The sequence below is a fragment of the Heterodontus francisci genome, chromosome 1 (assembly GCF_036365525.1).
Source record: "Heterodontus francisci isolate sHetFra1 chromosome 1, sHetFra1.hap1, whole genome shotgun sequence".
NCBI classification, from domain to species: Eukaryota; Metazoa; Chordata; class Chondrichthyes; order Heterodontiformes; family Heterodontidae; genus Heterodontus; species Heterodontus francisci.
In genome coordinates this window covers 112,802,367-112,874,455 of record NC_090371.1, presented here as the reverse complement: position 1 = coordinate 112,874,455, position 72,089 = coordinate 112,802,367, and the positions used below count along the sequence as shown (strand labels likewise).

Here is a 72,089-nt window from a genome sequence, read left to right as displayed (position 1 = left end):
TGAAACAGGGCTTTGTTCTCGCACCTACACTGTTTGGGATCTTCTTCTCCCTGCTGCTCTCACATGCGTTCAAGTCTTCAGAAGAAGGAATTTTCCTCCACACAAGATCAGGTGGCAGGTTGTTCAACCTTGCCCGTCTAAGAGCGAAGACCAAAGTACAGAAAGTCCTCATCAGGGAACTCCTCTTTGCTGACGATGCTGCATTAACATCCCACACAGAAGAGTGTCTGCAGAGACTCATTGACAGGATTGCGGCTGCCTGCAACGAATTTGGCCTAACCATCAGCCTCAAGAAAACGAACATCATGGGACAGGATGTCAGAAATGCTCCATCCATCAATATCGGTAGCCACGCTCTGGAAGTGGTTCAAGAGTTCACCTACCTAGGCTCAACTATCACCAGTAACCTGTCTCTTGAAGCAGAAATCAACAAGCACATGGGAAAGGCTTCCACTGCTATGTCCAGACTGGCCCAGAGGATGTGGGAAAATGGCGCACTGACACGGAACACAAAAGTATGAGTGTTTCAAGCCTGTGTCCTCCATACCTTGCTCTACGGCAGTGAGGCCTGGACAACGTACGTCAGCCAAGAGCGACGTCAGCCAAGAGCGACGTCTCAATTCATTTTATTTATTTATTTTCTATTTAGAGATACAGCACTGAAACAGGCCCTTCGGCCCACTGAGTCTGTGCCGACCAAAAACCCATTTTATACTAATCCTACATTATCCCCATATTCCCTACCACATCCCCACCATTCTCCTACCACCTACCTACACTAGGGGCAATTTATAATGGCCAATTTACCGATCAACCTGCAAGTCTTTGGCTGTGGGAGGAAACCGGAGCACCCGATGGAAACCCACGCAGTCACAGGGAAAACTTGCAAACTCTGCACAGGCAGTACCCAGAACTGAACCCGGGTCACTGGAGCTGTGAGGCTCATTCAATCTTCACTACCTCTGGAGAATCCTTGGCATCAGGTAGCAGGACCATATCTCCAACACAGAAGTCCTCGAGGTGGCCAACAATAGGGCGGCACAGTGGCGCAGTGGTTAGCACTGCAGCCTCACAGCTCCAGCGACCCGGGTTCAATTCTGGGTACTGCCTGTGTGGAGTTTGCAAGTTCTCCCTGTGTCTGCGTGGGTTTCCTCCGGGTGCTCCGGTTTCCTCCCACATGCCAAAGACTTGCAGGTTGATAGGTAAATTGGCCATTAGCAATTGCCCCTAGTATAGGTAGGTGGTAGGGAAATATAGGGACAGGTGGGGATGTGGTAGGAATATGGGATTAGTGTAGGATTAGTATAAATGGGTGGTTGATGGTCGGCACAGACTCGGTGGGCTGAAGGGCCTGTTTCAGTGCTGTTTCTCTAAAAAAAAAAATCCCCAGCATATACACCCTACTGAGTCAGCGGCGCTTGAGTTGGCTTGGCCGTGTGAGCTGCATGGAAGATGGCAGGATCCCCAAGGACGCATTCTACAGCGAGCTCGTCACTGGTATCAGACCCACTGGCCATCCATGTCTCCGTTTTAAAGACGTCTGCAAACGCGACATGAAGTCCTGTGACGTTGACCACAAGTCGTGGGAGTCAGTTGCTGGTGATCGCCAGAGCTGGCGGACAGCTATAAAGGTGGCCCTGAAGAGTGGCGAGTCGAAGAGACTTTGTAGTTGGCAGGACAAAAGACAGAAGCGCAAGGGGAGAGCCAACTGTGTAACAGCCCTGTCAACCAATTTTATCTGCAACACCTGTGGAAGAGTCTGTCACTCTAGAATTGGCCTTTATAGCCACTCCAGGCACTGCTCCACAAACCACTGACCACCCCCAGGCGCTTACCCATTGTCTCTCGAGACAAGGAGGCCAAAGACGGTCAAAACTAGCTTTCACTTTGCTTAATGTTAAAACATTGTAGCAGTAACTCGGATTAGTACAATGTGTTTACTTCACTTTAATACTTGGTTTGCATTGTGCCACGAATCAAATCATTAACCAAAATCAATTACGCAAAGATGGACAGGTTCAAACCTGTCCAGGGATGTTATGAGATATGTTTTAATTACACTCTTTACTATCCACAATGAATTCAATTCACTTTAAATAAAGGTTGGATTATTCACATTTAAGTATACGAGCCCCTTTAATTCATGTATTCGGGAAATTTAGCACCCAAAACATCAAACAAGTGTTGTCTTACAGATGCAGCAAGAACACAATCACCTATTGGGCGAATAAAGTTTTCTCCTGCTGAGTACTTGGCAGACTGAAATGTAGGATGCTTTCATTAAAGAATGTTAGAGTGAACATGATGTCACGCAGGCCCCCACCTGCCAAGAATGAGGCACATTAATTTTGCCACATGGACATAAAATTTCAAATTGTTCCTGGGAATAAGAGAAGGCCTGTTACAAAGGGTTGCCAGGCCCCTAGCTGGAAAGACATTTTTGCATACTAACAGACAGAGTTGGAACAAAGGAACTATCCCCTGCTCCCAATACTATACACAGAACAGATCTGATCAAACCAGTCGGTCACGTGACTACCCTGCTGGCCAACCTGGGAAGTTTTAAATTGTAGAGACAGTGTTTGAACTGGCAGAAGGCAATTTTGCTCCTGGACCAAGAACATCTCTCTCCTGTCTGCTCCCATCTCTTTCTCATCAGCTTCAGAATCCATTGAAGACACATGAACCCCAAGAGAGAAAAGTCTCCTATAGTGAACAAGGTTCAAGAAGAATACTGGGCCCCAAGGAAAAGCACGATCTAACTGCAAGCAAGGACTATACCGTGAGCTCGAAGACCCGCAACAAAAACTCTTCAGATATTGCCTCAAACCTTTACACTTTATTTCTCTTCTCTTTTCTGCCTCTATTTGCGTGTACGTATTGCGTATGTATGCTAGCGTGGGCGTGTTGTGTATCCATAGGCGTCAACCGAAATAGAGTTTAAGTTTTAATAAAATGTCACCTTTCTTCTTTAAACCTAAGAAAGCCTGTTTGTGCTCGTTTCTTTACCTTATAATTGGAAAGTGGTGAACAAGGATTCACCAAGGGGGAGCTAAAAGAATGTTTAAAAAAAAGCCCTGTTACAGCAAGACCAGGTGAAGGCTGAAAGGGAACCCTAGACCTCTTTCTCACCTGGTCATAACAATGACATTGAACATGGAATTCCAAAGAAATCTAAATAATGCATCAAATTTTCCAAATTTAGGCTGACTTGCCTAAAGGAGTTTTATTTCAGTTTTACATTGTTCACCAAATGCTTTATTTATTTCGGTTCCAATCGTATTCAAAATGTTGCTCATTGTCATCAATCTGTAGTTTATCATCTAGAGAAAGAAAACCCTGTTGGAATCGGTTGCAAAACCTTAACAGAGTCAAAGAAAGAAGAACTTGCAATTATACGCCTCAACACATCTCTCCAAAAACATCAGTTGTAGCATAAAAAACGTATTACACTGCAACAACTAATTTGAGTAGCTGCAATTTGGGTTCCAGCAAGCCAGAGCCAATGTTTACATTGTTTAGTTCCCAACTTGTGGATCTTTAGTTGACCGGTTCAGGAAGAGCTCTGTGCTAAAGCTGCCTTCCAAAGATGAGAAATTTGGATGTTTAGAGAGCTGAAAGGGGAAAATCTGCACTCTAAACTTATACAGGTAAAAGTAGACTTAAAATGTGCCCAGGGTTTGTAGAACACTCTGTAAACCAAGTTTAACACTACACTGGATTTACAACATGTGGTGTCAGATTATACCCTCCAGGAGTCCTGAATCCAGATTTAAATTGCCTGTTTAGTGTCAGCACAAAGTAACTTCCATTTTACAACAGTATTCATTTATTGTGTAAGGTACCTAAAATTATAGTGATTGCTAGTATGCAAACAAAATGCAGCAATCACTGTGCACAGCAAGATCCCACAAACAGTGATGAGTTAAATGAGCAGATAATCTATTTTTGTTGGTAATCATGAGAGGAGGACACTGGGAGAACTCCCTCTTTCTCTTTAAATAGTGTCACAAGATCTTTAGCAGGCAGGTGGAACCTCATTGTAACATCTCATCTGAAGGATGACACTTTAGACAGTGCAGCACTTTCTCAGTACTGCCTGATTTGTTGGTCTGGAGTGGGCATTGAACCCACAGCCTTCTGATTATACTACCACAGACACAAGATAATGCATATAATATTAAATATGCAATTTGGAGTAAATTATATTGCTTCATCGTTTGCAGTGCTGGTGTAGATATTTATTTTATCTTTTTATCACTTTGTTGCACTGATGTTTGTTGGTTATAAAAGGACATGAGCAAGTTTTATTGTATGGTACGTTAGTAGAATTTTATATCTGTGCAGTAGGGGACTTGGGTGTACACATACAAGAAACACAAAGTTAGCATGCAATTTCAGCAAGCAATTAGGAAGGCAAATGCCATGTTGGCCTTTATTGCAAGGGGATTGGAATACAAAAATAAGGTAATGTTGCTACAGTTGTATAGGGGCTTCGGTGAGACCACATCTGGAATACCATGCACATTTTTGGCCTCCACATCTAAGGAGGGATATACCTTCGTGGAGGCAGCATATTGAAGGTTCGTTACATTGGGCCCTGGGAGGAGATGGTGGTCCTATGATGAGATGCTGAATAAATTGGGTGAATAATCTCTGGAATTTAGAAGAATGAGAGGCGATCTGCATTGAAACATGCAAGATTCTGAAGGGGCTTGACAGGGTAGATACTAAGGGATTGTTCCCTGACTGGGGAATTTAGAACACGGGGGCACAGTCTCGGATAAGGGTTCGATCACTTAGGACTGAGATGAGGAGGAATTTTTTCATTCAGTTAATTGTGAATCTTTGGAATTCTCCACCCAAGAGGGTTGTGGATGCTCCGTCATTCAGTATATTTAAGGCTGAGATAGACAGACTTTTGGTCTCAAGGGCTATGGGGAGCGGGTGGGAAATGGAGTTGAGGTAGAAGATCAGCCATGATCGTATTGAATGGCAGAGCAGGCTCGAGGGACTGTATAGTCTTTTTTTTAGATTAGATTAGAGATACAGCACTGAAACAGGCCCTTCGGCCCACCGAGTCTGTGCCGACCATCAACCACCCATTTATACTAATCCTACACTAATCCCATATTCCTACCAAACATCCCCACCTGTCCCTATATTTCCCTACCACCTACCTATACTCGTGACAATTTATAATGGCCAATTTACCTACCAACCTGCAAGTCTTTTGGCTTGTGGGAGGAAACCGGAGCACCCGGAGAAAACCCACGCAGACACAGGGAGAACTTGCAAACTCCACACAGGCAGTACCCAGAATCGAACCCGGGTCCCTGGAGCTGTGAGGCTGCGGTGCTAACCACTGCGCCACTGTGCCGCCCTGTCTTCTCCTATTTCTTTTGTTCTTGTGTATTAGAAATACTTAAAAGAAAAGTTATGGTTGAAAACTAGTGAATGAACCTCAAATGGAGCTGTCTAAATTCACCTTGAACCCTGTCAAATGATCAGAAAAAGGGATTCTGCAGCTTTTGTGCCCAATCCAAAGATTCAAAATAACTTAAGTGTAGTGCCACCAAGTGGGCCAAACTGGCATTTGTTCATTCCTCACAGGTAAAAGTTATTTGCCAAGAAGAAAATAGGCCTTTTGCCACACGTCTGGCAGGATGTAGTGGAAGGGCTGAGAATTGGCTCGGTTTCCCAACCCTCCTGGATTGCCCGGGTGCTAGGGCACTGCTGCAATCAGAAGAGATATCATAGGGGCGTTAAAAAAATGAGTATTTTTCAATTTCTGTGAACGCTAGTTATAAAAAATATTGGCGATAGGAGAAAAGTCTGTTTTACTGGTTGTTGGGAGTGGGGGTGGGGCAGCAGTTGGAGGTGAGAGGTCATGTGATGAAATCTCAGGACTACTTTGGGGCAGTGATATAGAACCACCTTCTACCCAAAACAGAGGGATGTGGCCAGGGAGGAGACTCCCAGACTGGGAATCTGTCAGCTGATTGCCACCAGCCCTAGACTTAGCATGAACACTCAAAGATAGGGTTGCCAGGAAGAATATAAAGAAGGCCGATGGGTAAGATAGTATGACATTAGATGGGGGAGATGAGGGAAGCTGAGGCATCACTCCAACACCCACCCCCCTCATCCCCATGCCACCTCACTGCCCTCCCCACAACAGAGCAAGCAATCTGGTTGCATTTTGCAATTTCTCTTATCTGTAAAGGAGGGAACCTCCTCCTGACCCACATATTCCAACAGGGTCAATCCTGGAGGTTCCTGGTTGACGTCTTGTCACTTATGGGAGAACATCACGCCTGCAGATTTTTGGGCTCGTGTTTCTGCAGAGATTAGGAGTTGGAATGATAATTCTGTAATTTAATAAAGATGTCAGATGCCATTATAAAACACCAGTAAAATGGCTTGTAAAACCACCTGAACCCCAAGGTTAGATGACAGGTCAGAAATCACAGGTAAAAATGTTATTAATACTTAAAAAGATTATATATGGAGGCAGTAAGGGATATCCTAAAGTAACTGGAAAGTAATGATCTGATCAAAAGGTTCAAATTAAGTAATAACTCACAAGTGAAAATTGAGAATATAACTGTTATCTGAAGCCTGAAGGAGATTATAGCCCAGTGATTCATGCCATTGATCTTTGATGCCGAATGAAAAATGAATGATTACAATTATAGTTCCTGCAGGTTTATGAAGTGATGAGCACTAGTCGATACAGATCGTAAATTACATGGTCAGTCTAGGTATAGCAATAATACAGCTGGTATAGATTCTAAATAAAAATCAGCATATATTCAGACATCTGTATATCTACACAATACTGGATGATCTTGTGTGGCAGTGTGTAGCACTCTCACTTCTGAGTTTGAAGATTGTGGGTTTAAGACCCAGTCCAAAGACTTGAACAAATAATATAGGCTGACAGTTCAGAGGAATAAGATGGTAAATTAAAGCTTTGTCTGCCCTCTCAGATTAATGCAAAAAATCCCACAACATTCGAAGTGTTTGTCTGGTTTCCTGTCAGATGATCTGATTATTTGTCCCATTGCTTTTTGTTGGAGCTTGCTGTGTGGAAATTGACTGTAGCATTTTCTTAAATTACAAAAGTGATTGCATTTCAAATGTACTTCATTGACTGTAAAGCATTTGGGATGTCCTGAGATCATGAAAAGTGCTTTAGAAATGTTGTGGGACAACCTTAAGACTGGACCACCTTAAGAAGCTGTAATGTGAAGGTCACTGGAGGAAATGATGTCGCGTCACATACGACCAGGGAGTTGTGGGTGTAGCTTGACAGAGTGAGATGTGTTGAGATGTGGCTCGTGCAGTAACTGTTTGTGTGTGTGTGTGTGTGTGTATATATCTGGCTGTGCCCTGCTGGCGTTTAGGTCCATGGCAGGCCTCATCTGGAGCCATCTTCGGGCTCCCCCCCCTCACCATGGATCACTATGTCGAGGTCTTCTTAAAATCCAGCCCAGCGTCTGAATTTAAACTGTTTCACCAGTGAATGGAACTGCGTTTCCTGGATCAAGAAGTGAGTGAACCAGAGGAACAAGCTGTAAAAATCAAGATCGCACTGGACAATGAGGGCCTGCAATGAATCAATACATCAGGATTGTCAGCTGAGGATCAGAATGACCCCAGCAAGCTATGGACGTTCCTAGAGCAGTAATTCAAGGTGAAGGTATATATTCGAGTACATAGGCTTGAGCTTATGACCTACTGGCAAAGGCAAGATGAGTCCATTGACCAATTTGTTGCAAGGTGCAGAGACAAAGCTCAAGAATGCGAGTTCGCGGAATTTGAATTGTCGGAGTGGGTTGTAGAGCTAGTAATTGCATCTACCCCACTAGAGGTCTTTCAAAATGACCTGCGTGAAAAGAAGACAGAGCACATCATAGATGCACTACTTAATGATGGATGGAAATTTGAAGCCATCATCGATGGGAGCCAACAGTTACTAGCATTGGGGGCGGCTATGACAATTGTTATGGTAACCAAGGCTTAGAAGTCTGCTCAGCCTTGTGGCAAATGTGGCCTGACTCACCCAATTCGCAGTTGTCTGTGTATCAGGACCAGTGCAAAGCTTGTGACATGTGAGGACATTGGGCAAGGCAGTGCAGAAGGCCAAGCTCAGATACTGCACACAGGAATGGTGGCAGATCACGTGCAGACAATGTTTGCAAGGTAGGATGGTATGCCACCACACAACAAAAGCCCAAGCACATACATCAGGTCAGCAATGAGACAGATTGCAAGGAGGACGTGGATAAACAGTGCACTCATATGAACAGTGAGCAAGCATTCCACATAGTTAACATGGATCAACATGTCAATGCTATTACACAATCTGAGGCATTTGCCATGATTGGGATTGTATGTCCACGGAAGAGTGACAAGCATAAGCTCAGAGTGAAAATCGACACCAGAGCAAGTGCAAATATTCTGCCCATCCGTAAACTGAAGGACTTGTATTTAAAGAAATGGGAATCTAGGGATTAATCCACCACGGTTAGCCTGACTTCCTACAATGGTTCTCCAAACAAGTGCATTGGAACGATAACCTTATAGTGCAGCTATGGGAGCTCGAATGGCTACCACAAATGTTTTATATTGTAGACCAAACTGGACCAGCTTTTGCAGGACTTAGTTTGCCAAAATTTATGAATTGTCACCATACATGAAGTCAGCAACACACTGTAGATGGCACAAAATATCCAGGTCAAGCACATCGGGTTGGTCTATGTGAAGGATGCAACAAAGGCTGGGAGACTTGACACAAAGAGGCGATATGACCGGGAGTCTCTTCTCCAAGCTTCAGTTCATTGCAGCAAGTACCTGGAGGCCAGAGGGATAGCCAGTGATTGGTGATGTTAGTGTCATCATTTTTCGAAGCTTTCTAAACAAGGAAAGATGGAAGTATCGTATGACAGGCAAGCGGGATCAGAATTAGCTTGATTGTGAGTAGGATAGAAGGTCAGAGTCCTCAATTATGCATCGGGAACTTTGTATCCTGCAGAGGTTTCTAGGATATGCAAGCAGCCCAGATCGTACGAGGTCCAGATATTCAATGGTGCGATTCTCAGACAGAACCAAAGTCAATTCAGCGATCTGTACAACAACACTACATGTGTCAACCCTATGGCATTGCAAGCATCTTCAAAGTCTGAAGATAAACATACAGAGGCTACGAGCACAGAGGAAGAACATGCTAACCTGAGTTCTGAGTCACCAGAGTCTCCGAGGAGTAATCAAGACGAGCTCAGCTCTGGGAAGGGTTTATGATAACAAGATAGGGACAAAGAAGCAAACCTCCTTTATGTTTTAGAGAGTGTTAAACTTGCTTACTTATAAATAACGTTTTGTTTTAATCATGTCTAGCTAGTCTGAACCACAACATCATTGCATATTGTACATATGGAGTTCCTTGAGAAAGAGATGTGAGCTGATGGGAGAGGCTGTGGCAAGCCAGCCAGGAGAGATCTTTTTCAATCCAGGAGCTGACAGCTTTCTGTTCAAAACTCTCCAATTCAGAAAAAAAAAATCCAGAATGTCAAGCAGCTTAGTCATGTGACTAACTAGTTTGACCAGGTCTGTTTGTGTATTGTACTGGAACAGGGGGTAGCTCCTTTGTTCCAACACTCTCTGTTAATATGCAAAAATGACTCTCCAGCCAGGGGCCTGACAACCCCTTCTTACTGGCCTTCTCTTTTCCCCAGCAAAAATTTGAAGTTTAATGCCCATGTGCGAAATTAATGTGCCTCAATCTTGGTAGGTGGGGGCCTGCATGACACTCATACATAGTGAAAAAGAAAGGGGCTCAAGTATCCGCTTGTTTACGCCAATAATATCAGTGCAATACAGGCCAATTCGATCAAACCAATATAAAAGATCAGTCAATTGTGAGTTGCACCCAAAACAACTTATGTTTGCATTTTACATAATCTTTAACTCTGGTTCAAGAGGCAATTTGCCCAAATCAGGCACCACCCACAAAGCTGATCACGTTCCCAGTGGAAATTGCAAGATTCTGACGATTGCATTGGATCAGGAAGGCTCTTCAAATTGAACTCATTTTCATAGGTGTACAGATAGTAGGCACATTTTAAAAGTTTTTCATATTTAGGGAAGGAAATCTGCCAAACTTACCTGGTCTGGCCTACATGTGACTCCAGACCTACAGCAATGTGGTTGACTCTTAAATGCCCACTGAAATGGTCTAGCAAGCCAGTCAGTTGTATCTAACTGCTACGAAGTCAATAAGGAATGAAACCGGACGGACCACCCGGCGTGGACAGAGGCACTGGAAACGACAACAGCAAACCCAGCCCTGTTGACCCTGCAAAGTCCTCCTTACTAACATCTGACACATTTGTGCCAAAATTGGGGGAGCTGTCCCACAGACTAGTCAAGCAACAGCCTAACATTGTCTGTAAGCTATGATTCCGTGAGTATGACGATGTCCCAGACACCACCATCACCATCCCTTGGTATGTCCTGTCCCTATCTACATGTGTATATCACATGTGCATGCTAGCAGGGGCGTGTCGTATATCCGTAGGCGTGAACCTTATTAGAGTTTAAGTAAGTTTAATAAATTGCACTTTTCTTCTTTAAACCAAAGAAGGCATGTTTGTGCTCATTTCTTTGCCTTATAATTGGAAAGCTGTGAACAAGAATTCACAAAGGGGGAGCTAAAAACACTGTGTTTAAAATTAAACCCTGTTACAACGAGACCAGGTGAAGATAGTAACAGACCCCTAGACACCTTTCTCGCCTGGTCATAACACAACTGACGTGGATGAATGACTACCGTAAAATCCATTATATGTCAATAACTTGTCATGCTTCACAGCAGATTTGAAACTTAATGCCAAAGTTTTAACAACAGCAATGTTTCCACTGGAGGATGCCAAAACTGGCAAAAACATCAGGCGTCAGATTGTAAAGCTGCTCGTGAATACTTTTGGATTCGACCCAGCATATTTAAATAGATTGGTCTGGGTGACAGATCAAGGCGCTAACACAGTGCTTGCTCTTAGACCACGTCTGGATTGTCAAGACCACGTATATAACACGATCCTTCGACATTCTCTTGATCAAAAAAGAATTAGCTTCCAAGCTCCGGATGTTGTAGAAACTATGTCATTCCAAAGCTTTAGTGACATAGTTAAACAGTCTGGTCTTGCTGCACAGTTGTCTAAAACTGTAAATCCAATGGGAGAAATGAGGTACAGTATTGTGTATCTGACACTGAATTCAATTCAGGATATTTATCATGAGCTGCATGAAAAATTGGAACAGCGTGGGGAAAACTACAGGCTGGAAAACATTTCCTCCGACACCTTGCAGATTTTAGTTAATTTCCTCAGACCATTTTATGAAGCTCAGAGGGAACTTGAGGGAGACCGGTATCCTACATTGAACCTGGTAATTCCGTGGTTTGGGAAACTTAAACGACTCTGAATGCCACTTTCTTCAGATACTCCAATGCAAGCAGTTGTCAGGCAATGGCACAGAGAGTGCCTTCTGAAGAAAGTTAAAGTAAATGACATGCACAAGATAGCAACATTTCTCTGGCCTAAATTTAATCAACTGTGTATGTTGTCACTTGTCAACAACTTTAAAACAGAAGACCCTGTAAAGGAAACAAAACTGGTTGACAATGTATTTACAGCTGCCAAAAAAGCAGTGACCAAATTTGCTGAATGGGAGAATGTTCATGAAGAAGTGGACACAAATGATAAAGTGCAGCAGCACACAGCACAGAGGACTGCTGTGCTGGCGATGGCAAACGAACGTGATCTGTTGGGCTGGTGGAAGGAACACAATGTTGTGTACCCTAAATTGGCCAGGCTGGCTAGAAGTATACTTTGCATTCCGGCTAGCAGTAACAGCAGTGAGAGGAACTTCAGCATAGCTGGAAGGACAATCGACCAGCAGAGGACTGCCCTCAAGCCTTCCACTGTTGACTCTTTTTTTTACATGACAATTTATAAGACCTTTTTTTTTTGCTATGTCTGTAACTGAAACTACTAAATCAAATGTTCACCTAACTGCCTATTGGATGCTTCATTGAGAGTAGGCTATTTGTTTTCTTCTTAATCTATGGTTTGATGCGATTTGTTTTTGTTTTATCTGGTTATGATCACAGTGCTGTTTGTGGGAGTTTGCTGTGGACAATGGCTGCTGCGTTTCCTACTTTACAACAGTGACTACGATTCACAAAGACTTTCGTTGGGTGGAAAGTGGTTTGGGACGTCCTGAGCATGTGAAAGGTGCTAGAGAAGAGCAAGTCTTTCTTTGTAGAGAGAAAATGGATAATCTCATGAGAAGACTGCTTAAAAATCATGAGGGAGTCAAGACGTTGTTTGAAAGTCTCGGAAGAGACAGGCTGATATTTCTGACAGAAAAGAGAAATACTGTGTGTCTTTGAAAGTTATCTACGAAAACTTAGTTCGACTTCTAGAGGTGGAATCTTTAATTTTATCTACTCAAGGAGTTGGAAGAGAGATGTTCAATAAATACATAACTATATTTGATCACTGTTAGATTATTTGTTTTGCATTTTAATACTTCAAATCAGGGCTTCTGGGATGCTTTATTTCTTCTAAGACTGAACTGTAAACTTATAGAGGAACAAGACAGTCCAGTGTGTAAAAGCAATGAACTCGCAGCGCTTGCTGATTGTTAGTTTTTGTAGCACTGCCAGATAAACAAAGATCTCAAAGGATAGATGGACACTCTGAAAGCTTTGGAGGGTTGAGATTCACCCATGACATCAGATAATCTAGGGTAAGAATAATTTTTGTAAAAATTAAATGTTAATGCTAGAAATTGTTCAACATACTTTGTCAACATTAACATATCTTTTTTTTTTGCTTTGTAGGCTAATCGAGTGCTGGCCATAATGTGTATGCTGATCAACCAGAAGACTTCAATCAAACAGTACTGCAGATCTGCAATACTGTAGACTAATAATCAGACAGCACTGGGAATCTGCAGTACTGTACATTAACAATCCGACAGCACTGGGAAAGCCTGCTATTTGATCTGCCATTTTCCCAATCAATCAATCTTTCCTTTCGCTGAAATTTAGTTTCCAGTCCAATCTCTCCAGTGCTGATGCCAGATTCAAACCCTGGTCTGTATTGAGTTCACTGAGTTTAGGAATAGCAATAAGAAAATGATGATTGGCCTCTGGGTTGCTCATGTTCAAATCTCTCCACGGCCTTGCACCCCACCCCTGCTACCACTCCAAATCTCTACAGCCCTACAACCCTCCGAAAACTGTGTTGACTGAAAAGGGGAAGGGGTAAGGAAATCACTAGGTTAGTACTCCTGATCACTATCCAATGAACTCGGCTGCAAAGTGCTCGTGTGTGAAAGTGGGGGTCGGAGGGTGGGGTTGGTTCCTGGTGATGGGATCAGGCTCACCCATGATTCCCCACAACTCCATCTGCAGGAATAGCCTGCTGCCGATCGGATGAACAGGATCACACGTTAAGAACATTTGGACAAGGTACCAGAGCACAATAGCATGTTTGATATCATTAAATTTGTTGTGATATTTGGACTGAGTCGGGTCAGGCACGAAAAAATTAAAGGATTCGGGCTCCAGTTGGGTTCAGTTTGGCTGTGGTCGGGTTGGACCCGGGTCGGGTTTTAATTTTATACCCAAGCAGGCCTTAACTCCGCTTTTCTCTCCACAGATACTGCCAGACCTGCTGAGTAAACGTTTCAGGTCTGTGACTTTTCATCAGAACTGCCGGTGCTTTCTAATGGAAAAAGAAAAAAAAATTATGTTCTACTACATAACTACATACGAACTTATTAGCGAGAGGCAGCATGGTTTTGTGAAGGGGAGGTCGTGTCTTACTAATTTGATTGAGTTTTTTGTGGAAGTGACGAAGATGATTGATGAGGGAAGGGCGGTGGATGTTGTCTATATGGACTTTAGTAAAGCCTTTGACAAGGTCCCGCATGGCAGACTGGTGCAAAAGGTGAAGTCACACAGGATCAGAGGTGAGCTGGCAAGATGGATACAGAACTGGCTCAGTCACAGAAGACAGAGGGTAACAGTGGATGGGTGTTTTTCTGAATGGAGGGATGTGACTAGTGGTGTTCCGCAGGGGTCAGTGCTGGAACCTTTGCTGTTTGTAGTATATATAAATGATTTGGAGGAAAATATAGCTGGTCTGATTAGTAAGTTTGCGGACGACACAAAGGTTGGTGGAGTTGCGGATAATGATGAGGATTGTCAGAGGATACAGCAGGATATAGATCGGTTGGAGACTTGGGCGGAGAAATGGTAGATGGAGTTTAATCCTGACAAATGTGAGGTAATGCATTTTGGAAGGTCTAATGCAGGTGGGAAGTATACAGTAAATGGCAGAACCCTTAGGAGTATTGACAGGTAGAGAGATCTGGGCGTACAGGTCCACAGGTCACTGAAAGTGGCAACGCAGGTGGATAAGGTAGTCAAGAAGGCATACGGTATGCTTGCCTTCATCGGTCGGGGCATAGAGTATAAAAATTGGCAAGTCATGTTGCAGCTGTACAGAACCTTAGTTAGGCCACACTTAGAATATTGCGTGCAATTCTGGTCGCCACACTACCAGAAGGATGTGGAGGCTTTGGAGAGGGTACAGAGGAGGTTTACCAGGATGTTGCCTGGTCTGGAGGGCATTAGCTATGAGGAGAGGTTGGAAAAACTCGGATTGTTTTCACTGGATCGACGGAGGTGGAGGGGCGACCTGATAGAGGTTTACAAAGTTATGAGCGGCATGGACAGAGTGGATAGTCAGAAGCTTTTTCCCAGGGTGGAAGAGTCAGTTACTAGGGGACATAGGTTTAAGGTGCGAGGGGCAAAGTTTAGAGGGGATGTGCGAGGCAAGTTTTTTACACAGAGGGTGGTGAGTGCCTGGAACTTGCTGCCTGGGGAGGTGGTGGAAGCAGATACGATAGCCACGTTTAAGAGACATCTTGACAAATATATGAATAGGAAGGGAATAGAGGGATATGGGCCCTGGAAGTGCAGAAGGTGTTAGTTTCGGCAAGCATCAAGATCGGCGCAGGCTTGGAGGGCCGAATGGCCTGTTCCTGTGCTGTACTGTTCTTTGTTCTTTGTACATCCCACCCTCTGCTTGTGCTGGTTCATGGAAGATTTTATATTTGTGATTATCCAAATGACTTTTGGCAGAAACTTGAACCATAACCTAACCAGAGTAATTTCAGGTGGATTTTGGGTGCAATTTCTTGATTGTGCCCAAAGCAGAAACGCTTTCCTAAGAGGCAACAAAATGTCTTAGGAAAGAATATGTAGCTTTCATTTCTCAACTTCCCAGCCCACACTCCATTATCTGAGCGCGTGAGACAGACAATGTACCCTCAGGTCAATCACGAGGGGACATTCTGAGGGGTGGGGGGGAAGTGACACTACACAAACAAATTTTGCCCCCAACTCTCTTGTACAATGCATTCTGTCCTCTGTTCAGTGCCTGCCTGTCGCAGCATGCCTGAATAGAGAACATGGCAGAGTGGAGAAACAATCCTCCATCCTCCGTGCTATGCTCCACATATCGGTGCTCCAGTGTGTGCTATGTAAGTTTGATGCCTAAATTCTTAGAAACTTCCAGCACTGCATGCTCACAGTTTTTCAGGAGGGGACACTATCTAACTTCCTAAGAATGTATTACTGCCATTCAGTGCAAGAGACTGGATTGTCAATTACAACATTTTTAATATATCTGTAGTTATTATTTCCCTTGCCATTTTGTGTAAACTAAAATGACAGCATAGTTTTGTTCCGTCTCATTTGAAGGGAGCTGAATAAATGTGAAAAATTTAATTATTGAACAGAACAGATGTGCTGATAAACGGTGTTCTGAAAAGCATTTCCTCAGTGAGTTCTGAGGAAAGATCACAGACCTGAAATGTTAACTCTGTTTCTCTCTCCACAAATGCTGCCTGACCTGCTGAGTATTTCCAGCATTTTGTTTTTATTTGATTTCCAGCATCTGCAGTATTTTGCTTTTATTTCCTCAGTGAGCCTTATTGTTTGGCTGAATGGTTGGTTGTTAATTAGTGCCCCAGGCAGTGTTTTGAATGTACATTGCACAGAACTACATGTGTGTAGCTACTCTGTTCGAATGCCTGGTCCCTGGACATTTTGTCTTCCTTTATTATTAAAAGTAACACAGTGAAGAAGATGGTTGTAGCAAATGGGCTATATTTGACAGGAGGAAACACAGCAGAGCTGTGTCTTTTGGCAGGTTTTGTGTTTGACATCTTTAGTCAATTAACACCCATCACTACTGCTCATTTAAAAATGTCACTTATAAAGGCATCTCTGAGGTGCCACTCATGGCAGATCTGTAACTTAACTCCATGTATTTGCCATGGTTCTGTAATCCTTGATATCCTTGCCTAATAAAAATCTATCTATCTCAGTTTTGAAATTTTCAACTGATCTAGCCTCACAGCAGCTTTTTGGGAAGAGAGTTCCAGATTTCCAGCAGTAAACCTGAAGAGTGGGAAGATTTTAGAAAACAGTAAAGAAGGACGAAGAAACTGGGTACTGCCTGTGTGGAGTTTGCAAGTTCTCCCTGTGACCGCGTGAGTTTCCGCCGGGTGCTTCGGTTTCCTCTCACAGCCGAAGACTTGCAGGTTGATAGGTAAATTGACCATTGTAAATTGCCCCTAGTATAGGCAGGTGGTAGGAGAATGGTGGGGATGTGGTAGGGAATATGGGATTAATGTAGGATTAGTATAAATGGGTGGTTAATGGTCAGCACAGACTCAGTGGGCTGAAGGGCCTGTTTCAGTGCTGTATCTCTAAATAAATAAATAAAAAGAAACCGATAAAGGGAGAATAGAATATGAATGCAAACTAGCAAAAAACATAAAAACAGACTGTAAAAGCTTCTATAGGTACATAAAAAGGAAACGTTTGGCTAATTCCAGGCCAAGTAAGGAGAATTTATAATGGGGAATAGAGAAATGGCAGAGCAGCTAAATGATTACTTTGTGTCTGTCTTCAGCAAGGAACATACAAGAAATCTCCCAGAATTAGAGATCCAAGAAATTAGAGAGAACGAGGAATTGAAGGAAATTAGTAGTAGCAAGGTGGTTGTTTGGAGAAATTATTTTTTAATTCATTTGTGGTGAGTGGCTTGCTAGGCTGTTGCAGAGGGCATTTAAAGAATCAACCACATTGCTGTGGGTCTGGCGTCACATGTAGGCCAGACCGAGTAAGGACAGCAGATTTCCTTTCCTAAAGGATATTATTGAACCAGATGGGTTTGTACAACAATCGACAGCGGCTTCATGGTCACCATTAGACTAGCTTTTAATTCCCAGATTAATTGAATTCAAATTTCACCATCTGCTGCAGTGGGATTCAAACTCATGTCCCCAGAGCAGTAGCCTGGGGCTCTGGGTTACTAGTCCAGTGACAATACCACTACACCACCACCTCCCCAATTATAGGGCTGAAGGTTGATGAGTCCCCAGGACCTAATATTCTACATCCCCGAGTGTTGAAAGAGGTAGCTATGGAGATAGAGGATGCATTGATGAACGTCTTCCAAAATTCTATAGATTCTGGAATGGTTCCTGCAGATTTTTTTTTTATTCTTTCAAGGGATGTGGGTGTCACTGGCAAGGCCAGCATTTGTTGCCCATCTCTAATTGCCCTTGATAACTCAGTGGCTTGCTAGACCATTTCAGAGGGCAGTGCTGTATCTCTAAACTAAACTAAAGTTAAGAGTCAACCATATTGCTGTGGGTCTGGAATCACATGTAGGCCAGACCAGGTAAGGGCGGCAGATTTCCTTCCCTGAAGGACATACGTGAACCAGATGGATTTTTAAAACAATCAACAATGCTTTTGGTCATTATTCAACGAGATTTTAATTCCATATTTATTAATTAAATTAAAATTTCACCACGTGTGTGGTGGGATTTGAACCCATGTACCCTAAGCATTAGTCCAAGCTCTAGAGTACAAGACTAGTGACATTACCACGATACCACCACCTCCCCTAACAGCATGGGTGCTGTTTATGCTGTTTTAGTTTGGACCTTGGATGAGGACTAAGATGATCAGCAGCATCAACAGCACCAGAAGCAGGAGCAGCAGCACTAGCAGCAGAACCAACAACAGCTTCATAGATCTGCACTCCACAGGAGGGAGGGGATGAGCAGAGAGGTGCAATTCACCCAACACAGAGTGTACAGGAAGAGTATAAGCTTCTTTGACATGTCGAAACACTAGTGGTTTTATAGGGTCAGGGTCAAATACCAGGTGGTGACAGACATTTGGAACATGCCCTGCTGCCAAGTAGACCTGCTGGCCATCAAAGTCACCACCCCCTTCAACTTCTTTGCCCCTGGATCTTTCCAGGGCTCTGCCAGAGACATCTGCAGAATCTCAGTCAGTAGCCCACGAATGCAGAAGACAAGTGACTGATGGATTGTTTGCCAGGACAGGAAAGCCTGTCAACTTTGCCACCAATGATGCCAGCCAGAGTGAGTGGATACTCTGGTTCGCAGTTCTAACTGGTTTCCCATAGGTGCAGGAAGTCATCGGCTGCACATGTGGCAAATAAGGATCACCCAGGAGTACTCATCAACCACAAGGGTTTCCACTCAATCAATATCCAGCTGGTGTGCAACCACAAAAAGATCTTGATACAGAATTACGCAAAATTACAGGGCAGCTTCCATGATGCTTTTGGCCTTCCGTATTCCATTCTCCCCCATCACTTTTGCACGTCGAAGCAGACTTACCAGATGGCTACTCGGAGACCAGGAATACCCACTGAAAATGTGGCTGATAACACCCATGAGAAACTCAATCAATGAGGTCCAGCAGTGATACAATGACAGCCTTATGACAACCAGATGTGTCACTGAGCAAGCCATCAGACTGCTGAAATTGCATGTCAAGTGCCTGGACAGATCTGGATGTGCCCTTCAATACTCACGAGCCAGAGTCTCCAGAATGGTCGTGGTGTGCTGCATTCTGCACAATATTGTACAGCAGCGGGGTTTAGACCTACAGGGGGAACAAGGCACAGAGCCTCTTCAGGTGATTCAGAGGAGACTGCGGTGGAACATGACACAGCCAAGGCACCAGCAGTGGCACACATTGCTACCCAGGATGCCCTCATTATTACAAGGTTTACTTGGGTTCCACCAGTGAATCTATCTGACAGCTACATGCAAAGGTCACTCCCCCAGCAACAACCTTCCCCCAACACAAAGCAGTCTTGCAAACAGCCAAGCATCCTTTTCACAGCTCCCCCATTGCTCAGAGTCAACTCTTGTCTTACCATTCATTGCAAGTGGAAAGGCCACTTGCCAGGCACCAACCAAAAATGAGCATCACAGTACAGTGGTGGAAACAAATTAAATGGGCATCACGGTAAAGTGGCAGAAACAAATTTTCAGTGGCTCAAAAATTAAACGGAAACTTAATATTGTGTAAAGCATCCATGTGTAAACACTTGTGCAACTACAAATCTTTCCTCTTCTTGGCACTGCTATGTGTTGCAACTCCTGTGGCTTCAGCAGAGGCAGACTGCTTTGCCTGCTGAGATGCTCTTGGCCGATGTCTTCTGGGTTTTGTAGCTTGTAAGGACCCTGCCAAAGACTGCTCCACCTGTACCTGTGCAGGGGCAGGCACGGTCATCAGGACATAAGGCAGCTTGTGGGGCACTGACTGGGCAGGGTGGAAGTTGGAGGCTGAAGGGAGAAATGGTTGAGAAGTGGAAGCGCTTTGAGAAGACACCCCACTTCCAGGACCCCTTTCAGCAGCATCCTTCTCATGGCTGCTGGAAATGAGCTGAAGAACACTTTGCTGTAGGTCAGTGGAGCGATAAATGGCCAAGGCTTGGGTATCTATCAGTCATCCTACTTAAGGTGGCATTCATAGTGTGCACGCTATTGGGGAGGGCCTGCATGTACCCATGTGATTGCTGTGTTTGATGCTCCATGCAGTTGGCCACTCTTTCCATGGATGAAGAGGTCATTGCAAAGACCGGCAACATCATGGCACTCGTGCTCAAGACAGACTCCTCCAATTATTCTGCAAGCATTTGCGATGTGGCTGGAATGCCTTCCAGTACATCGCACATTTAATACTGCTGCTCCAGGTGTATCTTCTTCATCTATGGCCAGAGAGGTTCAGCAGCTGCATCCAGTTGAGCAGAGCTTGAAGCATTCTGTGGCCTCCAACACAGATACTCCACTGGTGTCTTTGTACCATCTGCACTTGCTTACTTTTGATGTGTAAGTAACCAAGTGAAAATTCAACTACTATCCTTACCGGTCCCACCGAAGTGAGAGTTTGAGCTGGTGCGGGCCTGCATGAGTCCTGTAATGCTGCACCATGAGAGTGAGTGACCTCCTCTGAGAAGACATCATCCTCCTCCTACATCAACCCCCTGTGGGACACTTGACTGCTCTGCAGGAGATTAAAAGATGAATTAGAACTGCCAAGCTAAGAATGTTTTAGGTGATCATTATGCAAATGATCATATTTCACTCGCTGCTGATTGCAAGTCAACATGAGTTAGTGTTGTATGCCATGTGGCAATGTCATATTTAATTCTGTCACCAGGTAGCTGGGAGGCCCCCATCGCTGACAGCCAGGCATGCCAAAACTGCACTGATGTCCTCCTCTGCAGCTGTCAGTCGGGAGACGGCTGGAGGGTCACCTGGTCACCTCTGGTTCTCTGCCTCTCCCTTTGTCCTGTGCTCTCATCTCCTGCAAGGAGGGAAAGAAGAGACCTTTGAGTGAAGGTAACATCATGTGTTGAATAGATGGATGGAGAGCATTTGTTGAGGGTGACTATGAGGGATGGGCGTAATATTGCATAAAGATGAGGGTGAGTGTCAGTGGTGGATGGAAAGATGGGGATGTGAGGAAGCTCATAGATCGAGGGGGATGGGTGCACCTGCACGGTAAGTTGGTGTGAGGAGTGATGTGCTGCAGTAGGCTTGAGAATGTAGTGATGAGGTTGATATTTTACAAACATCACGTGAAGTTAAATGTGCCACTGTACTCACCTTTCCTGCCCTGTTCAGGTAATTAGACCTCTTTCGGCATTGAAACCAGGAGTGTGACACTGTGCTCCTGCCGCTGACCTCCTGAGCTATCTCGAGCCAAGTCTCTGTGGATACACTGGCAGGCTCCTTCCTCCAGTCTGTCGGAAACAATATCTCCCTGTGGGCCCTTACTGTCCCCAGCATCCTATCCTGGGAGGTGCCACCAAAACAAGGCACACCCTTTGAGCATGTGCACTCCATTCTGTCACTTCCTGTGTTCTGCTTACAACTCCAGAATCCATCATATTTCATGTTTGCAATATCCCTTTAAATAGCGAAGTTGAAATTGACTCACATGGCTCATCATCACGCCTGCTCACCTAATTGGTTGGGAAACCCAGAAATAATGCATTAATGCAGTGACTGGGTTAAAAAAACCACTGACAGATGCACTGTGCTAACGTCCAGGTTTCCTGCTCACTACCAGACAACTCCACTCCCAGCTTATCGGCAACTTAAAATCTGGCCCCTAATCTCCAAAAACTTAAAACGTTGTTCCAAGTAAAAAAGCTTCATTCAGACTGCTTCTACATCTTTATGTAATCTATTGCAACACAAGCAAGAAAAATTTCATGTTTTACCAGAGTAGGTCTATTTAGAAGTTTGTCCAGTATAATGGTCCAGCAGGATACTTAAAATCATATATTAGATCAGTTTCCTTTAAGGTGATATTATATAATAAAGATTTATTGGAAGATAGCAAATGTCACCTACTATTTACGAAGGGAAGGAAGAGAGAAAACAGGGAATTACAAACCTGTTAGCTTTACATCAGTCATTGGGAAAATGCTGGAATCTATTCTAAAGGATGTTATAAATGGACACGTGGATAATAATGATCTGATTGGGCATAGTCAACATGGATTTATGAATGGGAAATCATGTTTGACGAACCTGTTGGAGTTTTTTGAGAATGTTACTAACAGAATTGATAAAGGATACACTTTATGTGGATGTTTTATACTTGGATTTTTTTTGTTTGTTTCATGGGATGTGGGCATCGCTGGCCAGGCCAGCATTTATTGCCCATCCCTAATTACCCATGAGAAGGTGGTAGTGAGCTGCCTTCTTGAACCGCTGCGGACCATGTTGGGTAGACACACCCACAGTGCTATCAGGAAGGGAGTTCCAGGATTTTGACCCAGTGACAGTGAAGGAACAGCGATATAGTTCCAAGTCAGGATGGTGTGTGACTTGGGAGGGGAACTTTCAGATGGTGTTCCCATGCATCTGCTGCCCTTGTCCTTCTAGGTGGTAGAGGTCACAGCTTTGGAAGGTGCTCCCTCAGTAGCCTTGGTGCATTGCTGCAGTGCATGTTGTAGATGGTAGACACTGCTGCCACTGTCCGTTGGTGGTGGAGGGAGTGAATGTTTGTGGACAGGGTGCTAATCAAGTGGGCTGCTTTGTCCTGGATGGTGTTGAGCTTCTTGAGTGTTGTTGGAGCTGCACCCATCCAGGCAAGTGGCGAGTATTCCATCACACTCCTGACATGTACCTTCAAGCTGGTGGACAGACTTTGGGGAGTCAGGAGGTGAGCTGCTCGCTGCAGGATTTTTAGCCTCTGACCTGCTCGTGTAGCCACAATATTTATGTGGCTGGTCCAGCTCAGTTTCAGGTCAATGGTAACCCCCAGGATGTTGATAGTGGGGGATTCAGTGATCATAATGCCGTTGAATGTCAAGGGGAGATGGTTAGATTCTATCGTGTTGGAGATAATCATTGCCTGGCACTTAAGTAGCAAGTAACATTTGCACCACCTTGATATTGTCCAGGTCTTGTTGCATTTCTACATGGACTACTTCAGTATCTGAGTTGTTGCAAATGGTGCTGAACATTGTGCAATCATCAGCAAACATCCCCACTTCTGACCTTATGATTGAAGGAAGGTCACTGGTGAAGCAGCTGAAGATGGTTGGGGCTAAGACATTACCCTGAGAAACTCCTGCAGTGATGTGCTGGAGCTGAGATGATTGACCTCCAACAACCACAACCAGGGATAGACAGGGCAGATGCAGCTGTTTCCCCGGTTGGGGAGTCTAGGGGTAACAATTTCAAAATAAGGGGGAAGGCACTTAGGACCAAGATGAGGAGAAATTTCTTTATTCAGAATGTTGCAATTCTCTATCCCAGAGGGCTGTGGAAGCTCAGTCATTGAGTATGTTTAAAGCAGAGATCGATAGATTTCTAAATACCAATGACATAGGGAATATGAGGATAGTGTGTGGGGAAAAAGGCATTGAAGTGGATGATCAGCCATGATTGTATTGAATGGCAGGGCAGGCTCAATGGGCTGAATAGCCTACTCCTGTTCCTATGTTCCTAACATCATAAGGACATCAAGGAAATTGTGCTTTTTTTTCATTTTCTTTTATAACAAATAAAGCATTCAAAGCATTACATAGGATTCACATACAGAAACAGACCATTGCCCCAACTGGCCTTTATTACTGTTTATACTTCACATGAGCCTCCTTTAACCCTATCAGCATATCCTTTCCTTTCTCACCATTGCATTTTATTTAGCTTCCTCTTAAATGTATCTATAGTATCCGCCTCAACTACTCCAAGTGGTAGCAAATGCCACCTCTACGACCTCTTTGGGTAAAGAAGCTTCTCCTGAATATTGGAGATGGCGGGGGAGGGATAAAAAAGGCTAGCCGACAGGACAAGCAGTGGGAGTTCATGCCATGAAACCTCAAAGAATACCTTCAACCGCAGTTGACAATATTCAGATACCAGGAGATTCAGTTATAAATTAGAGCTAGCAGTAAAAAGGAAGTTAAGAGGAGGAGTGATAGTAGCTGCCCTTGCCAAAAAGGGAATATTGACCAATAAGCCTTAGCAAAACTCAGGCCCAAAAAAAACAGAAAATGCTGAAAATGCTCTGCAGGTCTGGCACATCTGTGGAGAGAGAAACAGTTAACACTTCAGCTTGTGACCATTCATCAGAAGCTCAGGCCATTGTGTTTGAGGGGAAACTCTGCAACCTCTACCACTGCGATGAAGAAGCGCAGCAATGTTATGGGAACACCATCACCTCCTTCTCACACACCATTGATTTGACATGTAGAATAATTGGAGCTGCCTACCAAGCCAGGTTGGAACTGCTCAAGCGATTCTCATCTCTTCATCACAGATATGAAAAGCTAACCCCAGTTGATTTGATGAAGGGAATATAATAGCACCTCAGATATTTTACTAGCTAATTTTTCCTTATAACGTATTAATTTGTTCTATACAACATATCAACAAACTCTTCTATTCTGTACCAAGTACCCAACAACCTCACGAATAGCATCTGAAAGAATTTACAATATTTTTTGATTTCGCTGATGCCCTTTTAATTTCCTGATCATACCTGGAAATGAACAGCAGTGCTTGTTTTTTCCTTTTCCTCTCCAGCAGCAAAGTGTTTCTCCAAACACAGGGTGGGTTATTCTGATTTACTACAGCATAGCTATAGGGGGCGGTTGGCCTCTGCTACCCCACAGCACTATCCTCTAAGTTAACATTCGAGCATGTCTGCAGGCAATGATGACAACTTGAAGCCACATCTGAGTACTACCATCACCAATTGTACCAGCCCTATGGTACACATAAGTGACACAGCTCTGCATCAAGCTCTCCACCAATTCTGACCCCTGCCAATGCAGATCTCATCAGTTGTTGCAACAAAGCCTGCCAATGTAACTGGTTTGCATCTGCAAAATGCGAACAATCAGACTTTTCTGCCTGATCATTACTCTCACTTCGCATCATATAAATCAGTGATTGAGGTGCTTTGAAGGATCATCCAGCATAAGTTAGTAAGACCCTCACACACATCCGTGCAATTTGGTCATGTCATCACAAGCCACCTTGAGAGTTGGAGTCTCCACATACACCAATTATTTGCAAAACTGACAATACACCTGTCTGCAGATTGGGATAGGCACAAAGTACCTCTTCTGCAGCTTGGCATCCTTCTCTTGGTCCTCTTTCAAACAGGAAAATCTATTAGTACCACCAATGAAGCTGGGGACAGAAAATAAAGATCGACACCAACTGGCACAAAGGGAAGAGAAGCCAAGTGACAGCAGGAAAACATGACCTGTCCAAAAACTTTACCTCTCAACAGCCCTGGACATCCCTATTAGGATTTGGAGTAATGCTGTAACAGCATAAAGGCAGGAAAAAAAAGACATTTATTCAATTAAAAATAACTCTTGGCAGCTTTAGGAAAGAGATTCCTACACTTACCCCTAAGCCATTGACCCAACATTATGGTTTTTGTCCCATTAGTCTGTAATGCCTTGGTACATTCTCGAAATGTTCAGTCTCACTCCCAGATCTCTTTCAGGCCCTCTCCTACTTAAACACAATTCATCAAATAAACCTTTTGTCCAATGTACAACACCTTGCCCTTGTGCTGAATGTCATCTACCCACTTATGTCTAGGTCCTGCTGTAGTCCTATGATTGCAAATAACTGGGCCAATCAAGCTTGGTAAAGCAAATTGGACCAACTTTCATTGCGTTTCCGAATCCAAGACACTAGCGTAGATTAGAATCAAGAGTGGTCCCAGCAGCAGTTCCTCGGGCACTCCACCGAGTACACTTTCCCCAACCAATATCATTCCCTTAACTCATATTTGCTGCTTTATCTTGCAGCCAGGGTTGAACATTCTTCTCCTAACAGGGTTAGAAGTTTCATGTGGGGCTACCAAACCAGAACTAAATTATAAAACTAACAGCCTAAATAAGTTTAGCTAGGAACTATTAAGGAATGATTTGCATTATAAAACTAAGGAGTAATGGTAAATTTGAACTTAGATAATTTTACTCAAATCAGTTTAACAGGTTTAATGGTCAGAGACAACATAATAGACGTTTGCTGGTTGTAACACTTGTAACCAGCGTGCAAATAGTTTACTGGCAAAATGTTAATACCAAGTAGTCACTGTAGAATGTAAACTGTAGTCAGATGAAGACAAAGATTTATTCTTTGACCTCATCTACAGCAAATCAAGCAATTAAAAACAATTCTTTTAAATGGAAATCTAAATAAACAATGCATAGTTTTACTAGTAATGCCAAATCAAAAAAGGTTATTTGATGTGTAATACTGATTAGTACCAAAAGATTCAATCTATAGAATTTTCTGCTGAACACCATCCTTAAGTGCATTTTACTAGAAACAAACAAACAATCTCCAATAGAAAACAAAAGGGTTCAAATCAAAGTTTACAAAGTTAAGCCATGGAATTACATAAAAATTCTTTACATTTAGTACTATACATTTACATTTCAATACACTTAGCCAAGCATGAGAGCCTGTTCAGATGTACCTAGATTACATTTGAGTGTTACAGAATTTCAGTGCCATCAGAAACATAATACATTTAGAAAGCAGCATAACTGCAGCTCGAATTGCTTGTCCATATTCAGATACAGCTGTTAAATTCCATACTGTAGTCTTGTGCAGAGTTTTACCATGGCATACATGGATCAGGACAGTTACGTAGATATGATTCAAATGTTCCTGCAGACATTTCCATCAGGGTAGTATATGTAGTCAACTGTGAAATGCAAACATTATTACAAAATCTTTGACTCCTTAGGTTGAATCGCAATACCGACTGTGTACAATATTTATATGAATGAACTCAAGCTGACAGCAAAAAAAATAACAAAGCCAAGTCACAAATTCAAAGACATCAGATTCAGATGGTACAAGCATTAAATTCACATTCAAGGAGGAATTCAGATACTCCCTGTTCAACACAAAGATGAGGAAAGCCATTCTTTCAGAAAGATTCATCACAGCCCTATCCAACGATAAAAAAAATCCATGGTTCAATTCATAAGTTTGTTTTGTGCATTGATCACCTTGCAAAGAACTTCCTAACAATCAGTCCAAAATTTGTCTTTTACTAATGTGAATCTGGGTTCTCTCATCCCTGCCCTTTGATACTAGACATCAGTCATGTGTTTCTTCTCTGAACCAATCCCATGACGTGATGTGTTGGCTATATAGTTCAGCTTTGTCCTACTGCATTTACAGTAAACCAAAAATTTACAAGTCAATTGGAAGATTATGTGGTCAAAAATTTCTGGCTAAGTTAAATTGGAATTAAGAAAGCGATAATGAGGGAGGTGGTGGCGTAGTGGTATTGTCACTGGACTGGTAACCCAGAGACCCGGGGTATTGCTCTGGGGACATGGGTTCAAATCCCACCAAAGCAGAAGGTGGAATTTGAATTTAATTAATAAGTCTGGAATTAAAAGCTAGTCTAATGATGGCCATGAAACCATGGTCGATTGTTGTAAAAACACATCTGGTTCACTAATGTCCTTTAGGGAATGAAATCTGCTGTCCTTACTTGGTCTGGCCTACATGTGACTCCAGGCCCACAGCAATGTGGTTAACTCTTACATGCCCTCTGAAATGGCCTAGCAAGCCACTCAGTTGCACCTAACCGCTACGAAGTCAATAAAAAGGAATGAAACTGGACGGACCGCCCGGCATCAACCTAGGCACCAGCAACGACAGCGACAAACCCAGCCCCGTCGAACCAGCAAAGTCCTCCTTACTAACATCTGGGGGCCTGTGCCAAAGTTGGGAGAGCTGTCCCACAGACTAGTCAAGCAACAGCCTGACATAGTCATACTCACGGAATCATACCTGACAGACAATGTCCCAGACACTGCAATCACTATCCCTGGGTATGTCCTGTCCCACCGGCAGGACAGACCCACCCGAGGTGGCAGGACAGTGATCTACAGTAGGGAAAGAGTTGCCCTCGGAGTCCGCAACATTGACTCCGGACCCCATGAAGTCTCATGGCATCAAGTCAAACATGGGCAAGGTAACCTCCTACTGATTACCACCTACCGCCCTCCCTCAGCTGATGAATCAGTGCTCCATGTTGAACACCACTTGGAGGAAGCACTGAGGGTGGCAAGGACACAAAATGTACTCTAGGTGGGGGACTTCAATGTCCATCACCAAGAGCGGCTCGGTAGCACCACTACTGACTGAGCTGGCAGAGTCCTAAAGGACATAGCTGCTAGACTGGGTCCGCGGCAGGTGGTGGGGGAACCAACATGAGGGAAAAACATACTTGACCTTGTCCTCACCAATCTGCCTGCCGCAGATGCTTCTGTCCATGACAGTATTGGTAGAAGTGACCACCACACAGTCCTTGTGGAGACGAAGTCCCGCCTTCACATTGAGGATACCGTCCATCGTGTTGTGTGACACTATCACCGTGCTAAATGGGATAGATTTCAAACAGATCTAGCAATGCAAAACTGGGCATCCATGAGGCGCTGTGGGCCATCAGCAGCAGCAGAATTGTACTCAACCACAATCTGTAACCTCATGGCCCGGCATATCCCCCACTCTACCATTACCATCAAGCCAGGAGACCAACCCTGGTTCAATGAAGAGTGCAGGTCAACCTGGTGAAGCTACAACCCAGGACTACTTGTATGCCAAACCGCATAAGCAGCATGCAATAGACAGAGCTAAGCGATCCCATAACCAACGGATCAGATCTAAGCTCTGCAGTCCTGCCACATCCAATCTTGAATGGCGTTGGACAATTAAACAACTAACTGGAGGAGGTGGCTCCATCAACATCCCCATCCTCAATGATGGGGGAGCCCAGCACATCAGTGTGAAAGATAAGGCAGAAGCGCTTGCAACAATCTTCAGCCAGAAGTGCCGAGTTGATGATCCATCTCGGCCCCCACCTGAAGTCCACAGCATTACAGATGCCAGACTTCAGCCAATTCGATTCACTCCATGTGATATCAAGAAACGACTGAAGGCACTGGATATTGCAAAGGCTATGGGCCCTGACAATATTCCGGCAATAGTACTGAAGACCTGTGCTCCAGAACTTGCTGCACCCCTAGCCAAGCTGTTCCAGTATAGCTACAACACTGACATCTACCTGGCAATGTGGAAAATTGCCCAGGTATGTCCTGTACACAAAAAGCAGGACAAGTCCAACCCGGCCAATTACCGCCCCGTCAGCCTACTCTCAATCATCAGTAAAGTGATGGAAGTTTTCATCAACAGTGCCATCAAGCAGCACTTGATTAGCAATAACCTGCTCAGTGATGCTCAGTTTGGGTTCTGCCAGGACCACTCAGCTCCTGCCCTCATTACAGCCTTGGTTCAAACATGGACAAAAGAGCTGAACTCTAGGTGAGGCGAGAGTGACTGCCCTTGACATCAAGGCAGCATTTGACAGAGTATGGCATCAAGGAGCCCTAGCAAAACTGGAGTCAATGGGAATCAGGGGGAAAACTCTCCACTGGTTGGAGTCATACCTAGGAATATGGTTGTGGTTGTTGGAGGTCAATCATCTGAGCTCTAGGACATCGTTGCAGGAGTTCCTCAGGGTAGTGTCCTAGGCCCAACCATCTTCAGCTGCTTCATCAATGACCTTCCTTCTATCATAAGGTCAGAAGTGGGGATGTTCGCTGATGATTGCATAATGTTCTGCACCATTCGCAACTCCTCAAATACTGAAGCAATCCGTGTAGAAATGCAACAAGACCTGGATAATATCCTGGCTTGGGCTGATAAGTGGCAAGTAACATTTGCGCCACACAAGTGCCAGTTCTCTCCAACGAGAGAATCTAACCATCTCCCCTTGACATTCAATGGCATTACCATCGCTGAATCCCCCACTATCAACATCCTGGGCGTTACCATTGACCAGAAACTGAACTGGAGTAGCCATATAAATACCATGGGCTACAAGAGCAGGTCAGAGGCTAGGAATCCTGCAGTGAATAACTCACCTCCTGACTCCCCAAAGCCTGTCCACCATCTACAAGGCACAGTCAGGAGTGTGATGGAATACTCTCCACTTTCCTGGATGGGTGCAGCTCCAACAACACTCAAGAAGCTCGACACCATCCAGGACAAAGCAGCCTGCTTGTTTGGCACACCAAGCACAAACATTCACTCCCTCCACCACCGACGCACAGTGGCAGCAGTGTGTACCATCTACAAGATGCACTGCAGCAACGCACCAAGGCTCCTTAGACAGCACCTTCCAAACCCACGACCTCTACCACCTCGAAGGACAAGAGCAGTAGATGCAAGGGAACATCACCACCTGCAAGTTCCCGTCCAAGTCACACACCATCCTGACTTAGAACTATATCGCCGTTCCTTCACAGTCGCCGGGTCCTGGAACTCCCTTCCAGCAGCACAGTGGGTGTACCTACCTCACATGGACTGCAGCGGTTCAAGGCAGCAGCTCATCACCATCTTCTCAAGGGCAATTAGGGATGGGCAATAAATGCTGGCAAAGCCAGTGACGCCCACATCCCATGAATGAGTTAAAAAAAAATACTGTTGTCGGCTGACAATGGGAATAAGGAGTTTTGGACCAGAATCAAGTCCTCAGGACAAAGAAAATCTAAACAGGTTAGAGATTAACAATTAATAAAGTGACCAGAAACCATCCAATATTAAACAGTACAATTCCTTTAATGGTTGAGCTCATTGAGTCTCTCCACTAAAATAGGAAAAAAAAAATGAAAAAGCCAGGCCAGGAGCTCAATAAAATTCTTTCCACAAGTCATTGTATTTTAGTTTCGAGATTAGCATCATCAGTTTGTCATTCAACACAAGTATTACTGGTTTGATTTCTCAAAGAAGTGTGATTAGATACTAATAAAATCAAATGAACAATTTGGTGAAAGAAACTTAATGCATAGACCAAAACACTGCTGCTCTGAGCTGAAATGAAGTAGTAACGTCTGTTCTAGAAACTACTTTGTGACCCAAAAATTTCATTTATTGGTGTTGGGGGGGGGGGGGGGGGGGGAAAGAGGGGGAACAGAACCCTCTTAAAATGGGACATTTCAATTCATACTCACCTTGTTGAGAACAGGCTTTGTTGTCAAAACATCATAGATAGTTTCTATGGAAATATTCTGAAACACAAACATGCAATAAGAAAAACATCCCCCTGCACTTTAAATAAGCAAACTGCGCTATCAAAAAAACTCGCCAGTTTATAGATAACTACAATTACCACATCTTCAATAAACAAAATTCTCTTGTCAGATGCCACTTTAATCAAAGTGATATTAAATAAGTGTTCAAAAGATACCAGCTCTGCCCAAAAATTTATCAGAAACGGTCATAAAAACAAGAAATGCTGGAAATACTCAGCAGGTCTGGCAGCAACTGTTAACTTTGCAAACAGGTTTTTATTCATTTCAAAAAAATCAATTCATCTTTTTCCTCATGATTTTGAATAGTTTGAGTTACTCTTGATCAGTTTAATGTCTGCAATATACCCATATAACAGGCAAGCTTTGTCAGTGGAAATGAAAACCAAGCCAGAGTTCCATGAACTATTTTATTTATACTTGAATTTCATAAGATGACATTTGCCTGCATAGACTGGTTGGTGAGGTCATTATATCGATGAAATGTTGATTTCCAGCCATGATCACACTGGTGTTACAATACACTGCTAGAAAATAATTAGCAAATAAAAAAAAAAAAGGACCTACTGCTTGTGTTGTTTGATTCATGCACTTCATTGCAGGAGTTCTACGGTTATCCAGGAATAGTGGCTCCTTCCAATGGTCGTAGTTCGTTTCAAGCACATACCAGGTGCCCTGCTTAATGTCAAGCCTAGTTTATATGAAAAACATGAATTAAGATCAAACACCAACAAGCTTACTCTGAACCAATGTTCCACTTCTTTTAAAATGCAGACTACACAATAAATCCTATGCACATTTTGATGTACTTACTCCCAGATATCCAGACTAGCTGTCCTTGAGCGTGTGATTACACAACCTTCACCTGAATGGTTTCCACCTAGTATAAAGTATGCTGGTGCCAGAATTTCTGTATTAGCTAATTTGTCCTTAGCTTGTGTGTAACTGCAACATAAAGTCAGTAATGTCCATCAAATTCAAGTCAGACAGTTTAAAGATTCTAGCATAAAATAAAGATCTGTCATGTGGAAAACAATTTATTTCACACTACTGAAGAAGTTACTCAGCTTGTTGCTCTAATATTGGAGACTGACTTTGAAGGGATTATTACAAATTGAAAGATCCATAAGCTAGAAATTACATTTCCACATGCTGAAATAGTTTGCTGATAAAGTGTACAAAAATACCTAAATCAGGAAGAGAAATGGGCTATCTTCAAAATGTAATGCAATTGAAGACAGTCACTATACCTGGTAGCATTCTCCAACACAGATCGGGTGAGGAAACTCATCCACATACCATCCCTTTTACCCAGTATCCATTCAATGATACCTGCAAAATAAGTGAGTACACCATCAAAAATGCTGTAATTTGAGAGTCCATCAAACTTTGGTCTAACCTTTTGTTTTCAAACATATAAATACCTTACGTTTACACATTTTCCAAAAAAATGGGAAAAACTATGGTACAACACATTACCATTTATGATAGAGGTGATACTTAGAATACTTAAAATGACAATGGCATGACAGCAGGCCATGAGACTTATGTTTAAATTAAAACAGAAAATGCTCTTGCAGGTGATTTAAATAAATTAATTGCCAGAAACATTGCACATAATAGTAGAAGTTTGTATAGAACGTTAGTCACCTTAAACACAGAGGAAGAGTAAGTGCTAGGTTAAATTGAAAAGTTTTGCTCAAATAATTTGATTAAAGCGTCTGAATACTAATGAGTGTTAATTACCAATATATCCTCCATCAATGCTGAAACGCTCATTCATTGTAAGTGTAAACGTCTCCTGCAAAGACAGACACCTGGGTTACCCATTATAGTAGGTCCTCGAAATTTCACTGTGATTACTTTTAATCCTATAATATTGCTGTTGACAAGGATTTTCCAATGATCAGTTAGAGACAACACCTTATTCAGGCCAAAGGATGGCTATGAGAAATAAAAAAACCATCATAGGAAGTGTTCTGCCAAAGTTGCAGCAGAGGCAAATTGTTACCTGATGTGCAAATTCGAAGATTTACAAAGGATGATACCAGGACCAACAGGTTATACTCATCACGAAAGACTGAATAGGTTGGGGCTCTTTTCTCTAGGAAAGAAAAAGCTCGAGGTAACTTGATGGAGGTGTTTGAGATTATGAAAGGGTTTGATGGGATAGTCATGGAGAAAATTATTCCATTTGTGGGGGGGGGGGGGGGCGGAATGTCTAAAACTAAAGGTATAAATATAAGCTGGTCACTAATAAATCTAATAGGGAATTCAGGAGAAACTTCACCCAGAATGGTTGAAATGTGGAACTCGCTACCAGAAGGAGTAATTGAGGTGAATAGCATAAATGCATTCAACAGGAAGCTAGATAAACACATGACAGAAAGAAATAGAAATGGCCAGTTTCTGTTCTGTACATTCTATATATGCTGACACTAGGTCCCCAACTGTAAAAGTCTCTTATTCCCTAACACCATAATACCATGAGGACCACAGCCTCAGATTTCATTTTAAGAAAGATATAACAAATGGAGGGCCGGGAGGAAAAGCATTCCTGTATTAATAATTCATTGAAATAAAATTTCTTCCTCACTAATAATATTGTATAATAGAGGAAAACTGATCATTTTTTTTCAATGTACTTGCAGAGCTAATCCCATTAATTACTAGCAACATCTCCATAACGTTGTCAGACTTCACCCCTGCCTCAGCTCATCTGCTGCTGAAACCTTTATGCATGTCTTCATTACCTGTGGTCTGACTAATCCAATGCACTCCTGGCTGGTCGCAACATTCCACACTCATTAAACGTCAGGTCATCCAAAACTCTGCTGCTTGTGTCCTAACTCACACCAGGTCCTATTAACCTAGCACCTGTCTTTGCTGACCTACATTGGCTACTAGTCAAACCAAATCTGGATTTTAAAATTCTCATCCTGGTTTTCAAATCCCTCCGTGGCCTAGCTCCTCCTCATCTCTGTAATCTGCTCCAGACCCACAGAGCTCCAAGATATCAGCACTCATTGCCATGCAAGGAAGGAGCCGTGATGAAACAACCAATGAAATGGAAGAATTATGGATGTTTAAAAAAAGATCAACCGTTAAACAAAGCCACAAGAACATGGCCACTTGTATCACAGTCAAAATGGAGTAGCGGTCACGTGACCCCACCTGTACTGGAAGGCAACAAAGCTATCTACATGAATGGAACTCATTAACCATGTCTGAAATAGCTCTGGGGAGAGACCCTTTGAAATTGAAAAGAGCAGTATTGCATTAATGACTCTTATCAATATAAATGAACTAAAAGAATTCAGGAGACTGATGAATTAACAGCACAAACCAAAATTGAATAGGTGTGAAATAGAACCATGTTAACAGAAGGTTTGCTAGCGTCACTCGGGAGGGTTTAAACTGGTGTGGTGGGGGGTGGGAACCAGAGCAGTCGGACAGCAAGTGAAATAATGAGGGGGAAACTAGTAAATAAAGCCAGTAAGACTAAGAGGAAGAGCAGGCAGGGAGATGTTGCGAAGCACAGCGGGACTAATGGTCTGAAGTGCATTTGTTTCAATGCGAAAAGTACAACATGCAAGGCAGATGAACGGAGAGCTTGGATTAGTACTTGGAACTATGATGTCGTTGCTATTCCAGAGACTTGGTTGAGGGAAGGACAGGATTGGCAGCTAAATATTCCAGGATTTAGAAGCTTCAGGCAGGATAGAGGGGGATGTAAAAGGGGTGGGGGAGTTGCATTACTGGTTAAGGAGAATATCACAGCTGTACTGCGGGAGGACACCTCGGAGGGGTCATGCAGCAAGACAATATGGGCGGAGCTCAGGAATAGGAAGGGTGCAGTCACGATGTTGAGGGTTTTCTACAAGCCTCCCAACAACCAGCGGGAGGTAGAGGAGCAGATATAGACACAGATTTTGGAAAGATGTAAAGGTAACAGGGTTGTAGTGGTGGGTGATTTTAACTTCCCCTTTATTGACTGGGACTCACTTAGTGCTAGGGGCTTGGATGGGGCAGAATTTGTAAGGAGCATCCAGGAGGGCTTCTTGAAACAATATGTAGACAGTCCAACTAGGGATGGGGCCGTACTGGACCTGGTATTGGGGAATCAGCCCGGCCAGGTGGTCGAAGTTTCAGTGGGGGAGCATTTCGGGAACAGTGACCATAATTCCATAAGTTTTAAGGTACTTGTGGATAAGGATAAGAGTAGTCCTCGGGTGAAGGTGCTAAATTGGAGGAAGGCTAATTATAACAATATTAGGCAGGAACTGAAGAAGTTAGATTGGGGGCGGCTGTTTGAGGGTAAATCAACATCTGACATGTGGGAGTCTTTCAAATGTCAGTTAATTAGAATCCAGGACCAGCATGTTCCTGTGAGGAAGGAGGATAAGTTTGGCAAGTTTTGGGAACCTTGGATAACGCGGGATATTGTGAGCCCAGTCAAAAAGAAAAAGGAAGCATTCGTAAGGGCTGGAAGGCTAGGAACAAACGAATCCCTTGAGAAATATAAAGACAGTAGGAAGGAACTTAAGCAAGGAGTCAGGAGGGCTAAAAGGGGTCATGAAAAGACATTGGCAAACAGGATTAAGGATAATCCCAAGGCTTTTTATATGTATATAAAAGAGCAAGAGGGTAACTAAGGAAAGGGTTGGCCCACTCAAGGACAGAGAAGGGAATATATGTGTGGAGCCAGAGGAAATGGGCGAGGTACTAAATGAGTACTTTGCATCAGTATTCACCAAAGAGAAGGACTTGGTGGATGATGAGCCTAGGGAAGGGAGTGTAGATAGTCTCAGTCATCTCATTATCAAGAAGGAGGAGGTGTTGGGTGTCTTGCAAAGCATTAAGGTAGATAGGTCCCCAGGGCCTGATGGGATCTACCCCAGAATACTAAGGGAGGCAAGGGAAGAAATCTTTGCATCCTCATTGGCTACAGGTGAGGTCCCAGAGGACTGGAGAATAGCCAATGTTGTTCCTTTGTTTAAGAAGGGTAGCAAGGATAATCCAGGAAATTATAGGCCGGTGAGCCTTACGTCAGTGGTAGGGAAATTATTAGAGAGGATTCTTCGGGATAGGATTTACTCCCATTTGGACACAAATGAGCTTATTAGCGAGAGGCAGCATGGTTTTGTGAAGGGGAGGTCGTGTCTCACTAATTTCATTGAGTTTTTTGAGGAAGTGACAAAGATGATTGATGAGGGTAGTTCTTTCTTTTGGGCCTCCTTATCTCGCGAGACAATGGATACGCGCCAAAAGGTGGTCAGTGGTTTGTGAAGCAGCACCTGGAGTGGCTATAAATGCCAATTCTAGAGTGACAGGCTCTTCCACAGGTGCTGCAGAGAAATTTGTTTGCCGGGGCTGTTACACAGTTGGCTCTCCCCTTGCGCCTCTGTCTTTTTTCCTGCCAACTACTAAGTCTCTTCGACTCGCCACACTTTAGCCCCGCCTTTATGGCTGCCTGCCAGCTCTGGCTGACGCTGGCAACTGACTCCCACGACTTGTGATCAATGTCACTGGATTTCATGTCGCGTTTGCAGACGTCTTTAAAGCGGAGACGTGGACGGCCGGTGGGTCGGATACCAGTGGCGAGCTCGCTGTCTTTGGGGATCCTGCCATCTTCCATGCGGCTCACATGGCCAAGCCATCTCAAGCGCCGCTGACTCAATAGTGTGTACAAGCTGGGGATGTTGGCCGCCTTGAGGACTTCTGCGTTGGAGATACGGTCCTGCCACCTGATGCCAAGTATTCTCTGGAGGCAGCGAAGATGGAATGAATTGAGACGTCGCTCTTGGCTGACATACGTTGTCCAGGCCTCGCTGCCATAGAACAAGGTACTGAGGACACAGGCCTGATACACTCGGACTTTTGTGTTCCGTGTCAGTGCGCCATTTTCCCACACTCTCTTGGCCAGTCTGGACATAGCAGTGGAAGCCTTTCCCATGCGCTTGTTGATTTCTGCATCTAGAGACAGGTTACTGGTGATAGTTGAGCCTAGGTAGGTGAACTCTTGAACCACTTCCAGAGCGTGGTCGCCAATATTGATGGATGGAGCATTTCTGACATCCTGCCCCATGATGTTCGTTTTCTTGAGGCTGATGGTTAGGCCAAATTCATTGCAGGCAGCCGCAAACCTGTCGATGAGACTCTGCAGGCACTCTTCAGTGTGAGATGTTAAAGCAGCATCGTCAGCAAAGAGGAGTTCCCTGATGAGGACTTTCTGTACTTTGGTCTTCGCTCTTAGACGGGCAAGGTTGAACAACCTGCCCCCTGATCTTGTGTGGAGGAAAATTCCTTCTTCAGAGGACTTGAACGCATGTGAAAGCAGCAGGGAGAAGAAAATCCCAAAAAGTGTGGGTGCGAGAACACAGCCCTGTTTCACGCCACTCAGGATAGGAAAGGGCTCTGATGAGGAGCCACCATGTTGAATTGTGCCTTTCATATTGTCATGGAATGAGGTGATGATACTTAGTAGCTTTGGTGGACATCCGATCTTTTCTAGTAGTCTGAAGAGACCACGTCTGCTGACGAGGTCAAAGGCTTTGGTGAGATCAATGAAAGCAATGTAGAGGGGCATCTGTTGTTCACGGCATTTCTCCTGTATCTGACGAAGGGAGAACAGCATGTCAATGGTGGATCTATCTCTCTGCATGAAAGCCACACTGTGCCTCAGGGTAGACGCGCTCGGCCAGCTTCTGGAGCCTGTTCAGCGCGACTCGAGCAAAGACTTTCCCCACTATGCTGAGCAGGGAGATTCCACGGTAGTTGTTGCAGTCACCGCGGTCACCTTTGTTTTTATAGAGGGTGATGATATTGGCATCGCGCATGTCCTGTGGTACTGCTCCCTCGTCCCAGCACAGGCAAAGCAGTTCATGTAGTGCTGAGAGTATAGCAGGCTTGGCACTCCTGATTATTTCAGGGGTAATGCTGTCCTTCCCAGGGGCTTTTCCGCTGGCTAGAGAATCAATGGCATCACTGAGTTCCGATTTGGTTGGCTGTATATCCAGCTCATCCATGACTGGTAGAGGCAGGGCTGCATTGAGGGCAGTCTCAGTGACAGCATTCTCCCTGGATTACAGTTCTAGGTGCAGTGGATGTTATCTATATGGACTTCAGTAAAGCTTTTGACAAGGTCCCTCATGGCAGACTGGTACAAAAGGTGAAGTCACACGGGATCAGAGGTGAGCTGGCAAGATGGATACAGAACTGGCTCAGTCATAGAAGACAGAGGGTAGCAGTGGAAGGGTGCTTTTCTGAATGGAGGGTTGTGACTAGTGGTGTTCCGCAGGGATCAGTGCTGGGACCTTTGCTCTTTGTAGTATATATAAATTATTTGGAGGAAAATATAGCTGGTCTGATTCGTAAGTTTGCGGACAACACAAAGGTTGGTAGAGTTGCGGATGGTGATGAGGATTGTCAGAAGATACATCAGGATATAGATCGGTTGGAGACTTGGGCGGAGAAATGGCAGATGGAGTTTAATCTGGACAAATGTGAAGTAATGCATTTTGGAAGGTCTAATGCAGGTGGGAAGTATACAGTAAATGGCAGAACCCTTAGGAGTATTGACAGGCAGAGAGATTTGGGCGTACAGGTCCACAGGTCACTGAAAGTGGCAACACAGGTGGATAAGGTAGTCAAGAAGGCTTACGGCATGCTTGCCTTCATCGGTCGGGGCATAGAGTATAAAAATTGGCAAGTCATGCTGCAGCTGTACAGAACTTTAGTTAGGCCACACTTAGAACATTGTGTGCAATTCCGGTCGCCACAATACCAGAAGAACGTGGAGGCTTTGGAGAGGGTACAGAAGAGGTTTACCAGGATGTTGCCTGGTCTGGAGGGCATTAGCTATGAGGAGAGGTTGGATAAACTCGGATTATTTTCACTGGAACGACCGAGGTGAAGGGGCGACATGATAGAGGTTTACAAAGTTATGAGCAGCATGGACAGAGTGAATAGTCAGAAGCTTTTTCCCAGGGTGGAAGAGTCAGTTACTAGGGGAGATAGGTTTAAGGTGAGAGGGGCAAAGTTTAGAGGGGATGTGCGAGGCAAGTTCTCTACACAGGAGGGTGGTGAGTGCCTGGAACGTGATGCCGGGGGAGGTGGTGGAAGCAGGTACGATAGCGACGTTTAAGAGACATCTTGACAAATACATGAATAGGATGGGAATAGAGGGATACGGTCCCTGGAAGTGCAGAAGGTTTTAGTTTAGGTAGGCATCAAGATCGGCGCAGGCTTGGAGGGCCAAATGGCCTGTTCCTGTGCTGTACTGTTCTTTGTTCTTTGGTCCCCATTGTCACGCCAACATGTTACATTGAATGATAATTTGCTCTTCTGCACCCCACACCACACCACCCCCCTACCATGCCTTCCCCTCACTTACTCAAAGCCTATTACAATTCCAACCTTTTCCAGTTCTGATGAAAGGTCATAGACCTGAAACGTTAACGGTTTCTCTCTCCACAGATGCTGCCAAACCTAAACCTGAATATTTCCAGCACTTTTGATTTTATTTCAGATTTCCAGCATCTGCAGTATTTTGCTGTTATTCAAGAATCCACAATCCTGCAGGTACCATTAAGCAGAAAAGTCTCACTAGTTGTCGGTTATTTTTATTCTTTACCAGAATGGCTGCTGCCGCCAGTGTGAGCCATCTTACATTGACTCAACTGTGAGTTGGCCAGACTGGGTGGGGAGGTATACCAGCCCAGTCTGTTGTGGGAGCTAGTAACCATTTTATTTTTGTATTTTTAGATCACTTCATCCACCTACCGAACATAGGGATTTGTACCAAATTTGCACACACTCTGGTGAGGCGTGGGGGACGGGTGGGGTGGGGGGGGGAGGGGGGAAAAAAAGAGGGAGGCATTGGTAGGAAAAGAAACCCCCTCAAGCAGTGGCATAATGACCATCCCCAGCCACCCCAGGCTCCACAGGTAAAGAGATTCCAAAGGTCAACCAATGAACAGGCAAATTTCTGCACAATACTCCCTTACATCCCACAGATAACACAAGGAAGAAAGATTATTTTTCCTTGGATGACCTTGAATATCACTTACAAATATAGGAGGACATTTTAATCTAAGGAGATGTACAACAGATGGTTTTGGAGCAACACATCCTACTAGTTCTTGAAGCCAATAAAGATTAAAAAGGCAAAGAGAAAGTTTTATAATTTCTCAATAACTTACTGGTCTCATGCCGGTCAGCATTCCAACATATCCAGCAAAATTTGTGGACTTAAACACAGTTCTGTTGTTCCTCTGGAAATCTAGGTTAACTGTTAGAGGTCTAAGATATTCTGGGATTCTCCAGCTACTGTTTTTGACATCCCAACTGCAGAGAGAAAAAAGAATGACTGATGCTTAGAATTTAGGAAATAATTATTTTTTCCAAAACACTGGTACAGCATTGTCACTAAACTAAAAACAGTTTCCCTCCTGTCTCAATAAAAGCCTCAGATATATTATATTTTACGTTTTGTGTCATTAAAGTGTTTGGACATATTTAGCAGCGCACATTTAACATCCTACACAATGCCATTCCAATTTACAACAATTTACCAAGCAAATTAGCTTGTGAACATAGTTAAGATCTAAAAGACTAATTTATTAACCGCAGAATAGTATTTATGAAGGTTAATGTAGTAATAGGTCAGGGTTAGAAAGAACTTCACATCACATCTGGCCTTTTTAAGCTGTTGGAAGACTGGCTACAGTGATTGTAGATAGGACAGCCAACACAATGACTGCTTGAATCTGATCCATCGACAAAACGGTCATTTAAAAAAAAAAGTAGCTAATGTATTCCTTTCACACGTCCTTCCTCACCTCCCAACTGAAACACGAGCCCTTGCTGGTGCATGGCTCCACAAGGCTGGACAGCCTCTGATGAAAGGTCACTGACCTGAATCGTTCCCTCTGTTTCTCTCTCCACAGATGCTATAGACCCGCTGAGCATTTGCAGCAATTTCTGCTTTTCTTTCAGATTTCCAGCATCTGCAGTATTTTGCTTTTCTTTCCCCAATTAGTATTCTAGTTGGTCTAAGGAGGATTTTAAGATTTATTGATGGTGGCGCAGTAGTAACGTAACTGGACTAGCAATCCAGAGGCCAGGGGGACAGGTTCAAATCCCACCACAGCAGCTGGTGGAATTTAAATTCAATTAATTCATAAAAATCTGGAATTGAAAGCTAAGTTTCACGACACCATCACTGAAACATCAGCGACTGTTGTAAAAACCCATCTAGTTCACCAATGTCTTTTAGGGAAAGAAATCTACCATCCATTCCTGGTCTGGCCGGCATGTGACTCCAGACCAACAGCAATGTAGTTGACTTTTAACTGCCTTCTGAAATGGCCTAGCAAGCCACTCAGTTGTACCAAATCACTACAGAAAGGTCAAAAAAGAAATAAAACTTGACAGACCAACTGGCATTGACTTAGGCACTGGAAACAACAATGGAACACCCAGCCCTGTCGACTCAGCAAAGTCCTCCTTACTAACATCTGGGAACTTGTGCCAAAACTTGAACAGCTGTTCCACAGACCAGTCAAGCAACAGCCTGACATAGTCATACTCACGGAATCATACCTTACAATGTCCTGAACACCACTATCAGCATCCCTGGGTATGTCCTGTATCACTGGCAGGACAGCAGTATATAAATAGGGAGGGAGTTGCCCTGGGAGTTCTCAACATTGACTCCAAATCCCATGAAATCTCATGGTATCAGGTCAAACATAGGCACAGAAACCCCCCGATTACCACCTACTGCCCCCACCCCGCCCCCACCCAAATCCTGCTAATGAATCGGTACTCCTCCATGTTGAACACCAGTTGGAGAAAGCACTGAGGGTCGCAAGGGCACAGAAAATTATCTGGGTGCGGGACTTCAACGTCCACCAACAGTGGCTCAGTTGCACCACTACTGACTGTGCTGGCTGTGTCCAAAAGGACATATCTACCAAACTGCACCTGTTGCAGGTGGTGAGGGAACCAACAAGACGGAAAAACCTATTAGACCTTGTCCTCACCAATCTACCTGTTGCAGATGTATCTGTCCATGACAGTATAGGCAGGAGCGACCACCACGCAGTCCTTGTGAAGATGAACTCCTGTCTTCACATTGAGGATACCCTCCATCATGTTGTGCGGCACTACCACCATGCTAAATGGGATAGATTTCTAACAGATCTAGCAGCTCAAAACTGGGCATCCATAATGCACTGTGGGCGATCAACAGAACTGTACTCAACCACAATCTGTAACCTCACGGCCTGGCATATCCCCCACTCCACCATTACCATCAAGCTACGGGATTAACCCTGGTTCATTGAGGAGTGCAGGAGGGCATGCAGGAGCAGCACCAGGCATACCAAAAAAATTAGGTGTCAACTTGGTAAAGCTGCAACACAGTGGAGCCATCATGCAATAGACAGAGCTATGCGATCCCACAACCTCCTCCCGAGTTCCCCAGCATCATAGATGACAGCCTTCAGTCAATTTGATTCACTCACATGATATCAAGAAATGGCTGAAGGCAATGGATACTGCAAAGGATATGAGCACTGACAACTTTTTTTTTTTACATTCGTTCATGGGCTGTAGGTGTCACTGGCTAGGACACCATTTATTGCCCTTCAGAAGGTGGTGGAGAGCAGCCTTCTTGAACCGCTGCAGTCAACGAGGGGTGGGTAAACCCACAGTGCTGTTAGGAAGGGAGTTCCAGGATTTTGACCCAGTGACAGTAAAGGAAAGGTGATATAGTTCCAAGTCAGGATGGTATGTGGCTTGGAGGGGAACTTGCAGGTGGTGGTGTTCCCATGTACCTGCTGCCCTGAAATGATATGAAATGATAAACAGACTATGACAGGAAAGGACAGAGTGTACAAATCTAAGAGTAAATCAACAGATAAGGCTACAGGTTACAAAAATAATAAAAAAGGACAAAACTAAAGGCTCTGTATCTGAATACAGGTAGCATTTGAGTCAGAACAGATGAACTGAGAGTGCAAATAGAAATAAACAAACAAGTAGGATCTGATAGCCATTAAGAACAAAGAAGAAAATTACAGCACAGAAGCAGGCCCTTCGGCCCTCCAAGCCTGTGCCGATCCAGATCCTCTACCTAAACCTGTCGCCTATTTTCTAAGGGTCTGTATCTCTTTGCTTCCTGCCCTTTCATGTATCTGTCTAGATACATCTTAAAAGACGCTATCGTGTTCGCATCTACCACCTCCGCTGGCAATGCGTTCCAGGCACCCACCACCCTCTGTGTAAAGAACTTTCCACGCATATCCCCCCTTAACTTTTCCCCTCTCACTTTGAACTCGTGACCCCTAGTATTTGAATCCCCCACTCTGGGAAAAAGCTTCTTGCTATCCACCCTGTCTATACCTCTCAGGATTCTGTACACCTCAATCAGGTCCCCCCTCAACCTCCACCTTTCTAATGAAAATAATCCTAATCTACTCAACCTCTCTTCATAGCTAGCGCCCTCCATACCAGGCAACATCCTGGTGAACCTCCTCTGCACCCTCTCCAAAGCATCGACATCCTTTTGGTAATGTGGCGACCAGAACTGCACGCAGTATTCCAAATGTGGCCGAACCAAAGTCCTATTACAGTGACATGGCTGCAGGACGACAGATTGGGACCTGAATATTGAAGGCTACTTGGCATTTAGGAAGGACAAGAAGCTAGGAAAAGGTGGAGGGGTAGCTCTGTTAATTAATGATGGTATTAGCACAACAAAGAGGGATGACCCAAGTTCAGAAGACCAGGATGTAGAAGCAGTTTGGGTAGAGATGAGAAATCATAAAGGCAAGAAGTCACTTGTGGGAGTGGTGCACAGGCTATCTAACGTCAACCATACTGTAGGACGGGGTATAAAAAGAAGAAATAATGGCAGCTTGTCAGAAAGGTACAGCAATAATTATGGGGGATTTTAACCTTTTAACCTACATAAAGACTGGAAAAATCAGATGGGTAGAGGTAGCCTAGATGAGGAATACATAGAATGTTTTCGGGATAATTTCTTGGAACAATACATTCTGAAGCTAACCAGAGTTGTACTGGACTGGGTATTTTGAAATGAGATAGGATTAATTAATGACCTCATAGTTGAGTCGCCCCTAGATAGCAGCGATCATAATACGAGTGAATTTTACATTCAGTTTGAGGGAGAGAAAAGGGGGTCCAAGACTAGTATTTTAATCTTAAATAAGGGCAATTATGAGGGCATGAAAGCGGAGCTAGCTAAAGTGAACTGGCAAATCAGGTTAAGGGATAAGTCAATTGAGATGCAGTGGCAGACATTTAAGGGGATATTTCAGAATACACACATTTCAACGAGAACGAAAAATGCCAAGGGTGGGACCCACCATCCGTGGTTAACAAAAGCAGTTAAAGACAGTATCAAACTTAAAGAAAAATCCTATAATTGCACAAAGATGGGAGGCAGGTCAGAATATTGGACAGAATATAAAAAGCAGCAAAGAATGACTAAAAGATTGATAAGGAAGGTAAAATTAGAGTACGAGAGTAAGCTAGCTAGAAATATAAAGACAGATAGTAACAGTTTCTATAGATAATTAAAAAAAGTTAACAAAGTGAGCATTGGTCCTATAGAAAGTGAGTCTGGGGAATTAATGATGGATTATAAGGAGATGGCAGATGAATTGAACAGATATTTTGCATTGGTTTTCACTATTGAGGATACAAGTAAAATCCCAGTATTAGCTGTAAATCAGGAAATGGAAGGGAGGGAGGACCTCAAATAAATTACTATTACCAGGGAAGTGGCACTGAACAAATTGTTGGAGCTGTGGGCTGACAAGTCTTCATCCTAGGGTGTTAAAAGAAGTGGCTAGTGAGACAGTTGATGCGTTAGTTTTAATTTTCCAAAATTCCCTAGATTTGCAGAAGGTTCAGTTAGATCGGAAAATAGCGAATTTAACTCCTTTATTCAAAAAGGGAGGGAGAGAGAAAGCAGGAAACTACAGACCAGTTAGCAGACCATCTGTCTTAGGGAAAATGTTAGAAGCTATTATTAAAGACGTTATAGCAGGGCATATAGAAAACTTCAAGGTAATCAGGCAGAGTCAACCTGGTTTTGTGAAAGGGAAATCATGTTTAACCAATTTATTGGGGTTCTTTGAGGGAGTTACACGTGCTGTGGATAAAGGGGAACCGGTGGATATATTGTACTTAGATTTCCAGAAGACATTTGATAAGGTGCCACATCAAAGATTATTGCAGAAAATAAAAACTCATGGTGTAGGGGGTAACATTGGCATGAATAGAAGATTTGCTAGCTAACAGGAAACAGAGTAGGCATAAATGGTTCATTTTCTGGTTGGCAAGATGTAACGAGTGGTGTCGTCACAGGGATCAGTGCTGGGGCCTCAACATTTTACAATTTATACAAATGACTTAGATGAAGAGATCGAAGGTATGGTTGCCAAATTTGCCGAAGACACAAAGATAGGTAGGAAAGTAACTTGTGAAGACATAAGGAGGCTACAAAGGGATATAGATAGGTTAAGTGAGTGGGCAAAGACCTGGCAAATAGAGTATAATGTGGGAAAATGTGAAATTGTCCATTTTGGTAGGAAGACTAAAAAAGAAGCATTTTATCTAAATGGTAAGAGATTGCAGAGTTCCGAGATGCAGAGGGATCTGGGTGTCCTCGTGCATGAATCGCAAAAGGGTAGTATACAGGTACAACATGTAATTAGGAAAGCTAATAGAATGTTATAGTTTATCACGAGGGGAATTAAATACAAAAGGAAGTTATGCTTCAGCTATACAGGGCATTGGTGAGACCACATCTGGAGTACTGTGTACAGTACTGGTCTCCTTATTTAAGAAAGGATGTAAATGCGTTGGAGGCAGTACAGAGAAGGTTTACTAGACTAATACCTGGAATGGGCGGGCTGCCTTACGAGGAAAGATCGAACAGGCTAGGCTTCTATACACTAGAATTTAGAAGAGTAAGAGGTGACTTGATTGAAACATATAAACATCCTGAGGGGTCTTGACAGGGTGGATGTGGAAAGGATGTTTCCCCTTGTGGGAGAATCTAGAACTAGGGGTCACTGTTTAAAAATAAGGGGTCGCCCATTTAAGACAGATGAGGAGAAATTTTTTCTGAGGGTCGTGAGTTTTTGGAATTGTCTTCCTCAAAAGGCAGTAGAAGCAGAGTTGTTGAATATTTTTAAGGCAGAGATAGATAGATTCTTGATAAGCAAGGGGGTGGGAGGTTATCTCTCTTTGGCCTCCTTATCTCGAGAGACAATGGATAAGCGCCTGGAGGTGGTCATTGGTGTGTGGAGCAGCGCCTGGAGTGGCTATCAAGGCCAATTCTAGAGTGACAGGCTCTTCCACAGGTGCTGCAGAAAAATTTGATTGTCGGGGCTGTTACACAGTTGGCTCTCCCCTTGCGCCTCTGTCTTTTTTCCTGCCAACTGCTAAGTCTCTTCGACTCGCCACACTTTAGCCCCACCTTTATGGCTGCCCGCCAGCTCTGGCAGACGCTGGCAACTGACTCCCACGACTTGTGATCAATGTCACAGGATTTCATGTCGCGTTTGCAGACGTCTTTAAAGCGGAGACATGGACGGCCAGTGGGTCTGATACCAGTGGCGAGCTCGCTGTACAATGTGTCTTTGGGGATCCTGCCATCTTCCATGCGGCTCACATGGCCAAGCCATCTCAAGCGCCGCTGACTCAGTAGTGTGTACAAGCTGGGGATGTTGGCTGCCTCGAGGACTTCTGTGTTGGAGATATAGTCCTGCCATCTGATGCCAAGTATTCTCCGGAGGCAGCGAAGATGGAATGAATTGAGACGTCGCTCTTGGCTGACATACGTTGTCCAGGCCTCGCTGCCTGGAGGTTATCAGGGGTAGGTGGAAATGTGGAGTAATCAGTTCAGCCATGAACTTATTGAATGGCGGAGCAGGTTCGAAGGGCCGAGTGGCCTACTCCTGCTCCTAAGCCCTTGTCCTTCTAGGTGATAGAGGTCGCGGGTTTGGAAGGTGCTGTCTAAGGAGTCTTTGTGCGTTGCTACAGCGCATCTTGTAGATGATACACACTGCTGCCACTGTGCGTCGGTGGTGGAGGGAGTGAATGTTTGTGGATGGAGTGCCAGTCAAGCAGCCTGATTTATGGTGTCAAGTCCAGGCAAGTGGAGAGTATTGCATCACACTCCTGACTTGTGCCTTGTAGATGGTGGGCAGGCTTTGGGGAGTCAGGAGGAGAGTTACGCGCCGCATTATTCCTCACCTCTGACCTGCTCTTGTAGCCATGGTATTTATATGGCGACTCCAGTTCAGTTTCTGGCCATTGGTAACCCTCAGGATGTTGATAGTTGGGGATTCAGCGATCGTAATGCCATTGAATGTCAAGGGGAGACAGTTAGATTCTCTCTTGTTTGAGATAGCAATTGCCTGGCACTTGTGTGGCACGAATGTTAACTACTAAAGACTTGTGCTCCAGAACTAGCCACCCCCTTAGCCAACCTGTTCCAGTACAGCTGCAACACTGGCATCCAGCAGACAATGTGGAAAATTGCCCAGCTTTGTCCTATCCACAAAAAGCAGGACAATCCAATCCAGCCAATTATCGCCCCATTTGCCTCCTCTCGATCATCAGCAAAGTGATGGAAGGTATCGTTAACAGTGCTATCAAGGTCACTTATACAGCAATAACTTGCTCGCTGATACTCAGTCTGGGTTCCGCCAGGGCCACTCTGCTCCTGACTTCATTACAGCCTTGGTCCAAACATGGACAAAAGAGCTGAACTCAGGAGGTGAGGTGAATGTGACTGCCCTTAACATCAAGGTTGCATTTGACAGAGTATGGCATCCAGTAGCCCTGGCAAATTTGAAGTCAATGGGAATCAGGGGAAAACTCTCCACTGGTTGGAATTACACCTAGCGCACAGGAAGATGGCTGTGGCTGTTGGATGTCAATCATCTCAATCCCAGGACATCACTGTAGGTGTTCCTCGGGGTAGTGTCCCAGGCCCAACCATCTTCAGCTGCTTCATCAATGACCTTCCCATCATCATTGGTCAGAAGTGGGGATGTTCATTGATGACTGCACAATGTTCAATACCAATCGCAATTCCTCAGATACTGAAGCAGCCTGTGTCCATCTGCAGAAAGACCTGGATAACATTCAGGCTTGGGCTGATAAGTGGCAATGACCATCTCCAACAAGAGAGAGAATCTAACTATCTCCTCTTGATATTCAATGGCATTACCACTGAATCCCCCACCAACATTCTAGCATCCTGGCAAGATGGATACAGAACTGGCTCAGTCATAGAAGACAGAGGGTAGCAGTGGATGGGTGTTTTTCTGAATGGAGGGATGTGACCAGTGGCGTTCCGCAGGGATGTGTGCTGGGACCTTTGCTCTTTGTAGTATATATAAATTATTTGGAGGAAAATGTAGCTGGTCTGATTAGTAAGTTTGCGGACGACACAAAGGTTAGTAGAGTTGCGGATAGTGATGAGGATCGTCAGAGAATACAGATCGGTTGGAGACTTGGGCGGAGAAATGGCAGATGGAGTTTAATCCAGACAAATGTGAGGTAATGCATTTTGGAAGGTCTAATGCAGGTGGGAAGTATACAGTAAATGGTAGAACCCTTAGGAGTATTGACAGGCAGATAGATCTGGGCGTACAGGTCCACAGGTCACTGAAAGTGGCAACACAGGTGGATAAGGTAGTCAAGAAGGCTTACGGCATGCTTGCCTTCATCGGTCGGGGCATAGAGTATAAAAATTGGCAAGTCATGCTGCAGCTGTACAGAACTTTAGTTAGGCCACACTTAGAATATTGCGTGCAATTCTGGTCGCCATACTACCAGAAAGACGTGGAGGCTTTGGAGAGGGTACAGAAGAGGTTTAGCAGGATGTTGCCTGGTCTGGAGGGCATTAGCTATGAGGAGAGGTTGGTTAAACTTGGATTGTTTTCACTGGAACGACAGAGGTGGAGGGGCGACATGACAGATGTTTACAAAGTTATGAGCGGCATGGACAGAGTAGATAGTCAGAAGCTTTTTCCCCCAGGGTGGAAGAGTCAGTTACTAGGAGACATAGGTTTAAGGTGCGAGGGGCAAAGTTTAGAGGGGATGTGTGAGGCAAGTTCTTTACAGAGAGGGTGGTGAGTGCCTGGAACTTGCTGCCGGGGGAGGTGGTGGAAGCAGGTACAATAATGACGTTTAAGAGGCATCTTGACAAATACATGAATAGGATGGGAATAGAGGGATATGGTCCCTGGAAGTACAGAAGGTTTTAGTTTAGGCAGGCATCAAGAGCGGCGCAGGCTTGGAGGGCCGAATGGCCTGTTCCTGTGCTGTACTGTTCTTTGTTCTAGATGCACGGGAACACCACCAACTGCAAGTTTCCCTGCAAGCCACACACCATCCTGACTTGCAAAGATCTCCCCATTCCTTCATTGACAGTGGATCAAAATCCTGGAACTCCCTTCCTAATAGCACTGTGGGAGTACCCGCACCAGATGGACTGCAGCAGTTCAAGAAGGTAGCTCACCACCACCACCTCAATTAGGGATAGGCAACAAATGCTGGCCTTGCCAGTGATGTCCACATCCCATGAAAGAATAAGAAACCAATAGAGTGGTTCCCCTGGATGAGAGCCCATCACCAAAACCAGTGCTGTGACTGCTCACTATCTTAAAAAAAAAGGATATTATACACTTTAAATATTTAATCTCATGTCAACTTTTCATCCACTAACATTTATATAAAAGTCAACTTATACTGTAAGAAAAAGCATTCCTAAGTTAAAAGTTTTTTGGAGTTTGTAACTAGTAGAATAGATAAGGGAGAACCAGTGGATGTGGTGTATTTGGACTTTCAGAAGGCTTTCGCCAAGGTCCCACATAAGAGATTAGCATGCAAAATTAAAGCACATGGGACTGCGGGTAAGGTACTGACATGGATAGAGAACCGGCTGGCAGGAAACAAAGAGTTGGAATAAACGGGTCTTTTTCTGAGTGGCAGGCAGTGACTAGTGGGACACTGCTGGGATCAGTGTTAGGACCCCAGCTATTCACAATATACATTCATGATATAGATGAGGGAATTACATGTAATATATCCAAGTTTGCAGATGACACAAAGCTGGGTGGGAGTGTGAGCTGTGAGGAGGATGCAGAGAAGCTCCAGTGTGATTTGGACAGGTTGAGTGAGTGGGCAAATACATGGCAGATGCAGTATAATGTGGATAAGTGTGAGGTTATCCACTTTAGTGGCAAAAACAGAAAGGCAGATTATCTGAACGGCGATAGCTTGGGAAAGGGGGAGGTGCGGCGAGACCTTGGTGTCCTTGTGCACCAGTTGCTGAAAGTAAGCATGCAGGTGCAGCAGGCAGTTAAGGCGGCAAATGTTATGTTGGCCTTCATAGCGAGAGGATTTGAGTACAGGAGCAAGGATGTCTTGCTGCAATTATACAAGGCCTTGGTGAGACCACATCTGGAGTATTGTGTGCAGTTCTGGTCTCTTTATCTGAGGAAAGATGTTCTTGCTATGGAGGGAGTGCAGCAAAGCTTCACCAGACTGATTCCTGGGATGGCAGGACTGACGGATGAAGAGAGATTGGGTCGATTGGGCTTGTATTTGCTAGAGTTTAGAAGAATGAGAGGGGATCTCATAGAAAACTACAAAATTCTAACAGGACTGGACAGACTAGATGCAGGATGTTCCCGATGGCGGGGGAGTCCAGGACCAGGGGTCACAGTCTCAGGATAAGGGGCATGCCATTTGGTACTGACATGAGGAGAGATTTCTTCACCAGAGAGTGGTGAACCTGTGGAGTTCTCTACCACGGAAAGCAGTTGAGGCCAAATCATTAACTATATTCAAGAAAGAGTTAGATATAGTTCTTAAGGCTAATGGTATTAAGGGTTACGGGAGAAAGCAGGAACAGGTTACTGAGTTTGGATGATCATCCATGATCGGATGGAATGACAGAGCAAACTCGAAGGGCCGAATGACCTACTCCTGCTCCTATTTGTCTATGTTTCTATACATTCATAAATGTACAGACATTACGTGCACAGAGACACTTCTCTATTTATATCACTTTGGTAAACCATTTCTGGTCTCCGTTGTCTCCCCGCAACTTAATGTACAGAAAATCAAACAAACTGAATCTAGTTATCTGAAGCAATGATGCTTGGATACTAGCTGATGATCAAATCTTAAACTGAAATTCACCTACTACTAACATGACATGAAAAGACTTCTTTTATTAATATAAATCAAATCAGGTTCTTACCCAAGGAATAATCCAAAATCCAGATTTCTAGCATGGTACAATCTCCCTAAAAGTCAAAAGATAAATATGTTCAGTTCTTCTACCGGGTCAGCCTCAACAATGCAGATATTACAGTTCAAAACTTTAGAATCCATTTGGCCCAGCAGCTTGCTTTTTCCAATCCCACAGTCAAGGAAAACAAAATCCATTTTATGTAGTATGGCATCAACAGAAAAAACATACAAATAAAAGGACTGAAGTAATCAACAGATTTTGTAATTTGGGATGCTACATTTGTCTAATAACTCAAATGACTATTAAATAAAAGTAAATGTTCAAATATTTGATACACATCTTACAGTAAAGGCATGTAGGAATTTGTTTTACCAAAGTTTTCAGTTACTTTACTCCTCCAATAAAACATGACCAGCACAATCACACTCGAGAAATTATTAAAGTTGCTCACATACCTGCTTTATCTTCAGCTACGAGTGAGGTGCACACTGTGAATACTTCATAGAAGATATTAAAGAACATAACTTCCCCTGATATTGGGAAAAAAAACACTGGTTTAAGAAATAAAAGCAATCTGCCAGTTTGACATGTCAGTTTATACAGTCTTCCTAAGTTTTGTACATTTACGACTGTATTAAAGTTCCTCACCCACCTTTTACAAGACTTTTGTGATCAAGGGGAGGAATGCTACTGCTGGGGGAAAAAAAACACTCTTCCACTTTAGGCACCATGTGTCACCATCAAGTACTCCCATTTCATGGATGCACCCTTACACTTCCCCAACAATTGGCACAACCCTAATCGCATGAGCATAACATACTGAATGACCTTTTGTGTTTCCAATACCAAGCCTCTTTATGGCATAGTTTGCGTGAGATCAGAATTGAACAATAATATGAAAGCAGAGTTCAGTTATAGGGCTGCTCCCACTATAAATTAGATTAAGGCTGCCAAATTCATTTAACCCAGAACCCTCTACATAAAGAACTTATTCCCCTTAAATTTAGGCTTGATTCAAAAACTTCAGGATCAAAGCTCAAGTTACTAAGGTGATTTGACACATGCTAGAGAAGACAATTCAGTATTACAATGTGGAATGCTGATTATTCCTACTTGACTATTACCAAACAGTAACTACTGTACTAAATAGTTAAGTTACTCAGTCTAGTTATTAGGGGGACACAAATCACTATTGTATGCGATTTCTTGCTACTAGTTCATGAAAGAAAGAATTAACTCCAAGCAGTGCTAGTTACTATAACTGGGCTAAAATATGGCACAAGTTTGTAATTGGTTATTCTTTTTGGGCCTCCTTATCTCGAGAGACAATGGATACGCGCCTGGAGGTGGTCAGTGGTTTGTGAAGCAGCGCCTGAAGTGGCTATAAAGGCCAATTCTGGAGTGACAGGCTCTTCCACAGGTGCTGCAGAGAAATTTGTTTGTTGGGGCTGTTGCACAGTTGGCTCTCCCCTTGCGCCTCTGTCTTTTTTCCTGCCAACTACTAAGTCTCTTCGACTCGCCACAATTTAGCCCTGTCTTTATGGCTGCCCGCCAGCTCTGGCGAATGCTGGCAACTGACTCCCACGACTTGTGATCAATGTCACACGATTTCATGTCGCGTTTGCAGACGTCTTTATAACGGAGACATGGACGGCCGGTAGGTCTGATACCAGTGGCGAGCTCGCTGTACAATGTGTCTTTGGGGATCCTGCCATCTTCCATGCGGCTCACATGGCCAAGCCATCTCAAGCGCCGCTGACTCAGTAGTGTGTATAAGCTGGGGATGTTGGCCGCTTCAAGGACTTCTGTGTTGGAGATATAGTCCTGCCACCTGATGCCAAGTATTCTCCGAAGGCAGCGAAGATGGAATGAATTGAGACGTCGCTCTTGGCTGGCATACGTTGTCCAGGCCTCGCTGCCGTAGAGCAAGGTACTGAGGACACAGGCCTGATACACTCGGACTTTTGTGTTCCGTGTCAGTGCGCCATTTTCCCACACTCTCTTGGCCAGTCTGAACATAGCAGTGGAAGCCTTACCCATGCGCTTGTTGATTTCTGCATCTAGAGACAGGTTACTGGTGATAGTTGAGCCTAGGTAGGTGAACTCTTGAACCACTTCCAGAGCGTGGTCGCCAATATTGATGGATGGAGCATTTCTGACATCCTGCCCCATGATGTTCGTTTTCTTGAGGCTGATGGTTAGGCCAAATTCATTGCAGGCAGACGCAAACCTGTCGATGAGACTCTGCAGGCATTCTTCAGTGTGAGATGTTAAAGCAGCATCGTCAGCAAAGAGGAGTTCTCTGATGAGGACTTTCCGTACTTTGGACTTCGCTCTTAGACGGGCAAGGTTGAACAACCTGCCCCCTGATCTTGTGTGGAGGAAAATTCCTTCTTCAGAGGATTTGAACGCATGTGAAAGCAGCAGGGAGAAGAAAATCCCAAAAAAGTGTGGGTGCGAGAACACAGCCCTGTTTCACACCACTCAGGATAGGAAAGGGCTCTGATGAGGAGCCACCATGTTGAATTGTGCCTTTCATATTGTCATGGAATGAGGTGATGATACTTAGTAGCTTTGGTGGACATCCGATCTTTTCTAGTAGTCTGAAGAGACCACGTCTGCTGACGAGGTCAAAGGCTTTGGTGAGATCAATGAAAGCAATGTAGAGGGGCATCTGTTGTTCACGGCATTTCTCCTGTATCTGACGAAGGGAGAACAGCATGTCAATAGTCGATCTCTCTGCACGAAAGCCACACTGTGCCTCAGGGTAGACGCGCTCGGCCAGCTTCTGGAGCCTGTTCAGAGCGACTCGAGCAAAGACTTTCCCCACTATGCTGAGCAGGGAGATTCCACGGTAGTTGTTGCAGTCACCGCGGTCACCTTTGTTTTTATAGAGGGTGATGATGTTGGCATCGCGCATGTCTTGGGGTACTGCTCCCTCGTCCCAGCACAGGCATAGCAGTTCATGTAGTGCTGAGAGTATAGCAGGCTTGGCACTCTTGATTATTTCAGGGGTAATGCTGTCCTTCCCAGGGGCTTTTCCGCTGGCTAGGGAATCAATGGCATCACTGAGTTCCGATTTGGTTGGCTGTATGTCCAGCTCATACATGTATGTCCAGCTCATACATGGTAAATGTAAAACAATTACTTACAGAAACCTGGTTTCTATCTAACATAGTTCAGAACTTTTCATTTAATAGTTGATCAGTAATTAAGTTTCCCATTAGGGATACATTGCCACTGAGGATCAACAGAATTCTTACACCCAGTTTATACTTATAAAATAAGTCTACATAGCAGTTATGCCTCTTCAAAATAATTCACTGAGAGAAACTGACACATTTGGATGCTAATGTGCTATTTAAATGAGAAAATTACAGTCTAAGACATACATCATTATTGGTAGCATAGCAGCTAATCTCATGGAATGATTCATGCATCAAACTGAAACAGCCAACCTCTAGAGTAGCTTATAAAGGTAATCTAGGCCAGGAGTGAGAGCAACAAATTCTAAAATGGAATTCAGTGGTAGGTAGTATAGAACTTTTTACTTCTTAATTGAACTGAAGTTTAAGCTTAGATCTTAAACTGTGTAACTAAGTCACTTCACAGTTAATAGTGAGTCAACTGCAAGTAGAGCAGATGCTAAATATTACATGGTTGGGGGCTGACTGACCAGTTGAAACTAGCTTGTGTCCAAAAAGGTATACAAAGAGAGGCTGTGTGACCCACAGCTCAAGCTGTGAGCATGTCATAGAATGAGTCAAGACTTCTGATAGGGAATATGGAGAGAGTGGACATTCAGTGGTGAACAAGGAGGTGATGCCAAGCAGACTAGCTAATGTATGCAAGTCACAAAGTTTGAAGTAGAACAAACTATCTAAACCTAAAAATGGCAGCACAGGAAAGCAGTGATATGTCAATCCTGCAAGATGTGGGAGATTCAAACATCAGGTGTTGAATTGAGCACTGGTAGAAGTGTCACACCGCAAGCTCAAAATGCCAGAACATGAGAAAGAGATGGATTCAATCTGACATCAGAGATGAAGAGAAGTCTTTAGAATAAGAGTTTGAGAGTGTAGTCACACCACTGAGGATGGGAGCAGGCAGTGAAGGAGGAAAGAGGGATGACTATCCAAGGGACAGGGAAAGGAAGGAAGGAAAGGTTAAAATATGAGGGCCCAGAGCAACTTATATTCTCTGATTTGAAGCTCTAGTTTCCTGGGGGAGGGTGGGGGGAGATGGGGACTCTAGGCCGGATCACCAAATAAAAATCAGAGGTACCAACAAACAAGAGATGGATGGAGGAGAATTAGATAGTAGTTTCAAGCATTGGATAGAGGTTAGAAACCTATTAAATTTGAAGAGGTCCTATAAGAATAATAATGGAAAACTAAGAAGAAAAATTAGAAGTTGCCAGCAGAGATTTCAGAAAGGAACAATAGTTTGGCAAATCTCAGAATTCTTTGGGGAGGTAACAGACATAGTAGCTGGGGGAAAATGCAGTGTACATGAGACAACATTAATAAGTAACAATGTCCATATTAGCAGATTAAAATCACTGTGATGCAATCTAATCTAAATAGACAATTCCTATGACAAATAGCATCTTTTGTAAGAGTGGAAATCATACCCAAGGGTACTCCAGACACATCTGCAATTCCCTTTATTTCTTCATTAAATGGGGAAGGAAGTGTATCTACAAGTGGAGCCTGGAAGAAAAGTTGCATTTAAAAATTTTATGCACGATACTGAAATCTGAAAGTGTACAGAATCATTGTTAGCATTTGCCTTTCAAACCGGGCACTGAGGGACAATTTAACTGGAATTGACTCAGCTTAAAATTAGTTTACTTGAAGAGATGATGGGATTCAAGTCAGGTAATAATTGGAATAGCAGTATCTCTACGGCTGATGGTAGCAGAGATTCTTACACTGTCTCAGGTCTATCAGATATGCCTCTCTCCAAGTGGCAAAACCTGACAAGCAATAAATCATCTGGAGTTCAAAACTTCAGGATCGCTACAAACTGTGGGGTAGAATTTCCACTTTGGGCGCAGTGATACTGTGCAAATTATCCCTATTCAAAAAAATGCCCCCACCCACCCCCCGTGAATTTCTACTGAAACTCATCTGCACATCACTGAAAGAAAAATCTGCCACAAACCAGCGCAAATCAAGCAGTGTTTTAAAAAGCAATTTTCCAAATTTTTTTCAAAAATTCCTCGATTTATTTAATAGTGGTAACTTGGCAAAGTTTGATTAATCCAGCTTAAAATGGGTTATCACAAAATAATTAACAATTTAATTCTGTGTGAATCCACCATCTGTGAGTAACCCAATTTATACTGAAAATGACTTAATTTACAAAAACTATTTTCTAGTTAGATTGAGGTACAGTAGCCAGTTTTTTTTTTTTAAAAGAGATACAGCACTGAAACAGGACCTTCGGCCCACCGAGTCTGTGCCGACCAACAACCACCCATTTATACTGATCCTACATTAACCCCATATTCTTTACCACATCCCCACCATTCTCCTACCACCTACCTACACTAGGGGCAATTTACAATGGCCAATTTACCTATCAACCTGCAAGTTCTTTTTTGGAGGTGGGAGGAAACCGGAGCACCCGGCGGAAACCCACGCAGACGCAGGGAGAACTTGCAAACTCCGCACAGGCAGTACTCAGAACTGAACCCGGGTCACTGAAGCTGTGAGGCTGTGGTGCTAACCATTACGCCACTGTGTCGCCCAGTTCTTTAATAAATTTAAAAATAAGTTTTGCTCAAAACATACCTACAGTGTTCTTATGCACAAAATATCCAGCTGAAATTCTGGAGCCTTCTCTGAAGTTCTGCAAATTAGTGCAAATCCTAAAAGTGATTAATTCACCCTGGGGCCGTGGCCAGATCTGGGGTGGGGCCTACAACTAGCACAATGTCTTTCAAACTGACCAGGCAGAAACTCAAGTTGCGCTGAACGCAATTCATGCTTAAAATTCTGAGAGTCAATATCGGGGGAATTGAGCTGAAAAAAAACAGCACAGTCGAGCGGAAACTTCAGGCTGAGGTAATCAAATGGCCAGTTGCAGAATAGTCCCATATAACTTTCAAAATGTGTAAATCTTGTGTTTTGGAAGCCAAATCAAAAATGTATCTTACCAAATCTTTATCCACCAGTTCAATGAGCTTGCCACTTGGGAAGAAATCGTTCGCCAAGTCCTTGATCACCCGGATTAAATTAGTCAGCTGAAAATTATCAGTAAAATTGCTTTGCAAGGTTACATATTATTTGGATGCAGAATTAAATTACAAACTAGCTAAACAGCATGCAAAGTTATACAAATTTCTGCCACAGGTGCTGGTTGCCTTCTTCAAAGATTCATTTTTCTAAGAGATACACAACCAGGTTGTCAATTCAGGGAGAGCAGGGGAGTGGAAGAGGAGAGAGAGAGGCACAGACAGAGCCAGAGAGAGAGGCGCACACACACACAGAGGCACACACACACACAGAGGCACACACACACACACACACAGAGGCTTCTTAGATCCAGCATTTTCAATATGACCCAGTGCACTATTTGTAAGAAAAGTTTTATGGTAGCATTCCTACACTATATCAATAAGCAACCAGTTTATTGCAGTATTTTAGAATATACACTAACATTTTTACACTTATGCTTATGTACAGGAGTGGAAGAATAAACCTTTTCAAAAAGCACAAGGAAGCAAACCTGTGATTAAAGTAAATTTACAGAGTTAAAAAAAGGCTTAATTTATTTTGTGCCTTTCATGACCACTGGACACCTCAAAGAACTTTACAGCCAATGAAGTACATTTGAAATGTAACCACTGTTGTAATGTAGGAAACATGACAACTCATTTGTACAGCAAGCTCCCACAAACAGAAGTGCGATAATGACCAGATAATGTTTGTGATGTCGACTGCAGAATAAATATTGACCAGGACACCAGGGATAACTGCTCTGCTCTTCTTTGAAGAGTACCAGGGGATGTTTTACATCCACCAAAGAGGGCAGACAGGGCCTCAGTTTAATATCTCTTCCAAAAGATGGCACCTCGGCCTTGATTTTAGTCTGCAAGTCCTGGAGTGGGACTTGAATCCACAAACTTCTAAGAGGTGAGAGAGTGCTACCAACTGAGTCACACCTGACAGGCTTCAAACGTACTGAAAACTTAAAACATGATTATACACTTTTTATTTATGGTTAACTTTATTTGTCTTCAAATCAAACAGGTTTACATTGTAAAAGGAATTATACTTAGCACCACTACTGCAAATGGCATTAATGATCCATATTGCTACCTGCTACTTAAAGCTGTTCAATCCATTATGTACATATTCTAGTAAAATACTCATTTCTCTTCTACGCTTTTTAAAAATGATTTCTCCTCCCCCTTCCCTCTGGGGTACAGCTCCTTAAGTGTTGGATACTCACAGGTACCTGGTTCCAGTAGCCATAGTAGGGGGAGAAGGTGGCGTAGTGGTAATGAGCTAGCAATCCAGAGGCCCAGGCTAATTCCCTGGGTACACAGGTTCAAATCCCACCATGGCAGTTGGCAGAATTTAAATTGAATTAATTAGACAATCTGGAATTGAAAATAATGGTGCTAAAAAATCATCATTGATTGTGTTAAAAAAAACCCATCTGCTTCACGAATGCCCTTTAGGGAAGAAAATCTGCTGCCCTTACCTGGTTTGGCCTACATGTGACTCCAGACCCACAGCAATGTGATTGACTCAACTGCCCTCTGAAATGGCCTAACAAGCCATTCTGGGGAACTGGGGAAGATCAAACCTGGGTTTTGCTTTGTGTAATTCTGCTACTCTCAATGAACAAACTCAAAGTATCAGAGAAGTCATCTGCTTAATGTATTTCTACAGTAGAAAGGTACCTACACACGGTGACAATCACATACCTCCACTTTCTTGTCACTAATCAACTGGTTCCACCTTACACGTGGAGCAGAATCAAGATTTATCTTGTACCATGGAACAATTCCTTTAAACCTGTTAACACACACAGTATAGGACATATTTTATTACAATGCTGCTTACAGCAACTTATATAGCACTTTTAACGTAACAAAACGCCCCAAGGTGTTTCACAGGAGCATTGTAAAACAAAGTATGACACTGCGCCACAAAGGGAAATATTAAGTTAGATGACCAAGATCTTGGTCAAAGAGGTAGATTTTAATGAGTGTCTTAAAAGGAGGAAAGCAAGGTAGAGAGGCAAGAGGTGAAGGGAGGGCATAACAGAGTTTAGGGCCTAGGTAACTGAAGCCTCGGCCACCAATGATGGAGCAATTAAAAATCGGGGATGTTCACGGAGCCAGAAGTAGAAGAACAGAAAAAAGTTTGTCACATAGTATAGCTACTGATATAACAATTAGAGAACTTTTAGGCAAATACACAAGATAACCCAATATGTTTTCGGAGTATACTGCAATGGGTTTCAGCCATCCCATTACTTTAAAAGGAGATGCATGCTAAGACCAAGAACTAAAGTTGCTTATTCAAAATATCATAAAATAAGGTTCTAATTCTTAAATTAGATTTCATAAAAATGACAAATGCACACTGAAGGGATTTCAAAAGACATACCCTTTGAATGCATCAAACACAAATATTAAAATTGATGGTCGCAAAATTAACACTACCATTCTCCTGCCATGATAGCCTTAACAATATTTGGTCAAATATTTTTTTTAAAATTCATCCATGGGATGTGGGCATCGCTGGCCAGGCCAGCATTTATTGCCCATCCCTAATTGCCCTAACTGAGTGGCTTGTTATGCCATTTCAGAAGGCATGCAAGAGTCAACCACATTGCTGTGGGTCTGGGGTCACATGTAGGCCAGACCAGGTAAGGACAGCAGATTTCCTTCCCTAAAGGACATTAGTGAACCAGATGGGTTTTTACAACAATCGACAATGGTTTCATGGCCATCATTAGACTAGCTTTTTAATTCCAGGTTTATTAATTGAATTCAAATTCCACCTTCTGCTGTGGTGGGATTTGAACCCATGTCCCCAGAGCAATACCCTGGGTCTCTGGGTTACTAGTCCAGTGATAATTCCACTATGCCACCGCCTCCCCAGTGTTTAGGTTTGAGAACCTATTTGGGCGGTTTAAAATCAATTTCTTTTAGTTTTGGTTGCAGCAGCTTGGACAGAAGCGGAGGTACAGAGCGGACTTGCAGCTGGGAGGTCAATTTCAGTGTAAGTTAAAAGTTAATTCCCTTTTGTTTTCGGAGGACCAGGGGACTGCTGGGTAAGTAAAAACTATATATTTGGGCGGTGGCTGTACCCGAGACACTACATGTGTAGTGTCTCCCACCCACCCTCCTCCTCTAACCAAAAAAAAAGGACTCTGGTGTGTTGATAAGGTAAGCTTTTTATTTAAAAAGTTCTGTCCGTCGGATTGCTAAGCTAACAAGTTTTGACTTTTCTAGTTGGTTTTTCAGTAGATTTGTTGGGAATTTAGAATAGTGGGAATGGAGGTTAAGGCAGTTGTATGTTCCTCCTGCAGAATGTGGGAGGTAAGGGTCGCCAAGAGTGTCCCTGCTGACTGCATCTGCGGGAAGTGCACCCAACTCCAACTCCTCGAGAACCGCGTTAGGGAACTGGAGCTGGATGAACTTCGGATCATTCGGGAGGCGGAGGGGGTTATTGAGAGGAGTTATGGGGAGGTAGTCACACCTCAGGTAAAAGAAGTAGGTAGATGGGTTACCGTCAGGGGAAGGAGAGGGAACCAGCAGGCAGTGCAGGGATCCCCTGTGGCCGTTTCCCTCAACAACAGGTATACCGTTTTGGATACTGTTGCGGGGGACGACTTACCAGGGGTAAGCAATGGGGTACAGGTCTCTGGCACAGAGTCTGTCCCTGTTGCTCAGAAGGGAAGGGGGAAGAGGAGCAGAGCATTAGTCATTGGGGACTCCATAGTTAGGGGAACAGATAGGAGGTTCTGTGGGAACGAGAGAGACTCACGGTTGGTATGTTGCCTCCCAGGTGCCAGGGTTCGTGATGTCTCGGATCGTGTTTCTGGGATCCTTAAGGGGGAGGGGGAGCAGCCCCAAGTCGTGGTCCACATAGGCACCAACGACATAGGTAGGAAGAGAGATGGGGATTTAAGGCAGAAATTCAGGGAGCTAGGGTGGAAGCTTAGAGCGAGAACAAACAGAGTTGTTATCTCTGGGTTGTTGCCCGTGCCACGTGATAGCGAAGCGACGAATAGGGAGAGAGAGGAGTTGAACACGTGGCTGCAGGAATGGTGTAGGAGGGAGGGTTTTGGTTTCCTGGATAATTGGGGCTCTTTCTGGGGTAGGTGGGACCTCTACAAACAGGATGGTCTTCACCTGAACCAGAGGGGTACCAATATCCTGGGGGGGAGATTTGCTAGTGCTCTTTGGGGGGTTTTAAACTAATTCAGCAGGGGAATGGGAACCTAAATTGTAGTTCCAGCGTACAGGATGTTGAGAGTAGTGAGGTCAGGGATAAGGTTACAAGGACGCAAGAGGGCATTGGCAAGCAAGAACTTGGTTTAAAGTGTGTCTACTTCAACGCCAGGAGCATCCGGAATAAGGTGGGTGAGCTTGCAGCATGGGTTGGTACCTGGGATCTCGATGTAGTGGCCATTTCGGAGACATGGGTAGAGCAGGGGCAGGAATGGATGTTGCAGGTTCCGGGATTTAGATGTTTCAGTAAGAACAGAGAAGATGGTAAAAGAGGGGGGGGTGTGGCATTGTTAATCAAGGAGAGTATTACAGCGGCAGAAAGGACATTTGAGGACTCGTCTACTGAGATAGTATGGGCCGAGGTTAGAAACAGGAGAGGAGAGGTCACCCTGTTGGGAGTCTTCTATAGACCTCCAAATAGTTCCAGAGATGTAGAGGAAAGGATAGCGAAGATGATTCTCAACAGGGGCGAGAGTAACAGGGTAGTTGTTATGGGGGACTTTAACTTTCCAAATATTGACTGGAAATACTATAGTTCGAGTACTTTAGATGGGTCAGCTTTTGTCCAGTGTGTGCAGGAGAGTTTTCTGACACAGTATGTAGACAGGCCAACCAGGGGCGATGCCACATTGGATTTGTTACTGGGTAATGAACCCGGCCAGGTGTTAGATTTAGATGTAGGTGAGCACTTTGGTGATAGTGATCACAATTCGGTTAGGTTTAGCTTAGCGATGGGCAGGGACAGGTATATACCGCAGGGCAAGAATTATAGCTGGGGGAGAGGAAATTATGATGCGATTAGGCAAGATTTAGGATGCGTAGGATGGGGAAGGAAACTGCAGGGGATGGGCACAATCGAAATGTGGAGCTTATTCAAGGAGCAGCTACTGCGTGTCCTTGATAAGTATGTACCTGTCAGGCAGGGAGGAAGTTGTCGAGCTAGGGAGCCGTGGTTTACTAAAGAAGTTGAAGCGCTTGTCAAGAGGAAGAAGGCGGCTTATGTTAGGATGAGACATGAAGGCTCAGTTAGGGCGCTTGAGAGTTACAAGCTAGCCAGGAAGGATCTAAAGGGAGAGCTAAGAAGAGCAAGGAGAGGACACGAGAAGTCATTGGTGGATAGGATCAAGGAAAACCCTAAGGCTTTCTATAGGTATATCAGGAATAAAAGAATGACTAGAGTTAGATTAGGGCCAATCAAGGATAGTAGTGGGAAGTTGTGTGTGGAATCAGAGGAGATAGGGGAAGCGTTAAATGAATATTTTTCGTCAGTACTTACAGTAGAGAAAGAAAATGTTGTCGAGGAGAATACTGAGATTCAGAGTACTAGGCTAGATGGGATTGAGGTTCACAAGGAGGAGGTGTTAGCAATTTTGGAAAGTGTGAAAATAGATAAGTCCCCTGGGCCAGATGGGATTTATCCTAGGATTCTCTGGGAAGCCAGGGAGGAGATTGCAGAGCCTTTGTCCTTGATCTTTATGTCGTGATTGTCGACAGGAATAGTGCCGGAAGACTGGAGGATAGCAAATGTTGTCCCCTTGTTCAAGAAGGAGAGTAGAGACAGCCCTGGTAATTATAGACCTGTGAGCCTTACTTCGGTTGTGGGTAAAATGTTGGAAAAGGTTATAAGAGACAGGATTTATAATCATCTTGAAAAGAATAAGTTCATTAGCGATAGTCAGCACGGTTTTGTGAAAGGTAGGTCGTGCCTCACAAACTTTATTGAGTTTTTCGAGAAGGTGACCAAACAGGTGGATGAGGGTAAAGCAGTGGATGTGGTGTATATGGATTTCAGTAAGGCGTTTGATAAGGTTCCCCACGGTAGGCTATTGCAGAAAATACGGAAGTTTGGGGTTGAAGGTGATTTAGAGCTTTGGATCAGAAATTGGCTAGCTGAAAGAAGACAGAGGGTGGTGGTTGATGGCAAATGTTCATCCTGGAGTTTAGTTACTAGTGGTGTACCGCAAGGATCTGTTTTGGGGACACTGCTCTTTGTCATTTTTATAAATGACCTGGAAGAGGGTGTAGAAGGGTGGGTTAGTAAATTTGCAGATGACACGAAGGTCGGTGGAGTCGTGGATAGTGTCGAAGGATGTTGTAGGGTACAGAGGGACATAGATAGGCTGCAGAGCTGGGTTGAGAGATGGCAAATGGAGTTTAATGCGGAAAAGTGTGAGGTGATTCACTTTGGAAGGAGTAACAGGAATGCAGAGTACTGGGCTAATGGGAAGATTCTTGGTAGTGTAGATGAACAGAGAGATCTTAGTGTCCAGGTACATAAATCCCTGAAAGTTGCTACCCAGGTTATTAGGGCTGTTAAGAAGGCATATGGTGTGTTAGCTTTTATTAGTCGGGGGATCGAGTTTCGGAGCCACGAGGTCATGATGCAGCTGTACAAAACTCTGGTGAGATCGCACCTGGAGTGTTGCGTGCAGTTCTGGTCACCGCATTATAGGAAGGATGTGGAAGCTATGGAAAGGGTGCAGAGGAGATTTACTAGGATGTTGCCTGGTATGGAGGGAAGGTCTTACGAGGAAAGGCTGAGGGACTTGAGGTTGTTTTCGTTGGAGAGAAGGAGGAGGAGAGGTGACTTAATAGAGACATATAAGATAATCAGAGGGTTAGATAGGGTGGATAGTGAGAGTCTTTTTCCTCGGATGGTGATGGCAAACACGAGGGGACATAGCTTTAAGTTGAGGGGTGATAGATATAGGACAGATGTTAGAGGTAGTTTCTTTACTCAGAGAGTAGTAGGGGCGTGGAACGCCCTGCCTGCAACAGTAGTAGACTCGCCAACTTTAAGGGCATTTAAGTGGTCATTGGATAGACATATGGATGAAAATGGAATAGTGTAGGTCAGATGGTTTCACAGGTCGGCGCAACATCGAGGGCCGAAGGGCCTGTACTGCGCTGTAATGTTCTCTAAAAAGAACTCATCAGAGGCTAGCACTGGGCGATTTTGCCAGCTTTTCATTAACAGCTTGGAGCCAAAAACACGACGCAATTCAGAATCCTAAAACCTCGAGAAGAACAAGTTTTAGAAGTACTTCTTATTTATATGGGCTGTTTCTACTCTTCAGCATCACACTTTGCACAGCTCTCAAGCACTGAACAGAAATGAATACTGCATTTCTTTTTTGCTGGAATAATCATACCCACAGATTTTATGTCAGGCGAAGAGCAGTAAAGACTGAACAATGGTCAAATCAGTCAGTCTCACCAGTAGATTCACAGCTTAGAAATAAAATAGGTGCATCTTAATGAACTGGAATTTTGCCGACTGAAAAGCTGCACAGAAAAATTCTAAAATGTTTCGGTACTTACGTGGGACCAGTTGGTGGATATGTGCCTCTTCTGCAATCTTCAGTATACTGCCAAGAAAGCAAAGTTTTTGAAAATGCAAAACATTCTTTTCACATTATGACAAAGAACATTTGAATAATTCTCTCAAAACTATTCTCCAAAAACAAAATGTGTCCAAGGTGTAGAAAACCAGCCTGTTCTGTATGTAAGAGGCCTGTGATATCAGTTTAGTTTGTATAAGACAATACAACAAGTAGAGAACAGTAGAAAGTAAGTACAGAATGGTAAAGCAGAAAAAACTCAGAGCCCTACTTCACCGAAGGAAATACAACCCAAATCCTGGGGTCAGGGTGATTTACATTGGAAGAGTGGCGGATCAGGAATTGCAGAGTACCACATTGCCACAGGATTAAGGAACCAACCAGAGCTGTTTTAAAAAAAAACCCAAAAGATTCACAAATTCAAAATTGCTGTTAGGAAACCAGCATTTGATACAGTTTTGGGCCCCAGGATCTGGTACAAGCCAGCAAGTACGCCTGCAACATGCAGGTATTGGACACAATACAGGCAGAACCAGTGGAACATCTCATGATTAATGTCATAACCCAGTCCCTCTACCTGTGGCAACATGCATGCAAGAAGCACCTGCTCCCAGTTCTGGTGTGATTTGACAGTGAGTGTTTAAAAGAGGCTAGACAAGGGGAAATAAATGCCTTAACACACAGGAAATACAGTAATGCACAAACACAACCAGACCTTGCAAAAGGCTGAAAATCCACGAGCAGCCAAACATTTCACCCTGAACCCCTCACCTCAATTTTTGCCACTAGAAGCCCTGCTGGCCAAATCTTGAATTGGAACCCCCTCCTCACTCAATCCTTTAATCTTAGCTTCGCCCAATAAGCCATGGAAATATACAACAAAAATCTACTAGAGTGAAAACCCTACATGCCAAATGGGAAACATTTCATCGGTTGGAGCCTTGCCTGAAGCTTTTACTGGAAGTTCTTACAAATGACTTTTTAAGAAACGTACACTGGCAGCCAAGATGGCCACTGCAATTTACATTTGAAACACCAAAAGACCAGACTGGAGACAACATGATTGACTCAACCAAGCCAGGACAATGGGGTGCTCTCTGACTAAATTACCTGAAATGGCTTTATCAGTACAGTGGTCAAGGGTCATTGACACCCACTGACTTTGAAAGAGCCAACCCCAACCAAGTGTGACTGGACAGTTTGAGCAGTAGAGCCTTGAATATCAGAGAAGCTTCCAGAAGGACCTCATTAAAACACAAAGAAGTTTGGTAAGGTCATGTGACTGCTTGTGCAGCTCTGGAGAGACTGTAAGCTTTTTCAGACAGAAAGCAGGGAATAGTAACTGAAAAGCCATCAAGGAGGCAGCTTTAGACTGCCAAAGCCAACAACCAGGGGACATGGAATAAACCCCCTCTTCTGCCTTCTGGAGGACCGATAAGTAAGCCCGCAACTGTGCATGTGGCCCAGTGAGGACTTCAGGACTAGTTTCAACTGAGAACTCTGGGACTGATATACCCTGTTTAAATTCCATTTATTATGGACTCTACTCCAACCACCAAAACTGTAATCTATGTATGTGTGTGTGTGTGTGAGAGAGAGAGAGAGAGAGAGAGAAACTCTCGTGTGAATTATTAGTAATTTTAACCGGTTTAGAGTGTTAAGAATAATAAACTTCCATCTTTCTTGTTTAAACTCAAGAAAACCTGTCTGATTGGGTCTTTGGCAATTATATTAGAGGAACAGGAACAAGCGCTCATTGAAGCGTTAAGTTCAATCACTGTGTAAAAAGGATGAACTCTGTTGCAGTCAAACCAGGAAAGGGGCGAAAAGAGGAGCCTGAGACCCCTTCCTCACCTGGCCGTAACAGGTACCTCCAGGGATACAGACCAAGTGCTGGAAAATGGGATTAGGTGGGGTGGTTTGCTTTTCGGTAAGCGCAGACACGATAGGCAGAATGGTCTCCTTCTGTGCTGTAATTTTTTCTACATTTTCTAAATATTTGCAGAGGAGGAATGTGCAGGGCTGTGGGGAGAGGGCAGAGGAGTGGCAGTATGTGAACTTCTCCTTAGGAGGGCCAGCACAGACACGACGGGTCAAATGGCCTTCTTAATGTCATGATTCTCTAATTCTATGATACCAGGATCAACAGGTAATAATTATAGAGCTAGATTGAAACATTGAAGCTCTTTCTGGATCAGAGAATATGACGGAGGATCTAATTATGAAAGGTTTTAAGAGCATACACAGTGAAAGATAACTTCCAATGTTTGGAAATTCAGTTCAAGAAAGGTAATGGATCAGGGTTATCCCTAGAAGGAAGAGGTTCGAAGAATTTCCCCACACCCATAGAGGTTATTAGAATATGCTATGTTTTGGCTCAACTCTATTGAGGCTAGAACAAGTATTTGAAAGGAATATAAAAAGGACAAAGAAACATGATTATAGCAAATAATTTCCATTGAAGAATCAGCACCACTACAGACAAGACAGATGGGCAGAACAGCCAGCTTCTGTGTTGTAATTTCTATGATTCTCACTTTATGTTCCAGCACCAGAATTTCTTCACTTCCTTATTTCAGCACATTTCTTCGACTTGTTTCAGTTGAATGGAATCCGTCCAGCCAGCGTGAACAAGGCACATCAGCCCAGTGAACATCAGACTAATCCTGGTTACCTCAACTCCAAGAGTATAATTTTACAAATCCAGATCAGGAAAAGCTTCCATTTGCCAACTGCACTTTGAAAATTCAGGCACATCGCACTAAAGTTAGCAAACGCTATACTGACATTTCCATATTACTGTCATGCCGCTACAGCAGAAATAACTATTAATTGTGTAGTAAATACAGAGAAAAAGCTGTAAATACTCAGCTGGTCAGTCAACATCTATGGAGAAAACAGATAAATTAACATTTCAGGTATGGACCCTTCATCCACACTTGAAACTTGTCTCTCTCCCCGCACTCCCCTGACCACCCCTCAAACTCCCACAGAATCTGACTCGATCTACTGAGTGTTTATAGCATTTTCTGTTTTTGTTTCATATTTCCAGCATCTCCAGTTTTTTGCTTTAATTTGCATTTCTAAAGTGTTCATTATGTCCAGGATCTCAGACAGCTTTGCAGGACAGTGGTTTGTGAATGGATACCAAACAGGATAAAGATGTAGTTTAAAATTTTAATCAAACTGGTTTCTGCATTGTGCCCACTAAGCAGGCCAAGTTCAATTTCACTACAAATGCAAGTAGAAAATTTGATTGATTAGCAGTAAGTCACAAAAAGGAACGGATAAATATTTGAAGAGGAAGAAAAGCAAACTGGGGGAGGGAGAGCAACACAAACTGGGGGAGGGCGAATTCATGTCAGAATGTAACATGCACTGTTGTATAATTCGTTTTATTACAGGAGTCAAGAGCACCTCTCTGAGGACTGAACCTCACTGCCCTGAGACTGAGTTTCAGTGGGAGTCAGTGAATTGAATTAGGTTTGGTTTTAGTTATCGTTTTTCTAGCTTACCCTCTATTGCAAAATTCACAATTTTAGGTAGTAAAAACTTTAGTTGGAAACATATGATATTTTTGTTGAATTTGTGAATTTACTTGGTGTTTCTCACAGTGGTCACTGTAGGAACATCCCAGAAGTAGTTTTAATGTAAACGTTACTTATCCTTATCCTTAAATCTTTCTATTTGTGTCTGTTGTTTGATTTATAAATCATGTCATTCATCTCACTATTAAACAAAAAAAAAATCAAATATTTAGTCAGGACTTTATGATACTGCAACACTCAAGTAAGGAACTGCAGTATTTGCAAACAGGCAAATATCATATGATAAAATGTCATGATTAAATATCACATGAACAGTGCACGTGATCAAATACACTTCTCCAGGAATGTCCAACTACAGTTGGCAACCCTAGTTAACACACAGGCAGCAGAGTTTTCGAATAAGCTTATGATATCTAGGCTGGAAAAAGGGAGGCCAGTCAGTGGACCAATGCATGTGAGTTTGTGGATGTTAACAAAAGCATGACCAACTGTAAGATTATGTAATAAACTTGAAAAACTTAATAAATAAGGTAAGATTCTGGTGAAGGCAGTAGAAAGTTAACCACCACCATTCCCAAGCACATCAGGAAAGTTATCAAAGAAGAATACAATATCAGGGGAGTTTTAGCCAACTTCTAAATCCCATCTACAGTTTTTCTAAAATACTGGGAATTGCGCAATGGAAGAAAACTCAACCAAAAAAACCTGAAAAGTTCCAAAAAGAACACTCGCGGCTCCTGCAAGTATCTGCAAAAAGTACTTTTGTCCAAAACACTTGTTTCAAACATCACAACCTGTTCTCTCAATCGCAAAAACCCTCCATAGTTTGAACTACCCCGTCCCTGCAGTGCTGTGCAAACCCGGAACTGCACTCCCAGTTCCTGCGGCCCCGGCTTACAGTGCATTCACTCACCGGCGGTATAAACTGCGTTAGTGTAGAGACTGTGAGAACAGCCAGCAGCAGGTAACAGCTGCCCATCTCCATCTGCGTCCTCATCCCGATCCCCCTGCTCCCTTTCCGAACGCGCGCCCCAGAAGCGTCTGACTGGAAAACACCACTGCACTTGAGGGTGGAGACAGGAAGGGAGGAAAGCCTCGGAAACAAAGCAACAGCACACAACGAACAATTCCAATTTATCTCTAGTTTCACACCGACGATCCGTTGTTATCGTTCAGAAATCTTCCAGCCAACAAGTTGCGAGTGGAAAGTACTCCCCCTCTTCAGCACAGCTTGGTTAAGCCCAATAAAGCGCCTGATAAATATTCATCGCAATGTTTTGCTCGTTCATTAACAACATTGGTTACCAGCAACAGTTTAACGCCCTCCCGTCATTACACGCTGAAGGGCTGAAACCAGTGGCAAACCTCTGTGCGCGGAATGTTTAATTGTAATACTAAATGTCAGACTGTGTAAATGTAATTTGTACCAAATGTAAATACAATGAGGCATTTAGAGGGTCCTGCGTTTACGATCTGTCCTGCATTATTTGAATTTTGACATTTGATTTATACTGTATGTAGCAGGCTGTCCTGGTGTTAAAGTGGCAGAAGACATTGTAAGAACCAGGGATGTGGAGTCATAGAGTCGTACAGCATAGAAACAGGCCCTTCGGCCCACCACGTCCATGCAGACCATAATGCCTATCTATACTAATCCCACCTGCCTGCATTAATTCCATATCCCTCTATGCCTTGCTTATTCAAGTACCTGTCCAGATGCCTCTTAAATGTTGCTACTGTTCCTGCCTCCACCACCTCCTCAGGCAGCTCATTCCAGATACCCACTCTACTTTGTGTGAAAAATTTACCCCTTTGATCCCTCTCGCCTTAAATTTATGCCCTCTAGTTTTAGTCACCCCTACCATGGGATACAGACTCTGGCTATCTATCCTATCTATACCTCTTATCATTTTATATACCTCTATCATGTTCCCTCTCAGCTCAGCCTCCTTCGCTCCAGGGAAAACAGCCCCAGCCTATCCAATCTCTCTTTATAACTCAAGCCCTCCAAACCAGGCAATATCCTTGTGAATCTTTTCTGCACCCTCTCTAGCTTAATTATATCTTTCCTGTAGTGCGGCGACCAGAACTGCACACACTACTCCAAATGCGGCCTAACCAACATTATGTACAACTGTAACATGACATCCCAACTCTTGTATTCAATGCCTCGGCCGATGAAGGCAAGCATGCCATATGCCTTCTTCACCACCCTGTCTACCTGTGTTGCCACTTTCAGGGAACTATGTACTTGCACCCCAAGGTCTCTCTGCTCAACAACACTCCCAGGGCCCTGCCATTCACTGTATATGTCCTGCCCTGGTTTACCTTCCCAGAAGGGCGGCACAGTGGCGCAGTGGTTAGCACCGCAGCCTCACAGCTCCAGGGACCCGGGTTCGATTCCGGGTACTGTCTGTGTGGAGTTTGCAAGTTCTCCCTGTGTCTGCGTGGGTTTTCTCCGGGTGCTCCGGTTTCCTCCCACAAGCCAAAAGACTTGCAGGTTGATAGGTAAATTGGCCATTATAAATTGTCACTAGTATAGGTAGGTGGTAGGGAAATATAGGGACAGGCGGGGATGTTTGGTAGGAATATGGGATTAGTGTAGGATTAGTATAAGTGGGTGGTTGATGGTCGGCACAGACTCGGTGGGCCGAAGGGCCTGTTTCAGTGCTGTATCTCTAATCTAAAAAAATGCATCATGTCACACACTTGTCTGCGTTAAATTCCATTTGCCACTCCCTTACCCACTTTCCCAGTTGATCTATATCCTGTTGTAACCTGAGACAGCCTTCTTCACTGTCCGCTATACCACCAATTTTGGTGTCATCTGCAAACTTACTAATCATGCTCCTTACATTCACATCCAAGTCATTAATATATATGACAAACAAGAGGGCTCAGCACCGATCTCTGCGGCACACCACTGGTCACCGGTCTCCAATCTGAAAAACAACCCTCCACTACCACCCTCTGCCTCCTATCACCAAGCCAATTTTGTATCCAATTGGCTAGCTCATCCTGGATCCCATGTGTTGGAACCTTCTGGACCAGCCTACCATGCAGGACCTTGTCAAAGGCCTTGATTAAGTCAATGTAGACAACGTCCATCGCCCTGCCCTCGTCAATCCTCTTGGTCACCTCCTCGAAAAACTCAATCAAATTCGTGAGACATGATTTCCCACACACAAAGCTATGCTGACTATCCCTAATCAGACCATACCTTTCCAGATGCATATAAATCCTGTCTCTCAGAATCCCTTCCAATGACTTTCCCACCATTGATGTAAGGCTCACCGG

The 72,089-nt window shown here is 43.8% G+C and overlaps 1 protein-coding gene across 1 annotated transcript; it reads right to left on the bottom strand.

Moving 5' to 3' along the window:
• Positions 1–25,931: 25,931 nt before the first annotated feature.
• Positions 25,932–70,094, bottom strand: asah1b (N-acylsphingosine amidohydrolase (acid ceramidase) 1b). Its single transcript, XM_068034464.1, has 14 exons — positions 69,706–70,094; positions 65,225–65,271; positions 59,363–59,453; positions 57,584–57,670; positions 56,054–56,132; positions 51,876–51,950; positions 51,427–51,472; positions 40,304–40,448; positions 32,847–32,901; positions 32,351–32,432; positions 31,914–32,045; positions 31,668–31,791; positions 31,023–31,079; positions 25,932–26,692 (listed from the first exon to the last, which is right to left on the bottom strand). Exons 1-14 carry the CDS (start codon positions 69,787–69,789, stop codon positions 26,603–26,605), a joined length of 1,194 nt encoding a protein of 397 aa, XP_067890565.1. The 5' UTR covers positions 69,790–70,094; the 3' UTR covers positions 25,932–26,602.
• Between the last annotated feature and the right edge of the window lie 1,995 nt (positions 70,095–72,089).

Excerpts from the sequence above, each read along its gene's own strand:
- asah1b (XM_068034464.1), bottom strand. The coding sequence starts at position 69,789 with ATGAGGACGCAGATGGAGATGGGCAGCTGTTACCTGCTGCTGGCTGTT. Across the intron at positions 40,449-51,426 it reads GATTTTGGATTATTCCTTGG|TTGGGATGTCAAAAACAGTA; the intron begins GTAAGAACCTGA and ends TTCTCTCTGCAG. Across the intron at positions 31,792-31,913 it reads GCTAGTCTGGATATCTGGGA|GCTTGACATTAAGCAGGGCA; the intron begins GTAAGTACATCA and ends CATATAAACTAG.